General features: G+C 42.8%; 6 protein-coding genes across 6 annotated transcripts in view; 1 reads left to right on the top strand and 5 right to left on the bottom strand.

Moving 5' to 3' along the window:
- Window positions 1-5,571, top strand: part of LOC139784475 (putative nuclease HARBI1) — an 8,683-nt gene extending 3,112 nt beyond the window's left edge. Inside the window, exons 2-4 of the mRNA XM_071723661.1 lie at window positions 1,366-1,824; window positions 3,695-3,839; window positions 5,492-5,571. Coding sequence (XP_071579762.1) covers window positions 1,366-1,824; window positions 3,695-3,839; window positions 5,492-5,571 — 684 coding nt within the window. The remainder of the gene's footprint in view (window positions 1-1,365; window positions 1,825-3,694; window positions 3,840-5,491) is intronic.
- Window positions 5,572-19,781: 14,210 nt separating this feature from the next.
- Window positions 19,782-23,304, bottom strand: LOC139784474 (uncharacterized). The gene is made up of 5 exons (XM_071723660.1): window positions 23,229-23,304; window positions 21,961-22,275; window positions 21,323-21,882; window positions 19,848-20,031; window positions 19,782-19,798 (listed from the first exon to the last, which is right to left on the bottom strand). The coding sequence occupies exons 1-5, from the start codon at window positions 23,302-23,304 to the stop codon at window positions 19,782-19,784; spliced, it is 1,152 nt and encodes a 383-aa protein (XP_071579761.1).
- A 337-nt stretch (window positions 23,305-23,641) lies between these two features.
- Window positions 23,642-25,344, bottom strand: LOC139784473 (uncharacterized). The gene is made up of 3 exons (XM_071723659.1): window positions 25,028-25,344; window positions 24,381-24,566; window positions 23,642-24,278 (listed from the first exon to the last, which is right to left on the bottom strand). Exons 1-3 carry the CDS (start codon window positions 25,342-25,344, stop codon window positions 23,720-23,722), a joined length of 1,062 nt encoding a protein of 353 aa, XP_071579760.1. The 3' UTR covers window positions 23,642-23,719.
- A 226-nt stretch (window positions 25,345-25,570) lies between these two features.
- LOC139784472 (uncharacterized) lies at window positions 25,571-26,773 on the bottom strand. Its single transcript, XM_071723658.1, has 2 exons — window positions 26,694-26,773; window positions 25,571-26,609 (listed from the first exon to the last, which is right to left on the bottom strand). The coding sequence occupies exons 1-2, from the start codon at window positions 26,771-26,773 to the stop codon at window positions 25,571-25,573; spliced, it is 1,119 nt and encodes a 372-aa protein (XP_071579759.1).
- Window positions 26,774-50,844: 24,071 nt separating this feature from the next.
- LOC139784471 (uncharacterized) lies at window positions 50,845-54,278 on the bottom strand. The gene is made up of 3 exons (XM_071723656.1): window positions 54,028-54,278; window positions 51,519-51,701; window positions 50,845-51,409 (listed from the first exon to the last, which is right to left on the bottom strand). The coding sequence occupies exons 1-3, from the start codon at window positions 54,276-54,278 to the stop codon at window positions 50,845-50,847; spliced, it is 999 nt and encodes a 332-aa protein (XP_071579757.1).
- Window positions 54,279-54,467: 189 nt separating this feature from the next.
- On the bottom strand, window positions 54,468-55,681 carry LOC139784470 (uncharacterized). The gene is made up of 4 exons (XM_071723655.1): window positions 55,587-55,681; window positions 55,081-55,375; window positions 54,826-54,966; window positions 54,468-54,713 (listed from the first exon to the last, which is right to left on the bottom strand). Exons 1-4 carry the CDS (start codon window positions 55,679-55,681, stop codon window positions 54,468-54,470), a joined length of 777 nt encoding a protein of 258 aa, XP_071579756.1.
- Between the last annotated feature and the right edge of the window lie 16,408 nt (window positions 55,682-72,089).

Raw genomic sequence — 72,089 nt, 5'->3', positions numbered from 1 at the left:
AAATGTAAATGAAACAAACATTTCTATGAATTATATATTAAATGCAGTATTTTAAGCAAGAACTTGCTAGACTCAAAAAAACATACTACTGGAGGGTCGATTTCATCTTGAAACAAGATGAAAATTACAAAAGTGAGCAGATTTACTAAATGACAAATAAAATCGTATGAGATACTCTAGTGAATTTTTTTACTTTTGTAATTTTTATCTTGTTTTAAGATATATAATGGATCCCCTAAATCCTTGATTTCTTCTAGTTGCAATACATGTTTTAAAAAGATATTTTCCTATTTAATTGTTATTTCAATGTGAATAGGTGAGGCAATTAGAGCCAAGCGCGGTAGTCAAAGCGCAAACCAATTTAAAAGTAATAAATAGATGTATTAACGAACGTTTCGACACATTTTTCGTGTCCTCTTCAGCGTTAAAAGTTACATAGTCAAAAACGAAGATTTACAGAAAGTCGAGTATAAGGCGTAGTCATCGACAAATAAAGTATAAAGGACGCAGTCTAAGAATAAAATCAAATCAGGATGTACCATAGTCGAAAGCCCGACATGCCGGTGTGCAATCGCTCCACATCCATCTCATCCTCGAATAATCCAGCCCGGTTGAAAGACCAAGTGGGTGAAAGATTCGAACCATGCGGAGCAACTGCAGACCAGAATATCGCACCGCGAAAGCGACACACGCCTCACATTGTAACGAGCTTAACCGTTCGACGCGTCGCGAGTGAGTCTCGACGCGTCGCGAGTGAGTCGAGACTCACTCGCGACGCGTCGAACGGTTAAGCTCGTTACAATGTGAGGCGTGTGTCGCTTTCGCGGTGCGATATTCTGGTCTGCAGTTGCTCCGCATGGTTCGAATCTTTCACCCACTTGGTCTTTCAACCGGGCTGGATTATTCGAGGATGAGATGGATGTGGAGCGATTGCACACCGGCATGTCGGGCTTTCGACTATGGTACATCCTGATTTGATTTTATTCTTAGACTGCGTCCTTTATACTTTATTTGTCGATGACTACGCCTTATACTCGACTTTCTGTAAATCTTCGTTTTTGACTATGTAACTTTTAACGCTGAAGAGGACACGAAAAATGTGTCGAAACGTTCGTTAATACATCTATTTATTACTTTTAAATTGGTTTGCGCTTTGACTACCGCGCTTGGTTCTAATTGCCTCACCTATTCACATTGTATTAATCTAGAGAGCCTATACTTTTATTGTAATTGTTATTTGTTAAACAGCTAGTAGATAGATGCTCAATGTTTGATTAAAAAATATTTATGTAGAATTAAAAGAAATTAATAATGCTTTCTCAACCACTTTAATATTAAAGGTAATTCGTAGATGTAATTTTACAGATTAATGGTTTTCCTGGAATTCTAGGATGTATCGATGGTACTTACATTACGATACGTACACCTGCTCACAAAATAAAATCCACATACGTAAATCGACATGATATGCCTTCTTTAACGTTGCAAGCAATATGTGATGCGAAGAAGAGATTTCTTGATGTTTTCACAGGGCCACCTAGTAAAATTCATGATGCACGTGTTTTCAAATTATCTTTTATAAATACTATGTTGCCAGGTATATGTGGGAATGAATGGCATATATTAGGCGATGCTGCCTATCCTCTTAAAAAATATCTCATTACTCCTTATAGAGATTATGGGAATTCAACAGAAGAGCAACGAAATTTTAATTACAAATTTTCTGTTTGTCGAGTAAAAATTGAAAATGCCTTTGGCTTATTAAAAGCACGATTCAGACAACTGATTAGATTAGACTTTCATACTGTTCAACGTTGCTGTAAAGGTCCCCGCACTAAACCACGTGATTTTGGGCCCCGGTGAAAATGGCTGAATTTTTAATATGTTGTACTTTTTGAGTCACTGAACAAATATTTCTTCAGGCAAAATGTCAAAAAATGGACTGTTTCAGCGTTTCAACCCTTAGAAGCTTGAGGTCAGACCAGCAAAGATATCACTTTCGGATCAATGCGGTTACTGTTATAAAGGAACAATATAATTTTTGGTGAACAAAATAATTAAAAAGTAATTTGTTTATGATAGTATTGTTTAAACAATATGATAGTATTGTTTAAACAATATGATAGTATTGTTTAAACAATATGATAGTATTGTTTAAACAATATGATAGTATTGTTTGAACAATTTGAAAACGTCATTGTTTACAGGAACGATTCGGGGTGCTTTCTGTACGTGAGTCCCCTTGCCTCTCACGATTCGGGGTGTTTTTTGTACATGAGTCCCCTTGCCCCTCACGATTCGGGGTGCTTTCCGTACGTGAGTCCCCTTGCCTCTCACGATTCGGGGTGTTTTTTGTACATGAGTCCCCTTGCCTCTCACGATTCGGGATGCTTTCTGTACGTTAGTCCCCTTGCCTCTCACGATTCGGGGTGCTTTCTGTACGTGAGTCCCCTTGCCTCTCACGATTCGGGGTGCTTTCTGTACGTGAGTCCCCTTGCCTCTCACGATTCGGGGTGCTTTCTGTACATGAGTCCCCTTGCCTCTCATAATTCGGGGTGCTTTCTGTACGTGAGTCCCCTTGCCTCTCACGATTCGGGGTGCTTTCTGTACGTGAGTCCCCTTGCCTCTCACGATTTGGGGTGCTTTCTGTACATGAGTCCCCTTGCCTCTCATGATTCGGGGTGCTTTCTGTACGTGAGTCCCCTTGCCTCTCACGATTCGGGTGCTTTCTGTACGTGAGTCCCCTTGCCTCTCACGATTTGGGGTGCTTTCTGTACATGAGTCCCCTTGCCTCTCATGATTCGGGGTGCTTTCTGTACGTGAGTCCCCTTGCCCCTCACGATTCGGGGTGCTTTCTGTACGTGAGTCCCCTTGCCTCTCACGACTCATAAATCTCGCTCATCTATTTGTGTGAGGGGCAAGGGGACTCACGTACAGAAAGCACCCCGAATCGTGAGAGGCAAGGGGACTCATGTACAAAAAACACCCCGAATCGTGAGAGGCAAGGGGACTCACGTACAGAAAGCACCCCGAATCGTGAGAGGCAAGGGGACTCACGTACGGAAAGCACCCCGAATCGTGAGGGGCAAGGGGACTCACGTACAGAAAGCACCCCGAATCATGAGAGGCAAGGGGACTCACGTACGGAAAACACCCCGAATCGTGCGGGGCAAAGAGATTCACGTACAGAAAGCACCCCGAATCGTGAGAGGCAAGGGGACTTATGTACAAAAAACACCCCGAATCGTGAGAGGCAAGGGGACTCACGTACGGAAAGCACCCCGAATCGTGAGGGGCAAGGGGACTCACGTACAGAAAGCACCCCGAATCGTGAGAGGCAAGGGGACTCACGTACAGAAAGCACCCCGAATCGTTTCTGTAAACAATGACGTTTGCAAATTGTTCAAACAATACTATCATATTGTTTAAACAATATTATCATAAACAAATTATTTTTTAATTATTTTGTTCACCAAAAATTCATATTGTTCCCTTATAACAGTAACCGCATTGATCCGAAAGTGATATCTTTGCTGGTCTGACCTCAAGCTTCTAAGGGTTGAAACGCTGAAACAGTCCATTTTTTGACATTTTGCCTGAAGAAATATTTGTTCAGTGACTCAAAAAGTACAACATATTAAAAATTCAGCCATTTTCACCGGGGCCCAAAATCACGTGGTTTAGTGCGGGGTCCTTTATTATAGCTTGTTGTGCATTACATAATTTATGTATTCTTCATAACGATGAACTAGATGATTTATTTGAGGAAGTAGATGAACAGTTTCAAAATATTGAGAACAATTTTGAAGAAGGTTGTAGAAATAATGATAGAGCTGAAGGTGAAGAAAAGAGAAATTTTTTGTATCAGATATTACATTAATTTTATATATATATATATCATGTATCTAACATAGTTATTTTCTTGCACAACATATTTTTACAACTAAATTAGTATCTAATGAAAAAAACAAAGTTATGTTATTAATACAGCATTATATTTAATACTATGCAAATATCCAAATATGCTTAATAATAAAATTTGTCGCAAACTTATTAAAATATATAGTAATATTACCACACATATATAAATATTAAGATAATAATAATAATAGAAACTTAGCTGCCATGTTTATAGTTACATACATTTCTATTGCACAGTATGTTCTTTAAAAGTATATAGTAATAAAATAAAATTGCGTTATCAATACAGAAATACAGCGCACGCACGCAACATATACAAAATACATGTATACAATATACTTTAATATTCTTAAAATTGGTTTTTGTATACAATACATAAACAAATCTGACTTTATATTAAGAATAAAGAAAATTACAATATTTGTATTTAATACTAAACTAAAAAAAATGTTTGGTTTTATCACATGTTTTTCTTATTTTAAACATAAATATCTCTCTTTAGATTATATATTACTGTATCTTTATATCTGTTTAGAAATAACATAGAAAACTAATATAGAAAATATCATTTGATGTGTAATATATTACATAACATATCTTAGGAATCCTTATGAATATTTTCTTTTTCAAAGAAGCTTTTTAACAGTCTCATTTTCTCTTCATGTCGTTCTTGCTTTTTAGTTTCTTTTTCCTTATGAATCTCAACTAGAGTTTCAATTAAACTAGATTTTGTTTTTTTATTTTTTATTATTTTGGATACTTCAGCTTCAGACGAACTTTTGACATTATTTTTAACATTAACTACAAACTTATTTGCACTTTGTAATACTTCTGGTTCTATACTGTCATCTTTGGAAGCAATCTGTTTAATTTCATTCTCAAAACTTACTTTAACTCTTTTCGATCCGGAAGTCGAATTATTTTTGTCGCTAACACGTTTTCTTCTAAGGATCGTTTTATAACGATTTTCACATTGGATATACGTCTTTTGTATACCTAAAACTGCTTCTAAGTCTTTTGCAATTTGTATCCACATTATCTTCTTATTTTTGAATTTCTTCATTGGACCAAATAATTCCAAATAATCGGCATACTTATCCAATAACAATCTAGTGCTTTCATCTGACCATTCGTCAACATTGCTTTTAGTACTTGCATCTAACTCGTCGTTTCCACTACAACTTGCAGATTCTTCTATTTGTCTCTCGCACAAATTAAAGTTATTTTCAGGAATTTCATATCCAGCTTGAAGCAATTCTTTCCTATTCACCATAATTATGCTTAATAATTATGGTGAATTAAATCACCTACAATAATAAAATATATAAAATGTATTGTATATATTATATTCTATATACATTTTATTAAGGGTAGAAATGTATTATAGGTTATACACGTAAAAATATTAAATATAAAGAGTATTACCTGCTTCATTTTCCACTTCGCATAAAACGCCAGACTCATCCTCTATTATTTTACCGTTCTCATCTAATATTAATTTCTTTATAGTAACATCCATATTTGCACCAATAATTCAGTTAGCCACTAATGGAATGCTGAACGGTTGCAGTGTTGCATCAAGTGAGTGTTGTACTGAGAAAGTGTCGACCCGGCCTAGTGCTGCACTCGTACAGTTTAGTGCAACATTAGTGTCGACCCGATCTAGTGCTGTACTCGTACAGTTTAGTGCAAAACGGGTTCAGTGCCAGTGCAAATCGACCGAATTCACTATTAGTGTCATGTATGAATGCGCGTGGCGCAGACCGCTTAGCGACACGGAAACAGAGAGAGTTCGAGAACTCGTAACAGCGCGTGCGCGTATTTGTTTGCCGTTGCGTGCTTGCCGCTCTGCGAGCATTCTTTTGTCGTTCGTCCTACGTTTCGGATCGTCCTGCGTGACGAGTCATTTTTCAGCCATTGTGTTTCTTTATACAACTCGAGTTACCGAAAGTATTCGCGGTAATATTTCTGATTCGCATCCATTCTCTACAGTTAAATCGGATAAACAGTCACAGCTACGACTATATTAACGGGTCGTGCTGCATTAATCGAAGAAACACAGCGCTCGTGCTACGACGCTGTTTGCCAAAATGGACGACGCCACTATTGGAAAATTATAGAAAGCCTTGTCAATCTTGGTCGACGCGACCATTACTGCTGCTGACGGAATGTCCTGTTGGACTTGGTCTGCGACCATTATTTATATGATGGAATGCCCCGGCGGGCTTGTGGTTGATTGACCATTATTACGAGAACTTATTTAACTGGAAATAAGGTAAATTTATTCGATCTCTTGCAAACCATGATCACTCTAGCAGGGACGTTAGATATCCTTCTAACGTCCGAGAGAGACCGTTCGGTCTATAAATCGATCATTGGTTTCAGAGATATCGAGTTCACACACAACGAGGATCCTTCCTCGACGATCATGAAGGAGGCACGTGCCGCGTATTAATCGTTTTCTGTGGAGAGACTGAGCTCAGTAAAATTAATTACATATTGCGTTTTTGTTCGAGTGGCTGCAACGTTTTTTAGGCAGAGTCATGTTTATAACGTATTGTTTAATTATCGAATAAAAGTATACGCGATACTTGATTAAAGATGTTACCCGATATCAGTATCATTATTACGTTCCATGGTGTAAATACTGATTACGGTCAAGATTACTTACATCAACAATATGATTATTTCTCAGCGTATAAAAGATTAACCTAAAAACCTGAGTTACAATAATACTCAATTTGTGCGAAGCATTACAGCTCATATTTGCGTGTCACGACTAAAATTTGATGTGTCAGTATTCAAAGTAAAGTGCTATTTTTCCTGATTTGCTTACTGAACAATGAAGATTAATCATTATATGAATTTATGTAACTCGTCTCTCTTTATTATTGGAAATAAGCACTTGAGAACAAAACAAACTATATTCTGCTATAGATCATTTATGATCAAAGGAACACTGACGCATTAATTCAATTACAATTATTTCTTGTACATGTATTTCTTGATATTGATGAATGTTATGCATTATTTTGTGAATTGAATATAATCGATCCTTTCTTTGAGAAACAGATATACGATGGTATTGACTAAGTTAATAAGTCCAACATAAAATAACACAAGATATTTAGTATTCTTAGATGAATATTAAGCGATTAAAGATAAGAGATTTAGTTCTTTCCTCAGAGTATTAAAGAAAAGGACAACTTTATAAGAATCAGAGAAAGGATCACTATATATAACTAATCATTTCTTTTCTCCTTGTATTTTGTACAGCTTTAATTCCTGTATGACATTTCTTTGTATAAATATGCATATCTTTTGATTGATAAACAGCTAAGCGTTGAATTGTAAGTTGGTAACGAATACATAATCTCAGTACAGTCCACATCAATAGTTGTTTGTGTAGCTTCCTCATCTAAATCGCGAGATCAGGCTTATGCGTAAGCTTGTACTTTAAACAGTTGTAACGATGCACCCCCAAATATGCATCGTTCCGGCATAACATCCCGCCGAGACCGCCCGGCCGACCACCCGCAGGGCGAAGACAGGGCACGTGTGCCCACATTTTAAACGCTAGCATATAACGTTAGGAAGCCCGCGAACGGGCTTGCCGCGGCAACCGTCTCGACGCGCCGAGCGATGCCGACCGCGACCGAAGACCGCCGAACGCGATCGCGGCGTCGGGACGCCGTATTTTCCGACCGTTCCGCCGCACCATCCCGGCGCTCGCGATCGCCGTCGCTACCCCCGCCACTGCGTAACACCGCCGCGCCGGGTATAAAAGACGAGCGTTTTTAACGCTAAAGGCGATTTCCTGATCACCGCTCCGACCGACCGCACCGATCCTGAATTCCCGCATCTTTCTAGCAAGTCAGAACGAGGGTAGAGCGCCTCCGGCATTCTCTGTCTTCGCCGAGCGATTCTCGAGAGACGACAAGCTTTTTTCCACACCGCGCCCGCACGTCAGAACGAGGGTAGAGCGCCTCCGGCATTCTCTGTCTTCGCCGAGTGATTCTCGATCGACGGCCGGCTTTCTTCCACCGCGCCCCCGCGAGTCAGAACGAAGGTAGAGCGCCCCCGGCATTCTCTGTCTTCGCCGAGCGATTCTCGTCAGACGACCGGCGCTCCTACACCCCGCGCCCACTAGTCAGGACGAAGGTAGAGAGCCTCTGGCATACTCTACCTTCCCCGAGCGCTTCTCGGTACCCGACCGGCGTCCTTGCGCACGAAGTATCCGAACGGGGGCAGAGCGCTTCTCTGCCTCCACCGAGCGCTTCTCACCGGATACGCCTGCCACCGAACGCACCGAATTGCAGCGATCTCGCCGCCGTATCCGCGCCCGTGCGCCCCGCGCCTTACCTCGCGCCACCCGTCACATGCCGATCGCCCGTCACGATCACCACCCGCGTGCACTCCCGCGCGCACCGCGTGCGCCCCGACTCTGCGTCCTGCGCTCACCGCGCCGTTGTGCATACCGCGACTGTTACACTGTGCGCTCAATCCGCTGTAAATATCGCGACCGTCCATTATACAATAAATTCTGTCACGTTAGTTGTTAACCACGATACACTTCATTTTGCCGAACCTCACCGCGCGTCCGTTCCTCCGCACCTCCTTCGAACCCAGCCCAGCCGCGAGCTAGATCCGCGTTTCGAACGAAGGTTGTCTTATGGCGCCTGAACAGGGACCTGACCGTAAGGAACGGACCCAGGAAACCGGCAAAATGAAGGAGTATTTCTATAGATTAAATAAGGCCGACTTGATAACCGAACTAAACTCACTCGGACTCGACACCGAGGGCAATCTCGACGATCTACGCCGCCGATTAAATCGATTTATCGACGCCCACCCCGAGCAGTTCCAGGCGGACGCGTCCGACACCCCCCCGCTAACTCTGACCGTGCCCACCGGAAGACGGACAAACGCGTCCGACGCGCCCCCAATAACGCTGACCGTACCCACCGGAATACCGGCATCCCCCGTAACGATAATTCCAGCCGACCGCCCGGCGGACCCCGCCCCCCCCCCCCCTACACCCAGATAATGAACCAAATGCGAAAATGGGGCCTCCACTTCGACGGTAAGGACCCATGGGCATTCCTAGAACGGATCGACGAGCTCCGCGCCGCGTACGGATTCTACGATGACCACTGGCTCCGCGGGCTGCCCGAACTCCTAAAAGGGGACGCCCTCCTGTGGTACCGTAACAACCGCGACGGATGGGTGACCTGGGGGGATTTCATCGCCGGTTTTAAAGAGACATTCCTGCCGCGACGATACCGACTGCAACTGGTAAATGAAATCCGCGACCGCGTACAGAAAGACGGGGAACCGTATGTGAAATACGCGACACAGATGCTGACCCTCATGCGTAGGGCAGGGGGCTACTCGACCGAAGAACAGGTCGAGCAGCTCTACGAGAACATGCACCCCGATTATCAAAACCGTATCTGGCGAAGCGACGTCCGCGGCCCCCGGGAACTGCAGCAACGAGCAGGCGAGTTCGAACGATTGCAGCAGAATCGCAAAAAGCGCACCGTCGCGAAGAGCACCGCCACCGACCCCCCGGTCACCGCCGCCGTGTACAGTCGAAGCGAGTACTGCTGGCGTTGCAAGCAACGCGGCCACACGCGCTTCGACTGCCGACGCCCCGCCCGGAAGTTTTGCTCACAATGCGGCAAGGACGGCGTACTGACAAAAGATTGTCACCCGCCGCCGGGAAACGAAACTAGGACCGCGGAAACGCCGGCCGCCCCCCGGTCCTCCCCGTAAGATTCACGCCCCGGCCGCACCTAAAAACGCGCATCCGCGACCGCCCGTTAGAGGCCCTACTAGACACTGGCTCAGACATATCGTTTGTCAACGAGCACACCGCCCGGCTCGCGCAAACCCTCGGTTTCCCCGTAACGCCGGACGAAGGGCAAGTCCAGTTGGCCAACGGGCAACTAATAACGCTGCCCGGCCGCGTCCGATTGCCGATTCAGACCGCCGGCAAGACCGTCTGGCACTCGTTCACGATTATGCCGAACCTGAAAAACGCGATGTTACTCGGGGTAGATTTTTGGGCCAAACTCGGCCACGCCATTCCCGCGCCGGCCACCGCGAGTCACCGCAGCCAGACACCCGCCACCGCGATGACCGAGGGCATCGCCCCGCGAACCCTGACCGAGGAGGAAAGGCTCCGAGCGTTCCTCGCAGAAGAACTCCCCCTCTTCGATCAGATAACCGGGCCAACCGACAAAACCGCCCACCACATCCGCGTCAAAACGAACCGCGAGCCGATTAAGCAGCGGTACCGACCGCGCAACCCGGCCATGCAGGCCATCATTAACGCCGAAGTCGAAAAAATGGAACGGGAGGGGGTGATCGAGCGCTCGAAAAGCGCATGGAATTCCCCGGTCGTCGTGGTACGAAAAAAAGACGGAAGCCACCGATTTTGCATCGATTTTCGCCGGGTTAACGACGCGACCGAGACCGACGCCTACCCCCTCCCCCAAATCACCGCGACGCTCGACAAATTACGAGGAGCGAAATACCTGACTACGCTCGACCTTAAGAGCGGGTACTGGCAGGTCCCCCTCACCCAGGCAAGCCGACCGATCACCGCATTCACCGTACCCGGGAAGGGGCTCTTCCACTTCAAAGTCATGCCCTTCGGTTTACACTCCGCCCCCGCGACGTTCCAACGGCTACTGGATACCGTGCTCGGGCCGGAACTCGAGCCACACGTGTTCGTGTATCTCGATGATATCATTATAATCACGAAGACGTTCGAGGAACACCTCCGCATACTGCGCGAAGTTTTCCGCCGCCTCCGCGCCGCGAACTTACGGCTCAACCCGGCCAAATGCAAATTCTGCGTAGACAGCCTACAATATCTCGGGCACATCGTCGACCGCGAAGGAATCCGTACCGACCCAGAGAAGGTCCGGGCAGTCGCCCAATGGCCTCGGCCGCAGACAGTTAAGCAAGTACGGCAATTCCTGGGCGTAGCGTCGTGGTACAGGCGCTTCATCCAAGATTTCGCGACAGTCGCCGCGCCGCTCACCGCGCTCACGCGAAAACACGCCCGCTGGAACTGGGGGGAAGAGGAAGATACCGCATTTGAGAAGCTAAAAGACACGCTGACATCCGCGCCGGTCCTCGCCTGCCCCGATTTTTCACGGCGATTTGTCCTGCAGACCGACGCCAGCACAACCGGCCTCGGGGCCGTGCTCACGCAGAATTTCCCAGAGGGGGCAAGAGTAATCGCGTACGCGAGTCGCACGTTAAACCAGGCCGAACGAAACTATAGCGCAACCGAGCTCGAATGCCTAGCGGTAATCTGGGGGATTCGCCGGATGCGCGAATACCTCGAGGGCTACCCCTTTACCGTCCTCACCGATCACCAGTCCCTGCGGTGGCTGCAAAAGTTAGACACCCCGACCGGCAGGCTGGGCCGATGGGCATTCGAGCTCCAACAGCACGACCTAGAGATCAAATACCGGAAAGGAGCCCTCAACCGGGTCGCGGACGTCTTGTCTCGGCAACCCACCACCGCCGCCGTCACGATACCGCCCCGCTGTTCGTGGTACCGCCGCATGCTACGGGTCGCGCAAGAAAACCCCCGGGACCACCCTGATTACGACATCCGAGACGGGAAACTATACCGACACGTACTACACGACCTAAACTTTAACGAAAACCCGCCCGAAAATCAATGGAAGGCATGCGTGGCCAAAGAACAGCGCCCCGAAATCCTCCACCAGAACCACGACGCTCCCACCGCCGGACATCTCGGGATCGCAAAGACCATAGCGCGTATCGCCCGACTATACTACTGGCCCGGCATGTTCCGGGAAATCGCGAACTACGTCCGAAATTGCCCCCGGTGCCTAGGACACAAAGTCGCGCAAACCCGACCGGCGGGAACGCTGCACGCCACCGCCGTCACTCGCCCATGGCAGCAAGTCACGCTCGACTTAATCGGACCGCTGCCACGATCGAAACAGGGCCACACGTGGCTCCTGACGATGCAGGACCGCTTCTCTAAATGGCTAGAGATGCGGCCCCTGCGCCGCGCCACCGCTTCCGCCGTAACCACGCACATCGCCGAAGCGATTTTATTCCGCCACGGTTGCCCCGACACGATATTGTCGGACAACGGCACGCAACTCCGGTCCGGAAAACTCGAAAAAATGCTCGCCGCCCATAACGTTCGACATGTATACACGCCGGTCCACGCGCCGCATTGCAATCCGGTCAAGCGAACAAACCGGGTTGTAAAAACGATGATATCGCAGTATGTCGACCGAAATCACCGTAATTGGGATGAGCGCATCCCCGAATTGCAATCCGCTTATAATACGGCCCACCACGAGGCCACGGGTTATACCCCCGCATACCTCGTCTTCGGCCGCGAACCGACCTCCCCACTCAATCGGGAGGCCGCCCCGAATACCGCAGCCGCCCCGCCAGACGAGACGCGACGTCACCTCGAGGAAGCCTACGAGCTTGTACGGATACATTTGGTGCGCGCTTTCCAGCGGCAGGAAAAGTATTACAACCTACGACGCCGTCAATGGGCACCGAAAGTCGGGGAGTGGGTGTGGAAACGCGAATACCCACTCTCCAACAAAGCCGCCGCGTTTAACGCGAAGCTCGCGCCAAAGTTCCGCGGGCCCCTCGAGGTGCGCCGGATAATATCGCCGGTAATCGTCGATCTACGCGACCGAAGCGGCAAATGGACCCGCCACATACACGTGCAGGATTTAAAACCCGCGCCCGCCGCCCCCCCGCCCGCCGACAACGAGGAAAATAGCGACATCGACCACCAGGAGAATAGCGATACCGAGGACGACGATAACAACAATAACGGAGCAAACCCGGAGGACGACGACGACACCGAAACATAAGAGACATTGCCCCACTCCCGAAATAGGCAACAATTAACGGCAATAAATACCGATACCGAAAAAGAGTGCTCACAGACGAGCCATGGAGTCCAACCAGAGCGAGTCGAATACCGAGCGCGATATCCTCGCCGAGATCGAGAAGATCCTGGCAGAGCCGGTGGAATACGACCCGGTCTGCCCAGGATTCGGCACGACCTGGACAAGGCTATTTACCCCAGGCTCTGCCGCCGCCGCCGCCGCCGCCATCGCCGCCGTCGCCAAGCCCGCAACCGCACCGCCGTCACGCAAAAACGTGCTGACGGTCGGCTGCGCGGTACAACGCTCGGACGAGCAGCAACGACGGAAGCTGGAGTGGCTCACCACCCCGCCACCACCACTGACCCGGAAGAAGCCACGGGCCGCGACGCCCACGATTACCAGCGTCGAGAAGACCAACCTCCGGCTTACCATCTTACCGGGGCGGCCAACGATCTCGCCGAGCGTTCCACCGGCACCGCTGCCAGAGTCAGCCACAACGCGACCCGACCAACCGGCGCCTCCGCCGCCACGACCAGCACCGGCCGACATACGACCCCTGCGGGCAGAAGGGTCTCGACCGCCACCTCCGATCCCGGTGGAAGTGGAACCCGGACATATCATCTGGGTACCCCACTTCCACGCCCACGTATCGCGCCAGCACAAGATGCGATCCAGGGGGAAACGCTGGCACATACGTTTTAATGCGACCGGCTCCGTCCGAACCATCCGCGAGATAAAGCCGAAGCCGTAGAGCGCCAAATTCGCGCTTTTTCAAGGAGGGGGGTGATGTAACGATGCACCCCCAAATATGCATCGTTCCGGCATAACATCCCGCCGAGACCGCCCGGCCGACCACCCGCAGGGCAAAGACAGGGCACGTGTGCCCACATTTTAAACGCTAGCATATAACGTTAGGAAGCCCGCGAACGGGCTTGCCGCGGCAACCGTCTCGACGCGCCGAGCAATGCCGACCGCGACCGAAGACCGCCGAACGCGATCGCGGCGTCGGGACGCCGTATTTTCCGACCGTTCCGCCGCACCATCCCGGCGCTCGCGATCGCCGTCGCTACCCCCGCCACTGCGTAACACCGCCGCGCCGGGTATAAAAGACGAGCGTTTTTAACGCTAAAGGCGATTTCCTGATCACCGCTCCGACCGACCGCACCGATCCTGAATTCCCGCATCTTTCTAGCAAGTCAGAACGAGGGTAGAGCGCCTCCGGCATTCTCTGTCTTCGCCGAGCGATTCTCGAGAGACGACAAGCTTTTTTCCACACCGCGCCCGCACGTCAGAACGAGGGTAGAGCGCCTCCGGCATTCTCTGTCTTCGCCGAGTGATTCTCGATCGACGGCCGGCTTTCTTCCACCGCGCCCCCGCGAGTCAGAACGAAGGTAGAGCGCCCCCGGCATTCTCTGTCTTCGCCGAGCGATTCTCGTCAGACGACCGGCGCTCCTACACCCCGCGCCCGCTAGTCAGGACGAAGGTAGAGAGCCTCTGGCATACTCTACCTTCCCCGAGCGCTTCTCGGTACCCGACCGGCGTCCTTGCGCACGAAGTATCCGAACGGGGGCAGAGCGCTTCTCTGCCTCCACCGAGCGCTTCTCACCGGATACGCCTGCCACCGAACGCACCGAATTGCAGCGATCTCGCCGCCGTATCCGCGCCCGTGCGCCCCGCGCCTTACCTCGCGCCACCCGTCACACGCCGATCGCCCGTCACGATCACCACCCGCGTGCACTCCCGCGCGCACCGCGTGCGCCCCGACTCTGCGTCCTGCGCTCACCGCGCCGTTGTGCATACCGCGACTGTTACACTGTGCGCTCAATCCGCTGTAAATATCGCGACCGTCCATTATACAATAAATTCTGTCACGTTAGTTGTTAACCACGATACACTTCATTTTGCCGAACCTCACCGCGCGTCCGTTCCTCCGCACCTCCTTCGAACCCAGCCCAGCCGCGAGCTAGATCCGCGTTTCGAACGAAGGTTGTCTTACAGTGACAGTGCTGTATGCGTAGTTTGTACTTCACATGGTGTGATTTAAGCCTAGTTTACTACTATTACAGCGATAAAATATACTCATTTTAATCAGTTCCTTTATTATTATTATTTGCTATATTATTATTTCTATCACTTTTTGCATTAGTCGAAATGGATGGAAGACACGTTCCGATATCATCTCGAGACGTACAGTCTAGCAAGAACCCAACCGTCACAAATACGTCGGTAGGCAGCCACATCGATGACATTGAGACTTTTTCCGTCGAAAGAATGCAAATGAAGTTTGGTAATCTGAAATTAACAGTCGACGCTCAAACCCTCATATTAGACAGATGCCTGTCATTCCTCCAAAAAATCGATCGTCGATTGACCGCATTGACTATGTTTCAAGGTCTAGATGCCGACGAAGGCGTCAATGAATGGCAAGCAAATCTGCCCCTCACCAGTGTGCAAGAAGTGGATGATGCCGAAACACGTTTACTCGGCGACGAGGCAAAGAAAAAGCAATTGGTAAGATTTTATATTATTATATCATTGTATGTTGGCTCCAGCTTTAGGTTGATTAATGATCGCGCAAGCAAGCCATAACTTATACTGAGTGCACAATTACAAAAAGTTGCAGGTTTTAATTTTATTAAAATGAATCAATTAATAATTTTGTCAATTGTTTTTATAAGTATCCATTTCCATTATTTTTATCACTCGTAATATTTTCTTACTTATAAAATTATCAGTTTTGTTTAAAAAAAGAGCAATAACTTTATTAGAAGTATTGTTTTATTAGACAAAAACTGTCAATAAATAATACAACGCCTAAATTTGGCCTGTGTATCAATATAATTTGAAGCCCTTGAGAAACTAATGAAATTTCTCAATAGAAGCTAATACATTCGTCAAATAGTGACTAGACTAGTGAACCTCTTTATTACTATTAGTTCTTATCTATTCTGACTCCCCCCTTCTTTTCAATAAGTTGATTTAATAACAAAGAATGATTGTGATTTAACATATTATCTTACTATAAACCTGTTTAAGTGCAATTTTTGTACCATTGCTTTAATTTTAACGATTGATAGCGCAATTATTGGTTGAAAATGCTCTATAAAACTACCGCAATAAATATATGATAACAAAGTACTTGCTTGCGCATCAAAGTTGAAATCATTGATGAAATATTTGATACATTAAAACAAACTTAAATTTCTTATAATGAAGGAGCTAAATAAAAAGTATGAGCGGCAGATTAATCGACAGTTGATAAGCAACGTTTGAATTACTATTTAAGGTCTGCTTGCTCAAGAAATGTGGCGGAACCACAGTAGATGATTCCATTCGCCGTGTATTAAAGGAAATTTTTACGAACGCAGTAGCAACAAAGTACTCCTGGAAAGGCAGACGAGGCAAAAAAAATCTATCAAGCATGGCACTCACAAATGCAATGTATAGTAAGTTCAAGAATATTATCGTAATATTGAAAAAAATCAAATTGCTCTTTTTTCCTCAACCCCCTTTTTGTGGCTTACAAAAAGGGGGTTGAGGGAAACACGTTGTGCAACACCTTTCTGCAATGTCTCATTTTATCAGATATAGTTTTGACAAATATTTATATGTTGTATAATTTGCAGCTGCTGTATAACTAGTACCGGAGATGACGAAAGAAAAATTTGAAAGTCGATTGAAAGAGTGGTTCCGCCATGCACCAGCTCGACTCTTAAAAGAAACTCCTCCGCTTCCTCCTCTGGCTCCGCAGGAATCGTAAAAAAGGTTCTAGACATCTCGTGAGGCCTCAACATCACGAAAATGAGCCAAACAAGTCTAAAACGGATTACATTTAAAAAAATGTTTGAATTTAATTTTAATTTTTTTAAATCTTTTGTAGAACAAAGTACCTGAACTATACAATATTCTGCATAAAGAATATATTGTTATTTTTTTAGTCTGGGTTACAAAATCATAAGACTTTTTCAGTTTAATACAAAGAAGTAAGTTACGAACCGTTTCAACATTGCAATCTGTATTGTATCTAAATATAGATATAAAATGAAAGTTACATGTTACGTTAAAAGTTCTTAAAATTACTACCGTTCCTATCCAAATGTACCTTCCAATGGACCTGCGTAGTATTATACGTTGATTGCAAGTTTGATAGACATTCTCCGTTACGTTCAAAAAACGTTCACATCACATAAAAATATTGCCAATTAGGTCACTATATGAATCTCTCTCTCACTACTGGATATCTATTTACGGCTTGTGGATGCCTTACTTACATTCATCGCCAATCCAGTACACGTTTTAAATATTCACATTGTATGGCTAAAGGACATACAATGTACGATAACTGGACGTCCTGCTGACGAACAATGTACAATTGTTCGTCGTCTTTTTGACGATTGTTATCCTATTCAGTACGTATAATGGAAGTTATTATTCACGTCCATACAATATCTGATGTACATCTAATAAAAATCCCTTGGTACGATCGAAGTACATACACATGATGTAAAATACAAGTAAATTAGAACGTTCTGTGGCTGCCTGGCAGATAACCTTGAATATCCTATGGTCATTCGTTCTATCCACGGTGACTGTTCAATGTTCGTACATTGTACGTACAATGTGGATCAAAAACCAAACGTTCAGAGGACATGCATAAGCATCTATCAGCTATCCACAAAACTGGTAATAAGCACCAATTCTATGTAATGTCGTCGTCCTTTGGACATACCGGTAGATGTTTATTAGATGTACGTCTGTTCTACGTCTGTTGAACGTATAATATTAAACATCCATGAGACATTTAATGTACGTCTAATATATACCTCGCGGTACGTTCAAAGGACGACCACATTACATAGAATTGGTGCCGATTACCACTTTCTGTGGATATGTAGTGGATGCCCACGGATGTCCCCGGGACGATTGATTCATCCATCATGGATGTTCAATAGACGTTCCATGGTTGTTATGTTCTGTGTGGGTATTTATATAGTTCCAAATTGAGAATTGCATATATGCTATGAAATTATATAATAATGGCTAAAACAAAATATATTTATTTGTAGGTAATAAATATTTTTCTTGTCATATTTCAAGTACACATTTTTTAATTTTTAATTTTTTTCTGAGCGTTTCATAGTTCACGAATATATAAGGACTAACAATTATGTATGTAAGGAACTGGATAAAAACAAGGATATATAAAAGGATACCTGAGCCACTACTTTCATTGTCGCTACTTTTATTTGAAAGAACTTTGCGAGACTTCTTGAGTACTATTTTTCCTACAAGTTTTGGTGTCGTACTAATAACGTTCTCATCTGCCGTCGACCATTCTACGGAATCCTTCTCTGCTTGTTTCGCAATAGTAGGGGAGACCGGGGCTAAAACGTCTACGGGGTAAATACGTCTAATCAAATATCTCGGAACCTGTATATTGTGCGAACTCGCTATTAACATTGTAAACGCTGCTTATAGTACCCATGTGACCAACGGAGTTTTGGCAGGTTACCTGCCGTGTTATGATTTTTACGAGGGCAAACGTGTTTTCGAAAGGTAAAAGTTACATTTTCTGCGCGTGGAAATTTTGTAATATCTGCAATAATATTTGCTCTCCAAATCTCGAGGTACGTGATTATAAAGAGTAATGCATGCTGAACACGAATCCAGTGTAGTTTTTTCATTATCGTTGATGTCTAATATTTCGTGGGCGATCAAACCTGAAACTTGTGTTTGGGGCTAATCGGTCAGTAAGCAGTCCGGGTGCATTTCCAAGGCATTTTCGGGCTCACTGCATATGGAATATGGATGAGACGGGAATTACAACCGTTCAGACACCGAATAGAGTCATCGGACGTCGAGGAGTGAAACAAGTCGGGCGAGTGACTTCTGCGGAAAGAGGAATCCTTGTAACTATTTTTTAATAATGTTTCGCATAAAAATTTTAAATAAATTTTTATATTTTTCTCTTAAAAAACAATTATTGCATGTATCCTATTATTTTTTAGGATTAGATGTACGTATATGTATTGAAAATGCAGTGCAGACTGTTATACCCCGGCATTTTTGAGGTTTCAATTTTTCCACCGTTGTCGTTTTTGCTCTATACCGGTTAAACAAAGCGACGTAGACAAAAATTTCCTATATAAATTTTGTAGCTAAAGGTTCACTCTTTACAGTGGTATACCACATTTAACTACAATTATTTATTTTGTTGTTAAAAATCGGCACCAAAAAAAACGGACTGTTTAGCCCCGGTCTCCCCTATATGTCTCTATATAATTATATTACAAAGTATATAAAATGTTTACAATATAAATGTACGAGAAGTGTACGTTTATTGCATATGGTTTATCGATTTTTTAATCTCTATATCTTACGAATAATGGTAATCGATTTATGTTATTAATTGTTGCCAATCGACAAATAAATCGATCGATAATACATAATAATGCAAACTTCTTGACCCTCATTAATGAAATGAAACATTGAAGTTAAATTTCTCGGCGGAGACGGTCTATAGTTATTATTATTGCCCATAGATTTCATTTGCAATTAATAATTTATTGAACGTAATACACATAACGTAATATATTTTTTATTTTATTTGTACTCCTAGTAATGCGCAATATGCATTAATTAATGTCAACCCAAACGGTTAATGTCGTAAAAAATCCGATTTTTTTTTCATATTTCTCTATTGCTGTAAAAACCCTAATAAATTATTGAAAAATGATAATTAAACAAATTTATGAAAAAATAATGGCAAACAAGCATGTTCATCTGGATCGGGATTGAAACTAGAATCTTTTCAATATCGCCTCGAATGCTTAACATTTCTCAATGTGTCATTTTTCAATGATCATATCAGACTTGATTCGATGAAAATCGTTCATCAATGTATCGGGTTGGACCAGATTAGATCTATCGTGATTTTTTCTATTTTTACTCGGGAGTGAATGCTGTTGAAGAAATAGTTTTTTGTAACAATATATATAGAAATTGATTTACCATATGGTCCCCACAATTTGTGAAAGGGATTCATGATCCAGTGGTCTTCGTGCGGCGTACATTTAGCAATCGCTTTCGATAAATTGATGGTTTTTGGTGGCCACCAACACATGCGTTCTTTTTCTCGTACCCATGAAGCCGGCACCGTAGCGCAAGAATTCTCAAAGAAAAGTACTACATACATCTGAAACATTACATTATACGATAATTAGGACATGCAATATGATCATTCAAGTTTTTATGTTTTTAATGTAATATATAACTAAAATAATTTCTTTTACTTTCATAAATGAACTGTTATTTTATTAATGACTTATATTTATTTTATCAAGACTGTATAAACATTACGTTAGCTATATATAAGAACAGTAATTGTAAATCATTTCTCTGAACTGAATTTTAAATTTACATTAAAAAATTAATAAGAAAATAGAGGTAGACCAACAAACGAGCTGAATAAACTTTTTATAAAGTGTTAAGGGGATGCTGGAGCCGCAGACGAACTCGATCAGCGTCGATAAAGAAGTGCTCACCGATTCTTACACATACCTACAGAGCGCCTGCTCTAGAGCTACCCGTTATACTGATCCGTATGTTTTTGGCTGAATTCGGGGAGACGCGTAACATGTGCATATGAAATTTTCAAACACACTTTTCTCTTATACTAAAGCTCGCAGCTCATTTCTGCAAGCGCAGGATTCTTCTTTATTGTATTTCCGAGACCGCTGCCAGGTTTTTGTATACGTACACAGTCTAAAACTTTTATGTGCAGCAAATGTTGTCATGAGTCGACCGCAGAATCGAAAATAAAACTGTAATTTTCTAATTTTTTTTGTTTTTCATACGCAAATGGTGTCTGCGGTATTTGTTATCGTCCATACTTTAATTCTGGACAAAAAATTTTTAATTCGGTGAAATCAATCAAAAGATTAGAGTGTCTGAAAATTTCGCGGTAAAACAGAGCTGTCTCCAGCATCCCCTTAAATAAGTTCTAATTTATAAGTATTTTTAAATTTATATTATTTATATAAATAATATAATTCAATTTACGTATTTAAACATAATTGATTGTGGTTGCAATGGAGTAGAGGCATCACGACGAATTCGTCGCCAACAGGAATGCGAAATTCCTTGTCTTTGATATATTTAATGGGCCATACGCGCACGTCTGAAAAATCTTTTACAAGATAAATGTTTAAATTTGCAGATTCGCATGGGTAGTGTGTGAGTAAAGCCTTATGATGGAAACATTGACCTATGACAACAGGTTCGTTATTTTTGTATGCAAAATGTTGCATTACGATAATACTTCCGTCTTCTAAGAAACCACAATTATCGCTGTTACGAAGATTGAAAGTGAAGTTCGAAAATAATAGTTTAGAATGTGGTCTCGTACAAGAGAATTGCAATTCTTGTTCAGGAAGTGGATTTGCCATATATGGAAAGTGAACATTATTTTCTCGGGATGGATCTACATTCTCTTTATACTCAGAAATTCTACGATGAATTTGTTGCAATGGAGATTGAGATTTTCTTATCATTTTCTTCAGTTTTTGCATATAATTTTCAAACGAAAATGCACTAAATGTGTCCAGAGAACCATATGTCAGAACATCATTAGAAAGGTGAATTAAATTGTGAACATTGTAGATCAAATTTTCTTCCCCGTACAGCGTTTTGCATTCCCGAACAAAGTATTTTAAGAGATCTTGCGCGTATTGATTGTTGCGAAAACAGTCTACAAGATGGCACAGAATTCTCATAGCGCAATTGAATGCATTAAAATGAATATAATGATCCAATGGCAAAATTGTTCTTAATGCTGCTGGTCCTATATACAACAAAAAAAGCCGGAATTCTGTTGCTTTCCAGTGCTCAAACTCTTTCAAACTCCTGCATTTCCTTTGAAATTCTTCTGGTATCCATGTTGACAAAGTCACTAAAAAGTCTGATAATTGTTCGATCTTCATTGCTGTTAATCTGCAATCTCGTCGTCCACGCAACCACAATACGAGCAATTTTTTCATTACCCCTAAACAACATGAATGCATATAGTCTAGAGGAAATTGCGTCACCATTTTCAAATCAATTAATTCAAATGGAGAGTTTCCAACATGATGTTCTTCGTAAGTTCTCCGGCGGAAATTATCATCAGTCCGTTTAAAACTGTCCATATCCGTGAAAAGAACTCGATTGTGTAAATATTCGCCTTCTTGGATGCATAACCCACAACCAAAATGTGCATTATGACTTTTCACGCATTTTACATACGATCGAGCTGGGGTATCGCAGATTACTGCGTTTATTACAACCTTGTAATGTTTTCCTACATATTGAAATCCTTCTTCTATTAGTTTTTTGCTTTCAGTAATGAAATCCTTCAAATATTCGCTAACTGAAGAAGGTTTCGCATTCCCGTGATAAACACCTATAACAATAATTATGCATGCATATCGCATTCATTTCAATAGCTATAGTACATTAGGGTAAAGCAGAAAAACGCGAAAATATCTCCGATTGATTAACAAAAATGCAAAAAAGCTGCCTATCGCAAACTTTATGTTTATGTATTTTACATATACTGTCACGTCTTTTTGCGCCCGAGGCGCGAGACGGATCAAAAGGGGAGGTGAGGAGAGAAGGATGACGGGCCTCTCCGACGGGTCTCTCGCGCCGTCCGACACTTAAACTCAGAACTAATGTTGGGCGCCAGACGCGTAAGCTCGCGTCCATTAAGTCACACTAAGATCGCGAAAACTCGAAAATGAACACTAAACGTAATTAGTCGGACGTGCGAAAGATCGGCTAGCTCGACCTAACGGCGGTAGTAGTTAGTATAGGCCGATTCTAACTAGGGAGCTCCGAGGGGGGGTGGGGGAGGGGGGTATCGGGTTTCGCGGGGGGGTAAGGGGAAGAGGGAGGGGGCAGGGTATCGGGTTACACAAGGGTATCGGATTTCGCGGGGGTGAGGGGGAGGGGGGTATCGGGTTACACAAGGGTATCGGATTACGAGGGGGGGCGAGGGGGAGGGGGGTATCGGGTTACAAAAGGGTATCGGATTACGAGGGGGTGAGGGGGAGAGGGGTGACCTTGGCATACCACCGGGATGACTCACCTGGATGACTCACCGGGATGACTCACCCGCGTTCGAGTTCGCGTTCGCGTTCGCGTTCGCGGTCGCGCCGCGGGTCCGCGCGGGGGGGGGGTCCGCGCCGCGCCGCGGGTCCGCGCGGGGGGGGGGTCCGCGCCGCGCCGCGGGTCCGCGCGGGGGGTCGGCGTCGCGCCGCGGGTCCGCGTGGGGTCCGCGTGGGGGTGCGCGGTCGCGCCGCGGGGATACGTTCGCAGGGGGTACGTTTGCAACGACGCCGTTAGGCGGCGCACAATGGGTAAGACTAACTCGATAGCGCACTGCGTAGGAGCGTGTCTCGTCGATGACGCGTCGAACCTGTCGAAACATGTTCGTCGTAAACAAAATTTTTCTGGGAAAAGGGGGTGTTATCGCGTAGACTAAACAATCTATCTACGCCGTACGTAAAACAATCTACGCAGTACGTAAAAGACAAAGGAAGAAATGACGTCATTGGGACGATGATCGACCCGATAACGCGTCGAACCTGTCGGAACATGTTCGTCGTAAACAAAATTTTTATGGGAAAAGGGGGTGTTATCGCGTAGACTAAACAATCTATCTACGCAGTACGTAAAAGACAAATCTACGCAGTACGTAAAAGACAAAGGAAGAAATGACGTCATCGGGACGATGATAAAATTTAGGTAGGGATGGACATGCATGCAAAGAAATTACATCGTTCATTTAGGTGTAAAAAAAGCCTGTTTATTTAACTCTTCTTTTACATGATATATCTTAAGTACTAAAAAACTAAAGCTGCGAGCTCACAATCGATGAGCTGATTCGTATTGAACGCATCGCTAGCGTATATTACATTCGACGCTTCCTTGGGATCCGTCACGGTGGACGCGATATCGGAGAACTGCGCAAACTTTGCATCGACCGTCGCAAATATTCTGACCAAACGATCGAATCTCGCATCGATGCACCGATCGAGATCGAACATACGATGCAACGTCGATTCGGTCATCATCAAGCGTACGTTTACAGATTCTAGACGTATGAGTTTGACGTTATTAACCGATGTACAAACTCTCACCGTTAGCGGTCCAACATTTATAAAACTATGGACATCTTTGTAGTCGTTGCGAAAGAAATTCTGAATGTTTCGCCGTTGCTCGTAGAGTGCCTTCCATGTTTCGAGAGATAACAGCAGTTCCTTTCCTCGATGATCTCCCACGGCGATCTCCACGTAACTCGGTGGACCAACGTTGATGCCAATTTCGAGGAATTTGTATCCCGTAGCTGTCAGCGCGTATCGTCTGCCGAGTATACGTACCGCGCGACGGTCCCCCGAAATGCTGTATAAAAGAAATGAAATTAGTTTTTTTTTCGCAAGTATTACAATTTGCAAAAATATAAAAACTGGGGGAGGCTCTATTTTTTTCTTAAAAGAAACTTACCTATTACATTTCTTCTCATACGTTTGAGTTTCAACGTCGTGAATCGGCACGTAATAATTCACGGCATTCACGCGTTTTGTACCGTTGTTGCTGATGCTGCTGCTGCTGTTACATTCTTCAAAGGAGAACATTTTTCCTCTCGGCTCTCTGAGAAGTTGACCGTCAGTACAAGCGATCGCGACAAGACTGATCATGTAAAATTAATCGAGTATACGCGGCAACACCGACATTACAAAAGTAATGGTGTGGTGGGGGAAAGGGAGAGGGGGAATTAATGTTTATAGAACTGTGCAGTGGACTTTTTTTATTAGGAGAGGGGGAAGTAAAGCCTACTCTAACGGTGATGATAGGGGAGGGGGAGTAAGAAATAAAAACATTATAAAAAGTTATATATAATTTATTTTTAAAAAAATATTGCAAGTTTTTATGGCGTCGCGCGCGACCACCAGTTAAATAGTTTTATTACATTTTGTAACGCGCAATTCTTGACATGTTTTCCGCATCGCATAGTATTGGTGTCATCTAGTTTATTCAAAGATTCGATATCTTCGTAATGCGCATCCAGAGTCTCGACGATTAGGTTTTTTCTCGCATAATTCTCCAGCAGATCCACCAGCCATTCTCGTTTCTGACATCCCTTGACGTACACGAGAGTCGGCATCTCATCGTCATCGTCTTCTTTCTCATCATCGTCTTCTTCTTCTACACCAAGCACGGCCGATGTAATCAGGCGTTTCACTATGCTGTACGGCACGTTTCCGTCTTCCCATCGTAATCCATGGTGATTGCGAATCAACCAGGTAGCACACGATTTATCGGATTTTGTGAGGAGATTCCACGGCATGGGGTAATTAAAGATGTGATGCGACAGAACGCAGCCTTTTCTCAGCACCGCAACCTCCTTCACGACAAATTTCATCCCGACGAGGAATCCTTGCAGGTCCACGAACGTTGGTACGGACATGACGAGATTTCTTTATATATATATATATATATATATATATATATATATATATATCTCGTCGATGCGTCAATCGAGAGGAATGACGCGCAACTCTGCAAACCATCTCGCGACACTCTGATTTATACTTCCCCCTCCTTTATTCCTCTCAATAATTGTATCGGAGACTGATGGAAAGAGAGAGAGAGAGAGAGAGAGAAAATATTCACGTCGACGTTGCCGCAAACGCTCAGACTATTCTGTGCACCACGTTCGTCAACGGGTTGTACTCAATCACGCGGTCGTGTATGATGAGACAGTAAGCGGAGGTATTCGGCGGTACGTTCTCCATGCAATCGAATTCTATTCTGACATCCACGGTGGCGTTTTTGACGGATTTGTTTTGGCGAGAGCAATCGATGATCACAAACGGGCCGTTACGTAGAAAAGTCGAAACGGTGAGACTCGGCTCGAGATATTCGTATCCGTAGTAGCCCTTGCAGAAACGCGCGTACATATCGTACAGAATCGCCCATCTGTGTTTACCAAAATTCAAATTCAAGTCGTCGTACGGATAAACTTCAGAGTTTAGATAGAGTTTTCTGTTGGTCAAGTTGCAATCGTCGAATCGACTTGTGTCGGCGGACATGACGTTCTTCCGACCCGTCTGCAGAGCGAAGACGACGTATCGCGGTTTCTCGAGCTGAGTCGCGGTCTTAATGGCCCACGAGTGCTTGGTCGTGTTCTGCAACAGGGGATACTCGTACAGATCCCACGAACGAAAACCCATACTTAGATATCGTCCGTTTTCCAAGGCGCGCAACATCGACAGCTTGTTGATCTCGTTCAATACCACGTGAGGCATTCGCCATTGTATCTTGAGTATTTTGATGGTGGGCTCCAACGCGAGACTTCCCACCAGGGAATTGTTGTCGTTGCGCGATCGTATCAAGATCAATTCGTGACAAGCATTGATCACCACACGTTTGTATTCCTCGCAAAATCCCAGTAACGTGTTGAGCGGTACGCAGAAATTGAAATATCCATTCGGGTTATTCAGTGGCTCCCAGCCAGCGTTTCTCAGGATCACGCTTCTGTCGGACGATACCGTAACGTAGGTCTTGAGCGTGCTGGTTATTCCTACGTTTCTGCAGCGATCAATCTCCATACCGTCGAGCTTGTATCGAATCTCGTCGAACATGAACGCAACGCAATTAGTCCCCAGTACCACGTTATCGACTTGGCCGGCTGCTCTGGTAACCGTCAATGTTCCTTCGACGTAGAGAAAACTTTCGCACGGCAACGTATACAGATCCTGCTGTTGTATGGGTATTCGTATCTCGTCGCTATAGTCGAACGTTGTGTTGGCGTACGGGTTGTACGTGTGAGTCTCGATCTTGACGATGCGATCGTCGAAGACCGGCTCGCCTCCGATGTTGAAAATTTTAGTCATCGTTCAGATGTTTCGTACCGCGAATCCCAGAGATTGTAAAAATTTAACGTTCAACGCGTTGAGCTTCTTTCTCGTCGCTTGTTTAACACCGCCGAATGTCGACTTGACGATATCGTCGATCGGCGCAGCCGTAAAGATATTATTGTTGTTATCTGTCGCGTGCTCCGAGTCGTTCAACACTAGCATCTCATATGTCGCGCGCACACTCACGCTCACGCACACGGCTGCCGCGTTATCGCTCTCGCCATCGTACGTGCAATCTGACGGTGATCTCTTCTCCGCGAAAATCGAGCAGTCGTCCGTCTTGATCAGCGACGCGTATCGTTAGATCAGTAACGCTCCGCGCGATGATCGGCAGGTAAATGATCTGCGCCGGCGTTTCCGATATCTTATATCCCGGTGGTACGCTCGGTGAAAACTCGTGTATTGTATGAACGCGTTTACCGTTGCTGTACGCACCCGCGGTCACGTTACACTCCACGCGGATAATGTTTACGTTGATAATATTAATCGGTGCGTCCGATTCATGCCACTGTCCCGGCTGCAATACACGCGTCGACGAGAATCCCAGCAGCGATCCGACATTGTTCGGTTTGTTAAAGTTCACTTTGAAAGCGCACTTGATCTCGCTTTTCATCGTATTGTAATTTGCGCGGAGCACTATCGGGTACTCCGCGACCTTGTCTTCGTAGCCGTTCGCGCGAACGGTCTCCTCTCGCGCGATATTCGCGACCGACATACGATCGTCGTCGTCGTTGGAACAAACCACGAGTCGCGGACGTTTCCGTGAAATTTCACGTTTCAAAAACTCGTGTATGGCCCGTATCTCGTACGATCCCTCGGGAATCGTAATTTCCGTGTCATCCTCGTCGAAATAAAATTTATTATTCAAAGAATTCACGTTCGGAATCGTATGATAAGTCTCAAAACACATTAGACCGAGCTCGTAGTCACCGTCGCTCAGATCCACGGCGGGAAAATAGTGCTCCGCGAGGATGCTGCTCTTCCCGGTCAGCGTGAACGTTATAGACATGTCGACGGGAGTTGTTCGACGAACACTGAGTCTCCGCAAGGCGCGTCGTCAGATTTTAAATTAGCGTCGATCGTCGTCGATCTTCCGGAGAAATTGCAAGCACAATTGTCCACAGATGCTCTGATCGTATCGCTGATAAGACGTGTGATTGTACTCGATCTTCGTCACGCTCGGTCCGAAATATCGCACCAGTTCTTTCGGTGGCCGAAGATTGCCGAAACTGTCGAAATATACGACTCGATCTTCCCTCTTGGCGTACGCTACCCAATGGGTGCCGGGGTTCGCTGCATCGTCCAAATTCACGATACCGCTCTCGTTTCGACGTACGCCATCGACGATCGGTAACGAATCACGCATGAAAACACCTCTGAAGAACGGTACGCGCATTCGCCTTGCCAGTCGATTCAATTGTACGTTAGTCGTAATACCCGTGGGCATATTTAACGTCTTTTTGACGTTTTTTTTCTTTCTAATCTTCAACGCTACTCCTCGCCCGCGTTTGTGCGGGCCGAGTTACAGTCCTTGTCCATATTTGTATGGAGCGAGATAAAGTCCGCGACCTTCCATGGCGCGATTGTGACGTTGCGTCTTTTCCAGCTGACGCCGCGCGGCTTTGCTAACGTTCATCGCCGTTGTAATTCCAGCCGCTCCGCCGGCCAGATAACCGAGAACTCCCAACAACGGTAGAATCGGCAATACGCCACCTCGTTTCGCTGTCGGAAGTATCCGTTTTTTCGTTGACCTTTTCCTCGTTCGTGTTTTTCGTGTTTTCAAACCCATTCCGAGCTTCGTCTTAGCCTTCATGGCCGCCCAGACGGCTGTAGCGGCAGCCCTCTCTCGAATCTCTCGCGATGACGCGTCCCAGCGCTCTCTCGGCGAGTATCTTGTCAGCCGCGTGTCTCTCGGTGAGCTCTTTGCTACGCGAATAGTCTATGTCGTGCTCGCGACACGCCGCGTCCAATGGATTTACACCCGGATCACCTCTAGCTAATCGTTCTTGCAAATGAGTACCCGGACCGCAAAACTGGTAGCCGGAAATGTGCAATTCGATCGGAAGTGCACCAATCGCGCGATTAAACAGGCCTCTACCTGTTTTTATTTTCGTTGACATTCGCCGCAATCCTTAATTATCGGAGCGGGACCGTCGATGTGCGTTCGCTGCCACGGTTGATTGTAATGTGCGTCACAGCGACGATAGGTCTGAACCTCCAAATCCGTCTTTATATGCTCCGGAAGCTTGTCCCACACGTAGTGGACGTGATCGCCGCACATTTGCAACAGAACGGTTTTCGGCACAAATTGCAGCTGTTCAACGCTAAAATCGCGAATGTCCGAAGGTCTCGACAGCAGGACGAACATCTTTGCGACTGAGCGATTCGCGGTGCCGCGCACCTATAAATTGACGTTCGAACGAAAGTTCGATTCAGTCGGCAATGCTAAGAGAAAAAAGAAATGAGATTCGTGCGACAACCGTTGGCGATTCGCGTGACGAATTGCGACGACAGATCACGGCCGATGGAGGGCAACGCGGAGAGGCGCAGACACGGTACGATGCTGCCGACTACTATACGCGCGATCATTTGCGGTCCCTCGAATTGCGGTAAAACCAACGTTCTGATAAGTTTACTGGAAAGTCCGCACGGTGTACGTTTCGAGAATGTGTACGTGTACTCGAAATTGCTGAGACAACCGAAATACCGATATCTGGAGAATTTATTGACATCGATCGACGAAATCGGATACTACACCTTCTCCAATAACAGTGACGTCATTCCACCGAGCGACGCGTGCCCAAACTCGATCTTCGTCTTCGACGACGTGGCATGCGATAAGCAAGACACTGTGAGAGAGTATTTCTCAATGGGCAGGCACTCGAGCGTCGACTGCTTTTATCTCTGTCAGACGTACGCGAGAATACCTAAACATCTGATACGCGACAACGCGAATCTGCTGATCCTATTCAAACAGGATGGTACTAATTTGAAACACGTGTACAACGATCACGTAAATACCGACATGTCGTACGATGAATTTTGCTCGTTGTGCCACGATTGCACTATGGGACGTTTCGCCTATTTTCTGGCCAAAAATGGCAAAAATCAAAGTCAAAGTTCGTAATGTTTAACGATTGGAAAAGTTTCTATAAACATTAGTGAGACACGGGGAAAAATTTAAGATCATTTGTTCCACGCAAAGTATTTCTTCTGTCGCATTTTGTGTTCGAAAGTGTGTAAAAATGTACCTTGAAATCACGAAAGATTATTGTTACTTTGATCTTTTTTTTCTTCTCCAATGTTGAAGACGTACAAATCACTGCTTGAAATACTTTTTTAGCATAAGTTAATGCTTAATAATAATAAGAATAAATTAAGCTTTGGCCATTCTGGAGGAGAGAACTTTAAACTTGAATTAGAAAAAAGTAATGATTTTATCAGTTTCTGATGTTTAAAAGACTAGAACTTCCGAATAACAAACAATAACAAGGCGATCTTTGGCTTGAATATTAGGTGGGACTCTACTCTTCCTAAAACCGTTTCGTAAATCACCGCCTAGAACCGCCTCCGGGAGATATAATTTTTTAAAGTAAAGACAATTGACTATTTTTTTCTAAACAAGTTCATGATTATGCTAAGCGATATCACAGTGGGACGTTATATAAGGGTTTTTGAGGTTGCTGATTTTGAATATGACATTAAAAATTAGAAATACAAAATGGCGGATTTAATATGGCACCCAAAAATATGAAAAACTGCTTCTTTGCATAAAAATGAAACCTAGGGGGTTTCTAAGGGGTTTTCAAGGTCGCTGATTTTGAATATGACTTTAAAAATTATAAATACAAAATGGCGGATCCAATATGGCGCCCGACAAAATTATAAAATTGTCGATCAAAACTTGAAATTGAAAATGACTGTTAAAACTTATTAATTAATAACGACTTATTCAATATTTTTGTCTTCCATTTCTATATCAAGATCGTCTAAATGAAATACTATATTTTCAAGCTCGAAGTTGCACTTGTCTTCGTCTTCAGTTTCGTTAGTAACATCTAAAATATCATTATCTTTTAAATTAATGTCAAAGTCTGTATCATTAATAACTAATAAATCTATAACCTCTGGTGGAAAATGTTTACGCTTTCTTGTGTTAATTCTTTTTTGTAAGCTAATACTTGAAATTATAATATCGGAACTTGCTAAGGCACGTTTAAACATATCTGTCAAATTATCAACTCTACTTGTTTTTCATCTATCTATCTATCTATGAAACGTAAGCGGTGTCCGAGGGGTTTTTGAGTTCGCTAAATTCTAATTTGAAATCAAAATAAATGTATATAGAAAGTATATAGAAGAAATGCAAAGTATATAAAAGAAATGCAATCGTTATGATGTAAATATGTGTATTTCGTGCCATGTGGGTATGTCATCCATTCCTAATCTTTAAGATCTCCGGTAAAGGGCTACAGCCTACTCGTGATGATTCCTAAATGGAGGGTAAGGAAGAGCCCCGGTGCTGTAAATAAACTCTTACCCGATGAAATTTAGGATGAACGAGCAGCACTGAGGAGAATGGATGAATATACACACAAAAAACAAGTAGAGTTGATAATTTGACAGATATGTTTAAACGTGCCTTAGCAAGTTCCGATATTGTAATTTCAAGTATTAGCTTACAAAAAAGAATTAATACAAGAAAGCGTAAACATTTTCCACCAGAGGTTATAGATTTATTAGTTATTAATGATACAGACATTGACATTAATTTAAAAGATGATGATATTTTAGATGTTACTAGCGAAACTAAAGACGAAGACAAGTGCAACTTCGAGCTTGAAAATATAGTATTTCATTTAGACGATCTTGATATAGAAATGGAAGACAAAAATATTGAATAAGTCGTTATTAATAAATAAGTTTAACAGTCATTTTCAATTTCAAGTTTTGATCGACAATTATATAATTTTGTCGGGCGCCATATTGGATCCGCCATTTTGTATTTATAATTTTTACAGTCATATTTAAAATCAGCGACCTCGAAAACCCCTTAGAAACCCCCTAGGTTTTATTCTTATGCAAAACAAGCAATTTTTTATATTTTCCGGCGCCATATTGGATCCGCCATTTTATATTTATAATTTTTTAAGTTATATTCAAAATCAGCGACCTCGAAAACCCCTTAGAAACCCCCCAGGTTTCATTTTTATGCAAAACAAGCAATTTTTAATATTTTTGGGCGCCATATTGGATCCGCCATTTTGTATTTCTAATTTTTAATGTCATATTTGAAATCAGCGACCCCAAAAACCCCAATATACAGACGTTCATCTCATAAAAACGAATCTTTGATATTTTGGCCAAAAAATAGGCGAAACGTTTCATAGTGGATTGTTGGCAATGCAAGTACGGATTCGTAGTGATAGATAAGGACAGCGCGCTTTCGAACGGCCGATACAGAAAAGGGTTTAACGTGTTCGCGATACCGCAAAAGCGGTCAGTCGTCGCCGATACGTCGTCGAAGGTGAAACGTTAGCGTTACAGAGAGAGATCGACGCTCTGCTTTGTTTTTTCCCCGCGATGGCTGCGATCAACGGGAGCGAGACGATTCGCGAACGCGAGAAGATCGTGAAAGATATTGCGAAAACGAGTAATTCAATTCGTAAGAAACTTCGCGCTTTGAAGACCGGTAAGATCGAGAAGGACATTGAGTTGGACACGCACTTTAAACCTCTCATCGGGCCGCTGAAAAAGATCGTCGACAACTCGAGCTTGACCGCGGTGAAGAAGGAGAAGTCGGAAAGCGTCGCGGAGGAGGAGGATGCTACACCGAAGATAAAGAGGGAACGATTAGACTCCTGGTCGGATCTCTCATCGTCGACACCGCGTAAATCTAATCAATCGAAACGCTCGATAGTACTACCGATAACCTCTACACGGATAACCTCTACACCGATAACCTCTACACCGACGCGAACCGTGCAACGTACAAGTCCCGAATTTCTCGAAAACGAGAATGTTTTCGAAACCACGGATGACTCGATCGGGACGACCGTTCAAAAGCAGTTGCAAACGTCGGAGGGGCGAGAATTGTTTATAGAAACGTTGGAAGATCGCTTCGGTCCACTGAGCCAAGTGTATATCTCGTCTGTTTTGGGCGCCGATCCAACGACAGACGACGTGTACGGCGTTTATCTCGACAAGAATGAATTGATGCTTGGTAATAAACGTTTTTACGTGGACAAAGCGGATAACATTCATATCGGCGACGTACGATACGCCGGTACACCCGGTATTTACGAGTTAATCTTCAAAAAAATACCCGATGATAAACTCTACACGGAGGCCGATAGGCAAAAGTACAGGAGCATACTGTTGGCGACGAGTGCTCATAAATACAAGCACGATCCTCGCGAGCGAGTAATGGGCAACAAGGGATACAAGTATCAATGTGTAATCTCACCGTTGAGATACCGAATCCAAGAAGAAAAAATCCGGAAAGGGATTATTCGCGCCTCGCGCGATGACGCTAACCGACAATAAGATCGACTACGTGCACTGGGACGACCCCAACGAGCTGGTGGATCGTCTGCGATTGCTCGACGCATCGCGTCAAGCTGGCAACAATGCCCACGACAACGAGATCACGTCGATCATCGAGGAACTTCGCGAGGCTGGGCTTATTATAAATTAAACGGCGCGACAGCGATCCGTTCAATCGGTGTTGAAATGCCGATCAATAAATTTGGATTGTTCGAGCAGAGCGAAGACGCGACGAATGCCATTTCGTACCATCGGTGGAGCGGATTAGTGAGAAATTTCGTGCGCGACAACGTTCTGTGTCGCATCGCCACGGACTTTGACGCAAGGTCGCGCAAGATTCGTCGCGTAGCGCAACCTGAGACTGACGATGACGCTGTTAACAAACTATACGTGGATCAGTGCGTTAAAAGTTTGCGAGATTAACGTAAAGAGTCAGACGAGAAGCTTACCGCGTTCGAGAAGGACGTGCGAGCGTTACAGACTGCGGTAAACGCGCTTCGGCGTGCGAATATCATTAGATTGGAAACGACTCGCGAACGACGATGAGTCACAAGAAACGGTTCAGCAGAAACGACTATCAAACGGCGACGAGTGAAGTGAGGCAACGGTTAATTAACGACGGCGACAAACAGCAACGAACGACTCGAGAACGGTTGTTGGACGGCTGTCTTACGGTTCAAGAACGGTTGTCGGACGGTTCAAGAACGGTTCAAAAACAGCTCAGAAACGATTACGAGCGGTTCAGAAACAGGTGTGAACTACGCGGTGACAGGAAAGGCTACAAACGGCTAAAGAACGTCGACGACGACGACGACGACGATGAATGATAAACAACGGTTAACTGACGACGACGAACGACAACGAACGATTCATGAACGGTTGTCGGACGGTTGTCGAACGGTTCAGGAACGGCTCGAAATCGTATCTGAGCGGTTCAGAAACATCGACGAACGACGCAGAAACATAAACAGAAACGGCTACGTACAGTTAAAGAACGACGACGAACAGCCAACGAAACGTTAACCGAACATGAGACCGTTAAAATCGACCGATGTGGATAAAAATATCGAAAAGCGACGGCTGGTGGACGAATTGCACGCACCGGCGAGAAGAAATTTTCCCCGCAGACATGTCATAGTGCGAAGATACGACGATCTGTGGCAGGCTGATATCGTCGAGATGCGTCCGTACTCGCGTTTCAACGGAGGCCACCACTACATACTCACCGTCATCGATGTGTTGAGCAAGTACGCGTGGGCCGTGCCGCTCAAGGGTAAAGGCGGCAGCGAGACAGCTGACGCTATCGCTGAGATAATTCGAGATAGCGGGAGGTGCCCTAGTAATCTACAAACCGACATGGGGAAGGAATTTTACAACACCGACGTGCAACGTCTCGTAAGAAAACACGACATCAATCATTATTCCACGTATTCGGTGATGAAGGCATCGGTCGTCGAGCGATTCAATCGCACGTTAAAAAACAATATGTGGAAGATGTTTACGCTCAATGGAAATTACAAGTGGGTCGACGCCTTGCCGCGACTCGTGTCGGATTACAACGCGCGCAAGCATCGAACGATCGACATGCGACCCGTCGACGTTACCCCCGCGATCGCCGAAAGACTCTTGGCTACGGTGTACAGCGCGATAAAGATCTCGGGCCCGGCAAAGTTCAAAACGGGCGACTCGGTACGCGTCAGCAAATACAAGACAATTTTCGAGAAGGGTTACACGCCGAATTGGACCACCCAGGTGTTTAAGATCCGTAGAGTGCAGCATACCAATCCCGTAACCTATCTACTCGAGGACTATCGTGGAAAATCCGTCTCTGGAGCGTTCTACGAGTATGAGTTGCATCGCGCGACGTATGCTGACGTGTATCTCGTGGAGAAAGTACTGCGCAGAAAGGGTGACGAGGTTTACGTGAAATGGCTGGGATTCGATGGATCGCATAACTCGTGGATACGCAAGGACAATGTCATTTGATTCGTGCAAACTGTATTTTATTCTTAATATAAAAAATGATACATGTAAAGTGTTTGAAATATGTAATACATATAAAGTATATAATAAAAAATATTAAATGCTAAATACATGTACGATATCTTTATTAATATCCTTCCATTAATATAATGCATACGTTACATTACATACATACATACATACATACATACATACATACATACATACATACATACATACATACATACATACATACATACATACATACATACATACATACATACATACATACATACATACATACATACATACATACATACATACATACATACATACATACATACATACATACATACATACATACATACATACATACATACATACATACATACATACATACATACATACATACATACATACATACATACATACATACATACATACATACATACATACATACATACATACATACATACATACATACATACTACATACATACATACATACATACATACATACATACATACATACATACATACATACATACATACATACATACATACATACATACATACATACATACATACATACATACATACATACATACATACATACATACATACATACATACATACATACATACATACATACATACATACATACATACATACATACATACATACATACATACATACATACATACATACATACATACATACATACATACATACATACATACATACATACATACATACATACATACATACATACATACATACATACATACATACATACATACATACATACATACATACATACATACATACATACATACATACATACATACATACATACATACATACATACATACATACATACATACATACATACATACATACATACATACATACATACATACATACATACATACATACATACATACATACATACATACATACATACATACATACATACATACATACATACATACATACATACATACATACATACATACATACATACATACATACATACATACATACATACATACATACATACATACATACATACATACATACATACATACATACATACATACATACATACATACATACATACATACATACATACATACATACATACATACATACATACATACATACATACATACATACATACATACATACATACATACATACATACATACATACATACATACATACATACATACATACATACATACATACATACATACATACATACATACATACATACATACATACATACATACATACATACATACATACATACATACATACATACATACATACATACATACATACATACATACATACATACATACATACATACATACATACATACATACATACATACATACATACATACATACATACATACATACATACATACATACATACATACATACATACATACATACATACATACATACATACATACATACATACATACATACATACATACATACATACATACATACATACATACATACATACATACATACATACATACATACATACATACATACATACATACATACATACATACATACATACATACATACATACATACATACATACATACATACATACATACATACATACATACATACTACATACATACATACATACATACATACATACATACATACATACATACATACATACATACATACATACATACATACATACATACATACATACATACATACATACATACATACATACATACATACATACATACATACATACATACATACATACATACATACATACATACATACATACATACATACATACATACATACATACATACATACATACATACATACATACATACATACATACATACATACATACATACATACATACATACATACATACATACATACATACATACATACATACATACATACATACATACATACATACATACATACATACATACATACATACATACATACATACATACATACATACATACATACATACATACATACATACATACATACATACATACATACATACATACATACATACATACATACATACATACATACATACATACATACATACATACATACATACATACATACATACATACATACATACATACATACATACATACATACATACATACATACATACATACATACATACATACATACATACATACATACATACATACATACATACATACATACATACATACATACATACATACATACATACATACATACATACATACATACATACATACATACATACATACATACATACATACATACATACATACATACATACATACATACATACATACATACATACATACATACATACATACATACATACATACATACATACATACATACATACATACATACATACATACATACATACATACATACATACATACATACATACATACATACATACATACATACATACATACATACATACATACATACATACATACATACATACATACATACATACATACATACATACATACATACATACATACATACATACATACATACATACATACATACATACATACATACATACATACATACATACATACATACATACATACATACATACATACATACATACATACATACATACATACATACATACATACATACATACATACATACATACATACATACATACATACATACATACATACATACATACATACATACATACATACATACATACATACATACATACATACATACATACATACATACATACATACATACATACATACATACATACATACATACATACATACATACATACATACATACATACATACATACATACATACATACATACATACATACATACATACATACATACATACATACATACATACATACATACATACATACATACATACATACATACATACATACATACATACATACATACATACATACATACATACATACATACATACATACATACATACATACATACATACATACATACATACATACATACATACATACATACATACATACATACATACATACATACATACATACATACATACATACATACATACATACATACATACATACATACATACATACATACATACATACATACATACATACATACATACATACATACATACATACATACATACATACATACATACATACATACATACATACATACATACATACATACATACATACATACATACATACATACATACATACATACATACATACATACATACATACATACATACATACATACATACATACATTTATATGTTATACTACTACATTATATTACGTTACATACATACATATGTCGTGTTATACTACTACATACATATATATACATACATACATACATACATACATAGTATACATTATATTACGTACATTACATACGTATATACATTACATACGTATATACATTACATACGTATACACATTACGTTATATTCGGTAATGTCCCCACGGCAACGTATCGGTCGAATCCGGCACGATATATCGCTTATCGTCGTACGGACTCAGAGCGATTTTCGTCTCGCAAATAGTGTACACTTCGTGCATTTTCGATCGTATGCACGACTGCGGTTGAGTCATTTCGATCTTATCGTTCAGACACCGCGTGTAGTCGTCGAACGTAATGGTGCGCGCGATAACGTTGTTTTTGACACCTTTCGCTTTTTTACAATCTTTTTTGCCATCGACTCGCAAGGCGTACATTTTCGCCCTTAGTCCAACGAATTCGGTCATGATCACGCCGTTGTTTTCGTCCTTCATCAGGCCCGGCACTTTTTTATTCACGAGAGGCATACCATAAGCGTTATCTACCGCGTAATCACTTGTGTCGAACCTGACTATATCATGTTTCATGTTCTCATACGCGTCGTCGCACTTGATATGATAAATCAAACTGTCCGTGTCGGTATACATGATTCTACACGAGTCGCGGTACAGGGGAGACATGTACTCGTGGTGAAATTCGTATAGGCACACCTTCGACAGGTCGAGGATGCACATGCCGACGTAGATCGGTTTGTCGAATTTCACCTCAAGTTTGCGCAGTCCGACGGCTACCAGATTTTCCGAAAACACGCTCCTGCTATGGAAATTCGGTCGCGCGATTATTGCCTCCGCGCCGTATCGTCCGTCCCACTTCGTCAGTAATTTTACATCGACGTGATTGCGTACATTCTCCATCGTTTTCCCGAAAACTGCGTTATTCATTAATTTATATAAATTTTTTTCGAACTCATTTTTGGCATGTGTTCTAAATTTTGTATTGAGTTCTATGTAAGCGCGGAGCCACGCAGATTGAGCGAATTGTAATACGCGATGTATTTTTTTGACGCGAAGGCCGTGGCGCGTGCACTGCTGTAGATTGCGATAATGAATAACATAACGCTCCTTATCGTTCACCGTGGCGAGAAGTTTGTCTTGTCGTTTACCGGGCGGTTTATCGCGCATCGGACAGAACGGTAGGTCAGTGTGCGCGTCGTGTTTATCCTGCGGATACTCTAGGTCGACCTCGAGAATATAGCCCGTAGGCGAATCCAAAGCGATCGCGTTATAGTCGAAATTCGAAACGTCTTCGACCCATCGAAACTCCGCGTAGGGCAATGGCCGACACATCGCCCAGCCGTACAAATTGTTTACATCGAAGTACATTAGGAACGACGACGGTTTCGATGAATCGTACGACTGCATATATTTGTTGTTGGCCTGTGCGTATCTGCCGGAACATTGACTCAGACCGCCGCGATACCACGTTCGATAAACATAACCATGTCAATGTCGGTCAGCAGTTCGAAATTGATACACGTATGTTTCAACATGGCGTCCCACGTAAAGCCTGGTAAAGTGTAGTAGTACGCGGGATCGAGTCCGTAACTCGCGATACAGCTGTCGCGGAAATTTTCAAACACGTCGGCCAACAACAAGACATCGGTTTTCAGGTATAGATCGCTGTATTCGCCCAGGGTTCGAACGGAGAATCGCTGCCATACGTTCGCGGCGTGCGCGTAATCGCTCTCGGATACGGTTTCACCGGTCAAGGAACTGTAAAATAAATCGCGCAGCGGTAAACACGTATCCTCCAGCTTTTCGACGCTGTCCACGTATTCGTATGGAAAGACACCTTTTCGCCTCAATAATTTAAAATCGTCGTCGGATAACGCGGAAAATTTGGAACGTATAATTTTTAATTTATCCTTATCCAGGAAGGATGCCAATTTTGCGAGACTCGCGCTCAGAAATTTATACGAGTCGATGAATCTTAATTTTATGTCGCTGCGCGAATCTGATCTTTCCGCTGCGTCTTTCACATGCTTCGTGAATGAGATGTACTTTTCCTTTGTTATAGGCAGTACATCGATCGAGCCCTCGAACGCGGCAGCTATCTCCTTGATAATAAAGTGCGCGTCATAGCCCGATAGATTGTGGAATATTACTGGGATGAAGTGAGAATCCTTATAATTCAGATTGCACGTCGAATGTGCCGGACCTCTATAACGCCCGGTCCGGTGGCAATGATCGCGTACACGATTATCATCCGGCGCGAACGGTTTTTCACATATGTGACATTGCGCCGCACTGCGAAATGTCTCCCGCTCGTCTCGCGTTAGCTCTACCATGCACACAATGTCGGATAAGATGTTCTTTACGCGATGCGCCAATCCTTTGAGTTCCTCGACGAACCACGCAACGCAGTCATTATCGCGACGAAATCGATACGCTGATAACGTTTCGACGTACGAACACTGTACGTAGTATGCTATACTACATACCCGATGATGTTGATAGGCGTATGACGCGTGTTCCGTCTCCGGTTGTGTCTTCTGCAGCACGCACTCCAGATCGGCGTACACCACGAAGGGAAGTCGCTCTTTCCTGCTGTGGTTCTTGAAGCTCAGCCACTTGTTGTCCTCGCTCGGTAGTCTGATGGCGCATTTGTTTACCTCTCGACATTCCACAGTGTGAGACTGCAACTTGTCGCTCGAACTGAAGTAGTGAAGACATCTGCAAACAAGAAAAACACAAATATTATAAATTTTTTTATACACAAAATATAAAATATTCTATATATTATTTTTAAAAAAGTATAGACACTTACCGATCACAAATGTACTTTGTGTGTCCATGTTTATTAATTTGTGAGCTCACGAGGCGGGATAGATTCTTGATCCACGCAAAATGTCCAACATTGTTGTCTCGTGGATCCTGCACGTACAGCAGATTCACGTGTTTGTTACTCGTGCGGTCGGTAAGCCGTATTGGAAGAACGTTTGACGTCTTCTGTCCCTCGATGGTATAGACGTTGACGGATATATTGTTGAGTCGTTCGAAATGTTTAATCTGACTCAACGTCATTGGGAACTCAATGTCTCGTACGTTCAATACCGTTGAATAATGCGGGTATGATGATTCCAGATCTGAATTTCTTTTGGCTGGATGCAGAGCAGCCGTCACTGCCCACGCAAAACACGCATTATCCATTGATCTCACATTGATTACCGCTCTCTTCGATTTAATGTCTTAAGGCAATTTCAAGTGACACCCCGCGCGCAAAGGATTGTATCTGTTGACGTTCACCGTCAAATTGAGGATTCGCGTCAATGCCCACCCACTGTCGCGTTCCTGGAACTCCTCGAGTTTCGCTAATGTGGGCTCGATAACGTGCCGCTCGTACCACTCGCGCAAGTGCGATGTACGACAGAGTTCTTTGTTATTTGTAGTTATACTCTTATTGGCACGTTTATCACCCGCCACAAACTCCCCGTTGAACGCGGTGTTCACTTTGACACAATTATGTGTTTTTATAATGTCTCGCACTCGCTTGCACACTACGCTGCAGGCGTCTTTCAAAAACTGTCGCGGATCTATATGGTCTGTATTAATTACCGCACCGGTCATTATCCGCGATTCGAACGCTACATCGATTTCTCGCCATATGAGTTCTGTCGCGCGCGTGTCGCCACTGTTACCGGCGTTCGCATAATCACCGCCACCGCTACGGATAAATTGTCTTTCCGATCGCGTCTTCGCACCCTCGAGTCGCGCGATTCTGGCAACCAACATTTGCCTCCGCCCGATCGAGAGCCGCGGACGTTTGGCACGACAGCCTTCTTCGAGCTGCTCGATGAATTCCGCGCATTGCAGCGCCCATGTAAAAAATTCACCCAAGGTAGCTACTTGGTCGGACAGCTCCAATAGATCGCGTTCGGTTTGCTCGAATTGATCCATGTTTGATCACTTTCGCACCAGTTCTTTTATTATATCGCTTCACAGAGTCTCTTTTACAGAGCAACGTGCAATGTTCTATCATATATTAACAAAAAAACCTCGATACTTTTCGGCCGATGTATCGCTCTCAAATCTTACTACTGCGGCTCGACGCGCTTTATTCCTCGTTATATACCCTTTGCCCTCTCTCTCGCTCCAACTGATTTTTAAAAGATCTTTGCCTTTGTCTCGTGTACTGCGTCGTAAAAAATAGCGCGAAATTGTTTAGTCTACGCGATAACACCCCCTTTTCCCATAAAAATTTTGTTTACGACGAACATGTTTCGACAGGTTCGACGCGTTATCGGGTTGATCATCGTCCCGATGACGTCATTTCTTCTTTTGTTTTTTACGTACTGCGTAGATTGTTTTACGTACTGCGTAGATAGATTGTTTAGTCTACGCGATAACACCCCCCTTTTCCCAGAAAAATGTTGTTTACGACGATCATGTTCCGACAGGTTCGACGCGTCATCGACAAGACACGCTCCTACGCAGTGCGCTATCGAGTTAGTTTTACCCATTGTGCGCCGCCTAACGGCGTTGTTGCGAACGTACCCCCTGCGAACGTATCCCCGCGGCGCAACCGCGCACCCCCACGCGGACCCCACGCGGACCCGCGGCGCAACGCCGACCCCCCGCGCGGACCCGCGGCGCGGCGCGGACCCCCCCCCGCGGACCCGCGGCGCGACGCGGCACGGCGCGGACCCCCCCCCCCGCGCGGACCCGCGGCGCGACCGCGAACGCGAACTCGAACGCGGGTGAGTCATCCCGGTGAGTCATCCAGGTGAGTCATCCCGGTGAGTCATCCCGGTGAGTCATCCCGGTGGTATGCCAAGGTCACCCCCCTTCCCCTCATCCCCTCGTAACCCGATACCCCCTCCCCCTTGCCCCCCCCTCGTAATCCGATACCCTTGTGTAACCCGATACCCCCCTTTCCCCTCACCCCCGCGAAATCCGATACCCTTGTGTAACCCGATACCCCCCCTCCCCCTCCCTCTCACCCCCCCCCCGCGTAACCCGATACCCCCCCTCCCCCACCCCCCCTCGGAGCTCCCTAGTTAGAATCGGCCTATACTAACTACTGGCGGTGGACGGGGTTAATATAGGGCAGCGCAAAGATTCGGCGGGGTGACGAGTAAATCACACGAGAAACGGAAAATATGGTCGAATGCGACGATACTGACTCGAATTACCTTACGGAGAATGAAGTAAACACGAATTACACGAGAGAACTTAAAACTAAACATGAGAGTAAATAATATGGAAGGCATAACGTAGTGTGAAACATAAGAAATGCTGCGCCACGCTCGGCGCGCAAGGACGCAATATCCGAATTCGCGAAAGAATTCTGTCGTCACGACATAATGTACTCGCGAAAGGCGCGAGACCCTAAACCTAACGCGAACTATAAGACGATTATTACCGCGAAGATGTAACACACGCGAGAACACTTAGAACGACGCCAGATATAATATGCCAGAACGTTCGACATAACGCGAAGTATCACACGCGATTACAAGGAATAAACGAAGACGCTGAATACGAAATCTAACACAAGAAGACAATGAGTCTAATACTCTCATTACGACGTAACGTGGAACAGTGAATAACGCGCGAGAAGAAGCCGGAATCAACACGCACGAAATCCATCACGCGACAACATAATGTATGACGTATAAGAATGCGCGCAATGGCACACGCGGTCGCGAGAACGAAGGACGCGAGAAACGACGGATTCGCGATCTCGACATTAGTTACCGGCGTTCCTCCCGCGATCTCCAGGAGCCTACGACTTTAATCCGCGATCCCCGTAGCCAACGAGACTATCCTGGGGCCCCTCGCTCTCAATGCCGATCACTAACGCGAAATATACGCCTTGTCGGCGAGTAACACTACGGTTTCGGCAGTCGAGCGAGGACGCGACCCGGAGGGCGGTCGTGGCTTTACACACGCGAAGAGTGTACGGCAACCTCACCGAAAAGTCAGCTCCCTCGAGCGCTGCGGAATGCCGTCGTCACAGGCCTCGACTTCGTCACCACGATGCGGCTCGATAGCCGGGCGCGATCGAAAGCGTGTAATCAAACGTTGACGTGTCACGCCGGACGACCAGGAAGTGCTCGCGAAAACTCGCTCGATAGCGGAATCGATGGCGCGCCCCACTTAGGGGGTGCGCGGCCTCTCGGCGCGGTAACGCGGGCCAATCAGGGGCGGGCTCGCGAGTTCGCGACAGATCCTCGCGCAGGGCGGTCGATCGCAGATCCTGCGGGGGCGTTCTCTGGCCCCTCGCTTTTGCGGCGGTCCCTCGGCACCCTTAAACGGCGGTCCGGATACGCCAATCCCTCCGCAACGCTTCAATGTGACTCAGGGGTGCTGGCCAGCCACCCCCGGAGTCTGATTGCTGCCGTGAAAGTTAGCCGGGGAAACTTGTTCTCTCCCGGCGCCGGGGCCTTGCTGCGCCAAGCTCCGTCCGCTGTCGTATCACGCTCCGCGTGTGTGCTTTCCTGGGCCCCTTCGCGTCTGGTGGCCCGCGAGCTCCGCTGATACAGGCTTCCGTCGGTCGATTCCTCATTTCCGTCCCTCCGGTTGACCCCAACGCTCCGAATCCTCCGCATTCCGACGGGAACGTCCTTCTTCAGTCTCGGCGAGGTGCCGATTACAATACAAAAAGAAAATACAACGGGATCAGAAAATAATACGCAATCTAACTATGCCCCTGGAGATCTCGCTATCGCCTCCCTGGACCGTCCCCGGCCGTGAAACCCGCGCCTTGTGACGGCCGCGGCGGCGGGGACGCTGCCACGATGCACAGTGGCCCAATTCCAGAAAAAAGCGGACATAAATCCAAAATTAGTTTGATTAAAACAAAAAATGGTATATAAGGGTTTTCAAGGTCGCTAATTATGAATTTGATATTATTTTTTTCAAAATTCAAAATGGCGGATCCAAAATGACTTACTTTTAAATAAAAAATATAATGTATATTTGTTATTTTTTCAATTTATTTACAAACATTACAATACATACGAATTTAATCGCTACAGTCGACCGTCGTATTTGAACTGACATCCGAGGTGGAAGACTCCTCGGTTCCGTGCACGTAAGGACTTAATAACTCTATGGCCTCGAATGACAGTGCTTCGCTTCTTTTCGGAGGTGTTATGCGCAACCTCGAGATTACCGGATCGGAAGACACAAGCAACCACTGAAACACGTTTCTCATGGTACTTTCCCTAGAATGCTTTCGCGAATAATTTTCTCTGTATTTCTTGATATCTTTGTTTCGCGATTCTTGGGCTTCCTCGGATAGTTGCCCGATCGGCAATGGTGCCCATTCAATAATAAGGGGACCATGAATCAACATTTCATGAATGGACGTTGGCATGCAATACCACGGAAAACTTGGCACTAACATATTCGCAGTTTCTATGCAATAACTTTTGAAAAGATCTACATTCACAGCGTATCCGCATGACAGAACTTGCATTATAATGTGAGCACGATTTAGCAATTTAGCGTCCAAACCCAAAATTTCGGCCGACTCAGACGAATAAGCAAAAAATCGCCTAGCAGTATTGCCATCATTACTGGTACCGAATCCTCCCACTTTTGGAGCATCAACAATGAGTCCAAATCGCAATTTGAAACCCTTTTGTATAGCCTCTTTTCGCATTTTTACATTTTCTTTGTCTTCTTTCGATCGTGCTTGCCATTTCTTCGTACCCAGTTTATAACCTAAATGTAAGAGATACTCCATATAGTGGATCCAAGCATGTAACGTAGCTAAACCGTACCGCAAATTTTGAAATTGGTGTAAAAAACGAAGGGGTATTTCGGGGTAAGTAAATCTTTTCAACAATTAATCTTCATACCCTAAATTTTGTTAAAAAATAAGGCGGACCATCCAACTCGATCAAACTCTCAACTATTTTTTATAAACAAAAAAATAAACAACGCAATATTTCTCTTCAATATTTACACCCCTTAAAAATTTAAATAACGATTAACCACGTATGGATGATGATTACTTACCTTCAATTTCACCTTCCATCACACTAGATTGCAAAAAAACACGTTTGAACAAAAGTTACAAACAAACCGCGAGAACATGCGGGCGAGACCAGTGCCCAGCTGACTCAGTTTGACCTGCTCTCATACGTTATGCAGACGGCATAACTGACTGTCGGTCTGCACCGAGGTGCAGTGGTGCCCCCTATACGGGATTACGGGGTACTAAAGTCAAAATTCCGAACTTCACTTTTTTCATTTTTGTCCGCGTTTTTCTGGAATTGGGCCACTGTGCGATCCAGCGAAACTGCAACGTCACAACATATATAAAAAATTATTATGAAATATGTTATGCATTCTTTTTGTTAGAAGATCTACATATGCTTTCAAACAGTTTTTCAGAATATCGTAACATAAAAATAAAGTTAATTGTTAATAAAAATTGATATTAACGAATGAAATATTAACAAACCTTCTAGAATAAATAATTCTTATAATTCTCAGAATAAATAAAAAAATAATTAATTCTGAATTCTTAGAATTAATAAAAAAATCAAGTAAAATTTTTCAAATGTGTTTTTTTATCAAAAGTATAAGTTAATGAAAGTGCGAAAGTCTAAAGAATACGAATACTTTTGAGGCAATATCGTAAAAATTTTCTCTCCTATTGATCATGAAAAATTGAAAAATATTTTTTACTGTAATTTTAATTTTAATTTTTAATTTTTTTCGTGTTTTTCGCTCCATCCTCCAATGCATTAAAAAATAAATAAAAAAAGAAAAGAAAAAACCTATGACAAATGGATTCCATTTAATAACTGTATTGCTGATTTTTCCAAGAATAGGCCATAACTGACTTCTTGAACTTTTTGCTATAGGTAATCCATCAATTCCAATGTCGATACAAATTTTATCGAAAATTCCCGAATTATCCGAATGGCTTCTCAATTCATCCGTAATGCCTTTTAATAAACCGTAATGAAAATAATTTCCCGGTGTAACCTTCCGTATTACAGTTTTTCGAGGAGTACACAATAAAGTGCGTGCATCCTTCGGTAATTGTTCCACGGGTAAATAAATTCTTAATATTATCAGCAAAGCCGATAAAGCCACATGGCTTATTTCAAATAAAAGTGCCCAATCGTACAGTTTTGCGGCCAAATTTTCTTTGTTAACCAATATCAATAACATTTTCCTCATCCATATCCATATTGATATCGTTATCTTCTATCTCATTCGTTTCTTCTTGTGAAGAACTTGCAGATGTTTCTCCAATACTCTCATTCTCAGATTCTTCCGCGACTAATTCGACACTACTTTCAACATTAACGTCATGATTTGTTACGTCGACCTCAGATAAAGAAGCAGCATTGTCAACATGTGCTACGGCAGCGAGTCGTCTACGTTGCTGTCTCTTAGACAATTGCAAAAAAGGTTTACGCTCGTTCATTTCTTCTACAAAATGTTGCAATAAAACAAAATATATTCCAGTACATCAATTACAAATACGAATAATGAGAAACAATAATTTTGTATACTATTTTTATCGACTTATATTGTAAAGAGCAACTCTCGTATGTGAAAATGCTGAATTGAATGACGACAAGAATGAAAATTGTTACAAAAGTACGTTCTCAATAAGTACGCTCTCTAACCTTATTAAAAAACTAACAAATGATAAAAATATTATGTATAGTTATAGTACTTACTTTCTGAAAACACCTGCCTACTAAATTCTTGATGCACCGTCTTGTGGTCTCACACAGGTCAAATATAATATTTTATTAAACTAAATTAAGTAATTGACCGAATATCCATGCACCGTGATGTAAACACAATCTCGCGGTTCGCGGAATTGCGAAATGACGGCGGTGATCGTGCGCGGTGCGCGGTTGCCACACATATTCAGTGGCGCCGACTTTGGGGAAGCAGAGCACTTTTTGCCCCCCCCCCCTCAATAAAATTGTTGGGAGGGCGGTGCCCTTTCACTTTCGAACAAGGGCAAACGAAAATAATGTTCGCCGGCGAAAAAGCTCATTATGCTTGTAAGCATCATATTGCGATTTGCGAAAGGTCATTTGAAATGCTTGTTTCTTGCCCCCCCACCCCCAATATTTTTCCCAAGTCGGCGCCACTGCACACATTATAAATATGCGTGTATCGGGTTACACAAGGGTATCGGATTTCGCGGGGGGTGAGGGGGAGGGGGGTATCGGGTTACACAAGGGTATCGGGTTACACAAGGGTATCGGGTTACACAAGGGTATTGGATTACGAGGGGGAAGGGGGAGGGGGGGGGGTGACCTTGGCATACCACGTGTATGACTCATGTCCGGTATGACTCACCGGTATGACTCACCGGTATGATTCACCGGTATGACTCATGTCCGGTATGACTCACCGGGATGACTCACCTGCGCAAGTAGGGCGCGGGGGGTCCGCGTTCGCGTTCGCGGTCGCGCCGCGGGGTCCGCGTGGGGGTGCGCGTCGCGCCGCGGGGTCCGCGTGGAGGTCCGTGGGGTCCGCGGGGTCCGCGTGGAGGTCCGCGTGGCGGTCGCGTGGGAAATCCTACCTTAGCAGGGCGGCGAACAGGAGCCCTCGCTACGTGTTGCGCGTGGGCAACTAGCGGCCAAACAGTAATTGGTAATGATTGAATCCACTTTGTCCCCTTTCTTTTTGCCCGATGTAGTAAGCAGCGGAATTCTCCAAGGTTTTGCGACATTCTTCGAAATAACCTTCGGGAATCACGGCCATGAAATAACGCCCACGTTTTCCTCACTGTCCACTCCCCGAAGGAATCGATCGCAACGGGTCAGGTTCATCCGCCCCTCCGCGTTCTCTACTATTTTCAGTTAGAAAAAGATTCCTGACATGATTCGGTTTCCTCTTCTGTTTAACATTCCTGTCTCCCTGATATTGAGAAACGTTACGACGTTTATACTTATTCGTTTTTGACGTAGCGGTATCCTCTGTTGCTTGTGACAGGGGTACGGGTATTCCGCCATCTACATTATCGAATATCTCCTCATCGATGCACAATAGTCTTGTTCCATTGCTACTCCACGTGCGTGGAGTACTACGTTTAGTAAGCGTCTCACTAGAAACTTATACCCCTTAGTAGTAGACGTTTTTATCTCTACAAACTCGCTACGCGGTTCGCGTAGGCAATCAGCGCCTCGTCCACGAGGAGAAATCGGCCCTCCGTCAGGCGGAACAGGTCTTCCCGCGCGCGGCCGGGCGCGGATAGCGTGCCACCAAACGGAAGCCGAGGCGCGGGAGCCTTCAAACGCCTCTATAGCGTCTTCAAACTGGGGAGCATCGGGCCCCTCCCACTGTCTTTTATGTCTTTAGGTACAAAAGGTTCGCGCGGAGGCATCACAAAATCACAGAACACGCCCGAACACGCATTCGTACACAAAAAACTCGTAAAAAAAAACAAGTCTACCACTTTGCGCGGACTCGACGAGACTGAATTCAATGACGGTTGCAGAACGGAGAAGTCACCAGAGAAAAATATAATGACGGTGTATAAAACTGATAGTCGCAATACGTCTCGCATTACAAAGACGAGCGTCGACGTCCGCCCGAACATCGGCGCCTCGCTTCTATGTTACGGTATGCGATATTTGATTGTAAATTCAAGCAGCCGGAGTTTTGGCGGACGTCGCATATACGGCTCGAATGGAAATGCGCTCGAAGAAATTGTAGCTGCTTTCTTTATGTTATTAAAGTATTCAGCGAAGGTCAGTCGATGACGCATTGAACCCGTTGGGACATGTTTCGCGGGCGCCGTAAACAAATTTTTTCTAGGAAAAGGGGGGTGGTTATCGCGTAGACTAAACAATCTATCTACGCAGTACGCGAGACAAAGGAAGAAATGACGTCATCGGGACGATGATCGACCCGATGACGCATCGAACCTGTCGGAACATGTTCATCGTAAACAACATTTTTCTAGGAAAAAGGGGATGTTATCGCGTAGACTAAACAATTTCGCACTATTTTTTTACGACGCAGTACGCTAAACAATCTACGCAGTACGCGAGACAAAGGAAGAAATAACGTCATCGGGACGATGATCGACCCTGTAATAAAATTTAGGTAGGGATGGACATGCACGCAAAGAAATTACACCGTTCATTCAGTCGTAAGAAAATTCGTTTATTCAACTCTTCTTATACACAATATTTCTTACGTACTAAAAACTAAAAACTAAAGCTGCGAGCTCACAATCGATGAGCTGATTTGTATTGAATGCATCGCTAGCGTGTATTACATTAGACACTTCCTTGGGATCCGTCACAGTGAACGCGATATCGGAGAACTGTGTAAACTTTGCATCGACTGCCGCAAGTATTCTGATCAATCGATCGAATCTTGCATCGATGCACCGATCGAGACCGAACATACGGTGTAACGTCGATTCGGTCATCATCAAGTGTACGTTTACAGATTCGAGACGTATGAGTTTGACGTTATTGACTGACGTACAAACTCTCACCGTTAGCGGTCCAACGTTTATAAAACTGTGGATATCTTTGTAGTCATTGCGAAGGAAATTCTGAATGTTCTGTCGTTGCTCGTAGAGTCCCTTCCACGTTTCGAGAGATAACAGCAGTTCCTTTCCTCGATGATCTCCCACGGCGATCTCCACGTAACTCGGTGGGCCCACGTTGATACCAATTTCGAGGAATTTGTATCCCGTAGCTGTCAACGCGTATCGTCTGCCTAGTATACGAACCGCGCGACGCTCCAACGAAATGCTGTATAAAAGAAATGAAATTAGTTTTTTTTCGTAAGTATTACAATTTGCAAAGATATAAAAACTGGGGGAGGCTCTATATGTTTTTTTTTTTCTTAAACAAAACTTACCTATTACATCTGTTCTCACACGACTGAGTTTCAACGTCGTGAATCGGCACGTAATAATTCACGGCATTCACGCGTTTTCCACCATTGTTGCTGTTGCTGCTGCTTGCGCTTCCTTCAAAGGAGAACATTTTTTTCTTCTCGGCTCTGAGAAGTAGACTGTCAGTACAAGCGATCGCGACAAGACTGATCATATAAAATTAATCGAGTATACGCGACAATTCCAAAAGTAATGATGTGGTGGGGGAAAGGGGGAGGGGGAATTAGTGTTTCTAGAACTGCGTAGTGGATTTTTTTTAGGAGAGAAGGAAGTAAAGCCTAGTCTAACGGTGATAATGGGGGAGGGGAGGGGGAGTAAGAAATAAAAGATTATAAAAAGTTATATATATCTACTATCTAGCGAAACCACTGCCAAGGGAACGGGCTTGGAAAAATTAGCGGGGAAAGAAGACCCTGTTGAGCTTGACTCTAGTCTGGCACTGTAAGGAGACATGAGAGGTGTAGCATAAGTGGGAGATGGCAACATCGCCGGTGAAATACCACTACTTTCATCGTTTCCTTACTTACTCGGTTAGGCGGAGCGGTTGGCATTCCATGCCAACTCAACCCATGATTGTCCTCGACCATTTTTGATTTGGCCGAAAATTTTTTGTGTTTTCATACTAAATGAAAAGCTTCTATGATTTTTTTTAGATTTTTATCTCTACTCATACTTAAGTTATGGATTTAAAGAAAAATGTAATTTAAAATTTGGAAAATTTAAAATGCTTGTAACTTTAAGAAAAAAAAAGATATTGTAAAAAATAAGGTAGTCTTTCTTTTCGTTTTTCACTGTACTTTTCGAAAAAAATATCGAAAAAATGTTTAATGGGCAATATGACTGTTTTTTTAGGATTTAAGTAAAAAATGTTTGTTTTTCTCAGTGCGACCGTTTTGATTTTTTTCAAAAAAATCTCACAAATTCTAGACTTAATTTTGAATTTTTTAAGACGTATAAGAAAATGGGATTCCAATAACTTCAATTTTTTAAGGGACTTTTTTTTCATTTTTTTTCAAAAATAATTTTTTTTAAATAAGATAGATTCTACCGATGGCTATCAAAAAATTTGATAAATTTATAGACAGCAATCCTGAAATTTCGATCTATAGGTAAAGAGGAAATTCGAATATTTTCTATTTTTTAATTGCATTTTTACTTATTTTTATTATTGAATTACTTTTTTTTAATGGAATATTATAAATTGGGGAACTTTGACGGATAGCATGTAACAATTAAATAATATAGTTAATGAAAAAAACAGGTATATTATATCCACAGCTTTTTTACCATATATAATACCTGCGCAAAGATACCGAAACTGTCGTTAAGGAGTTAGAGAATCCTCGTGTTGGTATTAAAGTAATACATTCTACTCATAAAACATTTTTCAAAATTCAAATAGAGGTCCCCGGGCTAAAAATTTGAAAAATAAAGTTCCCAGTGCTTCAGTAATTCTTCATTTTTCAAGTCAAGTGCTAAATACCTATACCGGACACACAAAAAATTCATCGCGCTATACTTGATATCAATAGAAATATGAATGTAAAAATATTCTCTCAATGATGTCAAATCACATAAAATAATTTAAAAAAATACAAGACAGAAAAATAATAAAAATAAATAAATAGTATAAACGTTGTTATATAATATGGCATAATTTTTTGATATATTTATCGTTTATTTTATGTTTATTTTTCATTTTAATTTTTATTTATTTATTTTATTTTCAAATAAATCTGATTGCTATTTTCACAGATAATATACGTGTTTTTTTCATTAACTATATGATTTAATTGTGGCAACACCTCTCATGTCTCCTTACAGTGCCAGACTAGAGTCAAGCTCAACAGGGTCTTCTTTCCCCGCTAATTTTTCCAAGCCCGTTCCCTTGGCAGTGGTTTCGCTAGATAGTAGATAGGGACAGTGGGAATCTCGTTAATCCATTCATGCGCGTCACTAATTAGATGACGAGGCATTTGGCTACCTTAAGAGAGTCATCACGCGCCCGGTCCGCGGCGGGCCGGGCCCCGCCTTTCATTTAGTATGAAAACACAAAAAATTTTCGGCTAAATAAAAAATGGTCGAGGACAATCATGGGTTGAGTTGGCATGGAATGCCCCATATATAATTTATTTTTTATTTCTGGCGATCATCGTTATACGTTAACAATGTATTTCATTGGAAATGGACGTTGGTGTCGCGCGCGACCACCAGTTAAATAGTTTTATTACATTTTGTAATGCGCAATTATTGACATGTTTTCCGCATAGCATAGTATTGGTGTCATCTAGTTTATTCAAAGATTCGATATCTTCGTAATGCGCATCCAGAGTCTCGACGATTAGGTTTTTTCTCGCATAAATCTCCAGCAGATCCACCAGCCATTCTCGTTTCTGACATCCCTTGACGTACACGAGAGTCGGCATCTCGTCGTCATCATCTTCTTCTTCGTCTTCTTCTTCTACACCAAACACGGCCGATGTAATCAGGCGTTTCACCATGCTGTACGGCACGTTTCCGTCTTTCCATCGTAATCCATGGTGATTCGCAATCAACCAGGTAGCGCACGATTTGTCGGATTTTGTGAGGAGATTCCACGGCATGGGGTACGTAAAGATGTGATGCGACAGAACGCAGCCTTTTCTCAGCACCGCCACCTCCTTCACGACAAATTTCATCCCGACGAGGAATTCTTGCAGGTCCACGAACGTTGGTACGGACATGACGAGATTTCTTTATCTCTCTCTCTCGTCGATGCGTCAATCGAGAGGAATGACGCGCAACTCTGCAAACCGTCTCGCGACACTCTGATTTATACTTCCCCCTCCCTCCCTTGCCCCTCTAAATAATTGTATCGGAGAGTGATGGAAAGAGAGAGAAAAAAATATTCACGTCGACGTTGCCGCGAACACTCAGACTATTCTGCGCACCACGTTCGTCAACGGGTTGTACTCAATCACGCGGTCGTGTATGATGAGACAGTACGCGGAGGTATTCGGCGGTACGTTCTCCATGCAATCGAATTCTATTCTGACATCCACAGTGGCGTTTTTGACGGATTCGTTTTGGCGAGAGCAATCGATGATCACAAACGGGCCGTTACGTAGAAAAGTCGAAACGGTGAGACTCGGCTCGAGATATTCGTATCCGTAGTAGCCCTTGCAGAAACGCGCGTACATATCGTAAAGAATCGCCCATCTGTGTTTATCAAAGTCCAAATTCAAGTCGTCGGTCGTACGGATAAACTTCCGAGTTTAGATAGAGTTTTACGTTGGTCAAGTTGCAGTCGTCGAATCGGCTTGTGTCGGCGGACATGACGTTCTTCCGACCCGTCTGCAGAGCGAAGACGACGTATCGCGGTTTTTCAAGCTGAGTCGCGGTCTTAATGGCCCACGAGTGCTTGGTCGTGTTCTGCAACAGGGGATACTCGTACAGATCCCACGAACGGAAACCCATACTTATTGTTAGATATCGTCCGTTTTCCAAGGCGCGCAGCATCGACAGCTTGTTGATATCGTTCAATACCACGTGAGGCATTCGCCATTGTATCTTGAGTATTTTGATAGTAGGCTCCAACGCGAGACTTCCCACCAGGGATTTGTTGTCGTTGCGCGATCGTATCAAGATCAATTCGTGACGAGCGTTGATCACCACGAGTTTGTAATCCTCGCAAAATCCCAGTAACAAGTTGAGCGGTACGCAGAAATTGAAATATCCGTTCGCGTTATTCAGTGGCTCCCAGCCAGCGTTTCTCAGGATCACGCTTCTGTTGGACGATACCGTAAAGTAGTTCTTGAGCGTGCTGGTTATTCCTACGTTTCTGCAGCGATCAATCTCTATATCGTCGAGCTCGTATCGAATCTCGTCGAACATGAACGCGACGCAATTAGTCCCCAGTATTACGTTACCGACTTTAGCCGGTTGCTCTGGTCACCGTCAATGTTCCTTCGACGTAGAGAAAACTTTTGCACGGCAACGTATAAAGATCCTGCTGTTGTATGGATATTCGTATCTCGTCGCTATAGTCAAACGTTGTGTTGGCGTACGGGTTGAACGTGTGAGTCTCGATCTTGACGATGCGATCGTCAAAGACCGGCTCGCCTCCGATGTTGAGAATTTCAGTCATCGTTTAGATGTTTCGCACCGCAAATCCCAGAGATTGTAAAAACTTAACGTTCGACGCGTTGAGCTTCTTTCTCGTCTCTTGTTTAACGCCGCCGAATGTCGACTTGATGATATCATCGATCGGCGCAGCCGTAAAGATATTACTGTTGTTATCTGTCGCGTGCTCCGAGTCGTTCAACACTAGCATCTCATATGTCGCGCATACACTCACGCACACGGCTGCCACGTTATCGCTCTCGCCGTCGTACGTGCAATCTGACGGTGATCTCTTCTCCGCGAAAATCGAGCAATCGTCCGTCTTGATCAGCGACGCGTATCGTTAGATTCGTAACACTCCGCGCGATGATCGGCAGGTAAATGATCTGCGCCAGCGTTTCCGATATCTTATATCCCAGTGGTACGCTCGGTAAAACTCGGTGTATGAACGCGTTTGCCGTTGCTGTACGCACCCGCGGTCACGTTACACTCCACGCGGATAATGTTTACGTTGATAATATTAATCGGTGCGTCCGATTCGTGCCACTGTCCCGGCTGCAATATACGCGTCGACGAGAATCCCAGCAGCGATCCGACGTTGTTCGGTTTGTTAAAGTTCACTCTGAAAGCGCACTTGTTCTCGCTCTTCATCGTATTGTAATTTGCGCGGAGTACTATCGGGTATTCCGTGGCCTCGTCTTCGTAGCCGTTCGCGCGAATGGTCTCCTCTCGCGCGATATTCGCGACCGACGGACGATCGTCGTTGGAACGAACTACGCGTCGCGGACGTTTCCGTGAAATTTCACGTTTCAAAAACTCGTGTATGGCCCGTATCTCGTACGATCCCTCGGGAATCGTAATTTCCGTGTCATCCTCGTCGAAATAAAATTCATTATTCGAAGAATTCACGTTCGGAATCGTGTGATAAGTCTCAAAACACGTTAGAGGATGCTGCTCTTCCCGGTCAGCGTGAACGTTATAGACATGTCGACGGAAGCTGTTCGACGAACACTGAGTCTCCACACGGCGCGTCGTCAGGTTTTAAGTTAGCGCCGATCGTCGTCAATCGTCCGGAGAAATTGCAAGCACAATTGTCCACAGATGCTCTGATCGTATCGCTGATAAGACGTGCGATTGTACTCAATCTTCGTCATGCTCGGTCCGAAATATCGCACCAGTTCTTTCGGTGGTCGAAGATTACCGAAACTGTCGAAATATACGACTCGATCTCCCCTCTTGGCGTAAGCTACCCAATGAGTACCGGGGCCCGCTGCATCGTCCAAATTCACGATATCGCTCTCGTTTCGACGTACGCCATCGACGATCGGTAACGAATCACGCATGAAAACACCTCTGATGAACGGTACGCGCATTCGCCTTGCCAGTCGACTCAATTGTACGTTAGTCGTAATACCCGTGGGCATATTTAACGACTTCTTTGATGTTTTTTTTTTAATCTTTAACGCTACTCCTCGTCCGCGTTTGTGCGGGCCGAGATACAATCCTTGTCCATATTTGTACGGAGCGAGATAAAGTCCGCGACCTTCCATGGCGCGATTGTGACGTTTCGTCTCTTCCAGCTGACGCCGCGCGGCTTTGCTAGCGTTCACCGCCGTTGTAATTCCGGCCGCTCCGCCAGCCAGAAAACCGAGAACTTCCAACAACGGTAGAATCGGCAATACGCCACCTTGTTTCGCTGTCGGAAGTATCCGTTTCTTCGTCGACCTTTTCCTCGTTCGTGTTTTCCGTGTTTTCAAACCCATTCCGAGCTTCGTCTTAGCTTTCATGGCCGCCCAGACGGCTGTAGCGGCAGCCCTCTCTCCGAGAGCCGAATCTCTCGCGATGACGCGTCCTAGCGCTCTCTCGGCGAGTATCTTGTCCGCCGCGTGTCTCTCGGTGAGGCCTTTGCTACGCGAATGGGCTATGTCGTGCTCGCGATACGCCGCGTCCAATGGATTTACACTCGGATCACCTCTAGCCAATCGTTCTCGCAAACGAGTACCCGGACCGCAAAACTGATAGCCGGGAATGTGCAATTCGATCGGAAGTGCACCTATCGCGCGATTAAACAGGCCTCTACCTGTTTTTATTTTCGTTGACATTTGCTGCAATTCTTAATCAACGGGGCGGGACCGTCGATGTGCGTTCGCTGCCACGGTTGATTGTAATGTTCGTCACAGCGACGATAGGTCTGAACCTCCAAATCCGTCTTTATATGCTCCGGAAGCTTGTCCCACACGTAGTGGACATGATCGCCGCACATTTGCAACAGAACGGTTTTCGGCACAAATTGCAGCTGTTCAGCGCTAAAATTGCGAATGTCCGAAGGTCTCGACAGCAGGACGAACATCTTTGCGACTGAGCGATTCGCGGTGCCGCGCACCTATAAATAGCCGTTCGAACGAAAGTTCGATTCAGTCGTACAAAGTGCAAGAAAAAAATGAGATTCGTGCGACAACCGTTGGCGATTCGCGTGACAAATCGCGACGACAGATCACGGTCGATGGAGGGCAACACGGAGAAGCGCAGACACGGTACGATGCTGCCGACTACTATACGCGCGATCATTTGCGGTCCCTCGAATTGCGGTAAAATCAACGTTCTGATAAGTTTGCTGGAAAGTCCGCACGTTTCGAGAACGTGTACGTGTACTCGAAATCGCTGCAACAACCGAAATACCGATATCTGGAGAATTTATTGACATCGATCGACGAAATTGGCTACTACACCTTCTCCAATAACAGTGACGTCATTCCACCGAGCGACGCGCGATCAAACTCGATCTTCGTCTTCGATGACGTGGCGAGCGATAAGCGGGACGCTGTGAGAGAGTATTTCTCAATGGGCAGGCACTCGAACGTCGACTGCTTTTATCTCTGTCAGACGTACGCGAGAATACCTAAACATCTGATACGTGACAACGCGCATCTGCTGATCCTATTCAAACAGGATGGCACTAATTTAAAACACGTGTACAACGATTACGTAAATACCGACATGTCGTACGATGAATTTTTCTCGTTGTGCCACTATTGTTGGCAATGCAAGTACGGATTCGTAGTGACAGACAAGGACAGCGCGCTTTCGAACGGCCGATACAGAAAAGGATTTAACGTGTTCGCGATACCGCAAAAGTGGTCAGTCGTCGCCGATACGTCGTCGAAGGTGAAACGTTAGCGTTACAGAGAGATCGACACTCTGCTTTGTTTTTCCCCCGCGATGGTTGCGATCGACGGGAGCGAGAATATTCGCGAACGCGAGAAGATCGTGAAAGATATTGCGAAAACGAGTGATTCGATTCGCAAGAAACTTCGCGCTTTGAAGACCGGTAAGATCGAGAAGGACATTGAGTTGGACACGCACTTTAGACCTCTCATCGGGCCGTTGAAAAAGATCGTCGACAACTCGAGCTTGATCGCGGTGAAGAAAGAGGAGCCGACGGAGAGCGACGCTGACGCGAAAATCGAAACGCTATCCGTTCAACAGCGCGGGGAGGAGGAGGAGGAGGAGGAGGATGCTACAGCGAAGAGAAAGAGGAAACGATTAGACTCCTGGTTGGATCTGTCATTAACACCGCGTAAATCTAATCAATCGAAACGATCGATAGTACTACCGATAACCTCTACACCGTACGCGGCGACGCAAACTGTGCAACGTACAAGTCCCGAATTACTCGAAAACGTGGATGTTTTCGAAACCACGGACGACTCGATCGGGACGACCGTTCAAAAGCAGTTGCAAACGTCGGAGGGTCGAGAATTGTTTATAGAAACGGTGCAAAGTCACTTGGGTCCACTGAGCCGAGTGTACATCGCGTCTGTTTTGGGCGCCGATGCACTGATAGACACCGTGTACGGCGTTTATCTCGGCAAGAATGAAATGATACTCGGTAATAAACGTTTTGACGTGGACACCGCGGATAACATTTATATCGGCGGCGTACGATACGCCGGCACACCCGGTATTTACGAGTTGATCTTCAAGAGAGTACCCGATGACAAGATCTACACGGAGAACGATAAGCAAAAGTACAGGAGCATTCTGTTGGCAACGAGTGCTCATAAATTCAAGCACGATCCTCGCGAGCGAGTAATGGGCAACAAGGGATACAAGTATCAATGTGTAATCTCACCGTTGAGATACCGAATCCAAGAAGAAAAAATCCGGAAAGGGATTATTCGCGTTTCGCGCGATGACGCTAACCGACAATAAGATCGACTACGTGCACTGGGACGACCCCAACGAGCTGGTGGATCGTCTGCGATTGCTCGACGCTTCGCGTCAAGCTGGCAACAATGCCCACGACAATGAGATCATGTCGATCATCGAGGAACTTCGCGAGGCTGGGCTTATTATAAATTAAACGGCGCGACAGCGATCCGTTCAATCAGCGTCGAAATGCCGATCAATAAATTTGAATTGTTCGAGCAGAGCGAAGACGCGACGAATGCCATTTCGTACCATCGGTGGAGCGGATTAGTAGCCCAGTCAAATGGGTATTTTTCAAGGAAATAATACTATATGCGCTGTAACTAGCGTGGAAGTGTGTCTTTTGGGGTTGTAATGAAGATACTAAAAGCCCACCCCCGTACCATTGTCGTAGCAAAAATGGGGGTGCAAAAAAGGTCCCAAAAATTGGTTTTTTGCCAATAACTCAAAAAGTATCGCAATTAGGGGAAAAAGTGAAGACGTGAAAGTTGTAGAGAATTAAATTTCACACAAAAAAGGTCCAGAGAAAAATTTTGTACGACCAATTGCAGTCGATCTAGATTTTTTTGAAGTAATAGGTATTTCATGACACATGGAAAACACATGAGCGCGTCGCACATTTTTTATCGATAGTTAGAAAATGGCGACTCGAATAAAAAAATAGTTCAAATAGAAGTTGTAGACAATTTAATTGCGAACAATTTCCATTTTTTTTTTCGATACGATCAATATTGACAGAGATATGAATTTTTGAAAACATTTATTATCGATCCTCGAGTATGATTTTTAGTGGTAAAATCGCTTGTAACTCAACATCTGTAAGTTTAACGCAAATATTACATCCGATGAAAGTGAAAGATAATTAAATTTCGAAAATTTTGATGTATATGCAAACTCATTTTGGATATATGCGTAGGTGCTAATGCTAATAAACATGAAAAATTGTCATTTTTTGTGGATTTTGTCAAAAAAAAGTCACTTTCGGTTAGCTGTAGGTCAAAATGTCTGTCTACATTTTTTGAAGAGAATAAAATTATCTTTAAAACGGCGTTTGGTTCATCTTCGTACGATCATTTGTTAACAAGTTACAGCTGTTTAAAAATTTCATGAAAAATACAATTTCATACGAAATTAATAATATATTTAAAAAATATATACGTAATAATTTTTTAAAGCAATAGTGTATTGAAATCGACAACAATTGGCAAAAATATATACATAAACTTCACAACGTTTCCACCCAAGCTTCGGGTCCTTATCAAGTGATCTAGCAAAACGAAATAACGCACGGGGTCAAATAACAACGTCAATAATCAAATGTATAAAATTCTTTGTAGTCGGCGCAAACATATTCAATCTAGATTAATTACCTGATGAGAATAAAAGTCCCACCGCCAACACATTCTCAATCTAATATTTAAGAGGTTTTGGCAGAAACATCACGCATAGAAAGCTGAATTAAATTAAATAAAATAAATAAGTATTAACTAATATGCTAAATTAAATAAATGAAATAGTGTCAAAAAGTAACAAAGGAGGGTAATTACAAAGAGAATGTCCCACGGTAGCACCAATTTCCAAAACGTGTCATCTTAATAGATAATGTCTCGGAGTTAAGACAAAAAAGATTTCCGAGTCACGCAACGACTCATGTTCACACAATAAGAGTCGGGAACAAACTGACGATATCGCATGTGTTTTTAAAAACAGACAAATTGTCAGAGTATCCAACATCCGAAAATAAAACAATTAAACGCATGAGATGACCTTATCGTATATAGGATTTAAATTATCCGTGTCCTTTTTCAGATTAATAGTATCCGGATACTTTTTTATGAGGAACATTTCAGCGATTTCTCTCTTTTTTTTATTCTTTTCTCTGTGCAGTACTTCCACATCGGACCATTTGAAATCATGCCCAAGAGAAACACGATGTTTACTGACGACGGAATGGTTACTGTCGTCTTTCCTTATATCCCTGAAGTGTTCCGTTATCCGAGTCTTTAAATGTCGTTTAGTTTGTCCGATATACGATGCGCAACAATTATCGCAGTTAATTCTGTAAACCAATTCAGTCGAGCTATTCCTGTCAAGACGGTCCTTTCCTCTCCTTATAACAACGTCTAATTTTTTCGGGACAGTGTGAACAGCGACAAGACCAATCTTATTCAGCATGAGACGTATATCATCACCGAGGCCTTTAACATACGGTAGCACAAAACTTCTCCGTGGGTCGAATAAATTTTTCGGAGCGTTTTCGGTGTCACGTCTATGCTGAAGTTCTTTTATTCTGATATTAATGTGTTTGTTAATAAGATCCATCGGAAAGGAATTATTCAAAAGTATTTTTTTAACCGTATTGATATTGGATGTATGGAAGCTTTCATCTGACAATAAAATAGCTCGATCAAGTAGGCTCGTGATAGTGTTTACTTTATACTTAAATGGATGGCTAGAAAAGAAGTTAGTATATCGGCCGGAAAACGTGGGTTTTCGATACCAATTAGTGATCAACTGATTTCCCACTCTAATGACTGTGGTGTCAAGAAACGGGGAGAATTATTGTTTTCTAACTCGAAAGTGAACTTTAGTCGTGGGTGGTAACTGTTGAATACGTCAAGTATGTCGTTTAATTTGTGCCTAGGTATTATGGCAAATATATCATCTACATACCGACGGAAAAGCAGAATTTCGAAATCGAGCGCACCCAAGCATTCACTCTCCAAGTCCTCCATAACTATATCGGAAGCTTTAGGAGAAAATGGGGAGCCCATCGGACTGCCAAAAATCTGTTCGTAAAACTGCCCGTTAAAGCAAAAGCTTGTGGAGCTTAATATTAAGTCAACAGCGTGTAGAAACTGAGGTAACGAAAAATTCGTATGTGGCGATATAAAGTGCCATCGCTTTTCAATGCCTTTTAAGACCAAATCCTTAGGGATATTCGTGAAAAGCGACGTGACGTCGAAGGAAACGAGGATGTGATCAGGACTTATAGTCACATCCTTAATAATCTTCACGAAGGACCAACTGTCCTTTACGTACGATTTAGGTTTCGGTAAAGTGTCCTCCAAAATCGTGTGCAAGTAACTGGCTAGGTTATATAGCGGACTCCCAATAGACGAAACGATTAAACGCAAAGGAGAGCCCGCCTTATGCACTTTTGGCAGTCCGTAACAACGGGGAAGATTACCGTTGGTGCAATTTAACCGATAATAGTCGCAGTTATCTATAATGTCGTTATCGAGCCATGATCTAACTAGTTTATTGAGTTTGGTAGTCAATTGTTTACTGGGATCGTTATTTAATTTTTTATATGTTGAATTATCATTAAGAAGATCCTTCATTCGATCGTTATAGTCTGTTTTATCCATAATGACAGTGATTTGACCTTTGTCGGCCTTGGTAACGAAAATATCTTGGTTATTCTTTAAAAACTTTTTGCAATTCTTAAACTCATTTAAAATGTACCGATCTATATATTTCATATGTAAATCTTTATTAAGAAAACGATGCAAGGAATCCGCAACCGAGCTGCGTGCTACGTTATATCCATACATCCAATATCAATACGGTTAAAAAAATACTTTTGAATAATTCCTTTCCGATGGATCTTATTAACAAACACATTAATATCAGAATAAAAGAACTTCAGCATAGACGTGACACCGAAAACGCTCCGAAAAATTTATTCGACCCACGGAGAAGTTTTGTGCTACCGTATGTTAAAGGCCTCGGTGATGATATACGTCTCATGCTGAATAAGATTGGTCTTGTCGCTGTTCACACTGTCCCGAAAAAATTAGACGTTGTTATAAGGAGAGGAAAGGACCGTCTTGACAGGAATAGCTCGACTGAATTGGTTTACAGAATTAACTGCGATAATTGTTGCGCATCGTATATCGGACAAACTAAACGACATTTAAAGACTCGGATAACGGAACACTTCAGGGATATAAGGAAAGACGACAGTAACCATTCCGTCGTCAGTAAACATCGTGTTTCTCTTGGGCATGATTTCAAATGGTCCGATGTGGAAGTACTGCACAGAGAAAAGAATAAAAAAAAGAGAGAAATCGCTGAAATGTTCCTCATAAAAAAGTATCCGGATACTATTAATCTGAAAAAGGACACGGATAATTTAAATCCTATATACGATAAGGTCATCTCATGCGTTTAATTGTTTTATTTTCGGATGTTGGATACTCTGACAATTTGTCTGTTTTTAAAAACACATGCGATATCGTCAGTTTGTTCCCGACTCTTATTGTGTGAACATGAGTCGTTGCGTGACTCGGAAATCTTTTTTGTCTTAACTCCGAGACATTATCTATTAAGATGACACGTTTTGGAAATTGGTGCTACCGTGGGACATTCTCTTTGTAATTACCCTCCTTTGTTACTTTTTGACACTATTTCATTTATTTAATTTAGCATATTAGTTAATACTTATTTATTTTATTTAATTTAATTCAGCTTTCTATGCGTGATGTTTCTGCCAAAACCTCTTAAATATTAGATTGAGAATGTGTTGGCGGTGGGACTTTTATTCTCATCAGGTAATTAATCTAGATTGAATATGTTTGCGCCGACTACAAAGAATTTTATACATTTGATTATTGACGTTGTTATTTGACCCCGTGCGTTATTTCGTTTTGCTAGATCACTTGATAAGGACCCGAAGCTTGGGTGGAAACGTTGTGAAGTTTATGTATATATTTTTGCCAATTGTTGTCGATTTCAATACACTATTGCTGTTATACATTATTGGCGAAACAATTTCCTACTTCTTAATTTTTTAAAAGTTGGATTTCACCTATTTTTAGTAGTTTATATGTGTGTGAAAGTAATGCAGCACTGTAAGTTCATCGAAAGGTATGATTTCTTTAAAAAAAGAACCCTCGAAAAGTGGTGTTTTTTAAAGAAATTATGCAAAAGTGGCATTTGTATTTAGTTTTTTGCATGTTTCTTCTTTTCTATTGATTTTACGAAGAAATTTCATCCGATCAAAATTAAAGCTGATAAAATTTCCTACAAAACTGATACTTTGATATTCGATTTGTAATAAGTAGTATTATGAAACGGACAATTAAAAATGCTTGTAATTTTGAATTTACAGAAAAGTGAAATTTTGGAGCATTTGCAAAGTTAAAAATAATGTACTTAACAAATTTTTAAATTTTTTTCAAGTATTGGAAGTCATTCTGCATACATTTAGGTGTCATTCAGTACCGGTGCGATATTTTTAGGACGAATAGTACACAAGAATGCCCCATGCTGTCGGATAGCATGGGGCGAGCAGGTAGTCGGGCTTCAGTGTAACTTGTTAACAAATGATCGTACGAAGATGAACCGAACGTCGTTTTAAAGATAATTTAATTCTCTTCAAAAAATGTAGACAGACATTTTGACCTACAGCTAACCGAAAGTGACTTTTTTTGACAAAATCCACAAAAAATGACAAATTTTCATGTTTATTAGCATTATCACCTACGCATATATCCAAAATGAGTTTGCATATACATCAAAATTTTCGAAATTTAATTATCTTTTACTTTCATCGGATGTAATATTTGCGTTAAACTTACAGATGTTGAGTTACAAGCGATTTTACCACTAAAAATCATACTCGAGGATCGATAATAAATGTTTTAAAAAATTCATATCTCTGTCAATATTGATCGTATCGAAAAAAAAAAAATGGAAATTGTTCGCAATTAAATTGTCTACAACTTCTATTTGAACTATTTTTTTATTCGAGTCGCCATTTTCTAACTATCGATAAAAAATGTGCGACGCGCTCATGTGTTTTCCATGTGTCATGAAATACCTATTATTTCAAAAAAATCTAGATCGACTGCAATTGGTCGTACAAAATTTTTCTCTGGACCTTTTTTGTGTGAAATTTAATTCTCTACAACTTTTACGTCTTCACTTTTTCCCCTAATTGCGATACTTTTTGAGTTATTGGCAAAAAACCAATTTTTGGGACCTTTTTTGCACCCCCATTTTTGCTACGACAATGGTACGGGGGTGGGCTTTTAGTATCTTCATTACAACCCCAAAAGACACACTTCCACGCTAGTTACAGCGCACATAGTATTATTTCCTTGAAAAGTCAAAATTTCAGCCCATTTGACTGGGCTATAGTGAGAAATTTCGTGCGCGACAACGCTCTGTGTCGCACCGCCACGGACTTTGATGCAAGGTCGCGAAAGATTCGTCGCGTAGCGCAACCTGAGACTGACGGTGACGCGGTTAACAAACTATACGTGGATCAGTGCGTTAAAAATTTAAGAGATCAACGGAAAGAGTCAGACGAGAAGCTTACCGCGTTCGAGAAGGACGTGCGAACGTTACAGAGTGCGATAAACAAGCTTCAACGTGCGAATATCGTTAGATTAGAAACGGCTAACGAACGGTTACGAAACGGCTCAGAAACGACTACCGAACGACGATGAGTGACAAGAAACGGCAAGATTCCGATAACTCTGGCGCCTTAATTTGACGATGGTGTCTGGTAGTAATGTAGACCGGGGACACAAAAGTAACATTTTGAGTTTAAGATTTTATAACAGTTAAAATATAATATCTACGTAAAAAAGACCTTTACCTTTAGATGTAGAATTTATTTTACTACAAAATTTTCTTGTGCTGAATTTAGTAATGTAACTAGGAAAAAATTTATTATTGTTTAAAGAATATGAGGAATACTGTTACAACCGTCCCAACCCCCAACAATTGTAACAGCAGAGGGGAACGATTGTACCACATCATCTATAAACAAAATAATGGTTATTTAGTAAGTTTAATTAATCAATCTTACGAATTTTCTATAAGAAATGCAACTTTAATGATAAAATAATTTGTTACATGACAATATCAGTATTAAACGCCTGTTCGTATAAATCTACAGCCCCTCCCTCGCTTACGTATGTACTGTTTATACACACACAATTGAAGTATTATTTAAAAATTCATATTATTTATTTTTAACTTTAACACTGTATATCTCGAAAACCAGAGCAGTTAGCCCTATAAGACCTATATAATTTTTTGTTTAGCATTAAAAGTACTACCAGAAATCATCGTCTAATTAAGGCTCCAGAGTTATCGGAATCTAACCTATACCTCTCATTGATAGACATATAATTGAACAGCAAATTGTTTTCTAATACCACTAAACTATTCATGACTTCTATCGAATGTTGCATTACGGGAAGGAATTTTATTAGAATTTGTTTGTCTAATGTCTAAGTTTCTTAATTGTATGCTATAAAAAGATGTATATTTACTGTTAGAAAAAACATTTTTTAAAGTGTTAATAAATTATATACTTAATATTAATAAATTATTTATTTAATTTATAAAAAAACGCATATTTAATTTTAATAAAACATTTATTTAATGTTAATAAAACATTTTTAAATATTAAAAACACATTTTTACAATTGTTGTGAAACGGAAGTGAACGTTTCCTAGTTGCAACATCGAGCTGTCAGCGCAAGCACCGATAATTGCCACATACACCTGAGAGGGCATTCCAGACAATTGCCAAATATACCCGAGCTGGATTCCAGACACCACCGGCTCACTACTGACCCAATCGCGGAAGCAAAAGCGCTGACAGCTGAGTCGGCAACGCGGAAACGAGCCCAGGCATGATAAAAGCCCGCCCTTCCGAGAAGCGGCGGGCAGTCTACGACCAACGCGCGGGTTACGTGTCGACCGCGTATTTTTATCAGTGTAACTAAGTAAAAGTAAAACAAAGGTGTACTGAAATATCTTTATTAAACACCGCCACGGGCATAATCTATAAAGTGTAAGTGTCATTTCCCCGTCCCGGAGAATCCTCGATACCCTGTGCCGGCCCCCGAACCTCTATTCGCGGCGCGGCACGACAAAACTGGTGGCAGCGGTGGGATCTCCGACAACCGGGCGAAAGGACAGCCAACTCCAGAGGTTCACGCCTGCAAAAGAAGCGAACCATCAAAAGGCGGTAAAAGCATCCCCGAGAGGAACAGCCAGCCAGATCCAGAGCGAGAGAAGCCACGGTAGCAGCCGCCGAGTGTTATCAGCGACACCGGAGAAGGCCCCGACCTACCGCACGGACTCGCCAGCCCGAGCAGCGAAGAAGCGTGGCAACGAAGCAGCGAGGCAGCGAAGCAGCCCAGCGGGTCAGCGCAGCAGCGGACGACAACTCAGCGGAAAGCGGACACCATGCGCAGCGCGGCGATACTGTAAGTCCGTTTCAATTATACTCGCGAGCGCCGAAAATCCGCGAGTGCCGAACTTACAAGCGCAAGCGCCGATAGATGTCGGACGAATTACCCCGACATCCCCCCGTCAGCAACGCGTCTTTCGTACTTAGCGAGCAAGCGCGACATGCGATTGAACATAGCCGCCAAACCCCGTTCGCGCCGCGAGACACCCGGAAGGCGACTCATTAGACCTCGTGCGACGAAATTTAGACTCGCGATTCTCAGACGACGACACGCCGGTGCTAGAACTGCACCCTAACGTCGTGATAGAACGCGAATTTTCGTTCGAAGAAATTGACACAAGTTTAACGGGCGAGAATAACAATCGCGATAACGACATAGATAGACTGACCCCGACACAAACAGACGCAAACTCAGACGTCTCAGACAGTACGCCAAGCAGACTCTCTCATCGAAGAGAATATTCCCTCGCGTCATAGCAGCGTATTCGATCCCGAAGAAGACTCCGAAAATATGAGCCAGCAAGGAAGAGCGGCTTAGGCAAATATGCCCCGCGACGAAACTCAGGAACAGCCGGTGACCCCAGAGCAGGTCGACGCCGAGATAACGCGACTCAGGTCCTCTATAAACAGACGACCGCCCGCGACTAACCGAGGCCGAGCCCCCAGAGCCGCCTAGAGCATGTCCAGGAGCACGAGACAATATTAAAAACACATTTTTACAATATTAAATTAAATATTTTTTTAATAAGAAAAAAAGGATCTATCCCATTAATTTAAACGTTTTTTAAACATTTTTTTTTCATTACTAAAAACGTTTTTAAAAACGTTTAAAAAATATTTATTTGCTACTTGGGATGCTACATCAGGAAAGAATTTAAACGATTAATTATAGAACATATACAAAAAGATGAAATTATAAATGGACAACAACGTCATATTGACTTGATTCTCATAAAAATAAATGAAGTAGAGATCATTACCGGTTATATAAGTCATCCGGAGTTAATAAAAGTATGTTTAAGTAAGAACTAAATAATATTTTAAGCAAGGCAAAAAGTAAGGAAAGGATAATATTAGGTGACTTTAATTATGACACATATATTGAAGGTGGATTTTTGGAAAAACATTTACAAGAAAAAAACTTTAAACGAGCACTACGCAAAGAAGAATCAACTACAATGTTCAATACCCAAACAAATGTAATCTAGTATTCATATCTGAGGGAATAATTAATTATTCAGCAGGAGTATACGAAACATATTTTTCAGATCATAAACCAATTTTTATTGATTTAAACGAGGAAGGGAGGAATTCAATATCATCATTAAAATGTTCTAAAAAAAAATAGAAAATTATCCTCCCTCTCAATCAATAGATGATAACGTATTAGAAAAAAATTCATGGCTAGATGATAGACCATTAAATGAAATAATGAAAATAATAGAAAATAACACTCTATTTAAACGTGTAGACGTACTATTTATTACAGGATTACATTGGGTTGAACCGATTTTTAGACCTGATGTCCAGATTGTATGTGAAAATCAAGCAAGAAATCACTGGCATTGAATATATTATGACGGAGAAAAGCTACATATTTTTGATAGTTTGTACTATGAAAAACAATCTTATCAAAATCTAACATTGATTGAAAGAAAATACATTAAAAAGCGATATCCTAATCTGTTAGAGAAAAATGTAATATTTGAAAAAGTTACAAAGCAGCCAGACCATGCATCATGTGATATTTATGCTGCAGCATTTGCTGTATCAATAGCATTGGGCGAAAATCCCTCTTGTAAAAATTATTCAAAAGATATTGAGAAAATGCGTAGGCATTGTCTGATGGTAATTAAAAAGAAAAAATTAATACCCTTTCCAGAGGAATAATTATTTAAAATAAGCAAGACAAAATTTTTCATTGTCTATGAAAAAAAGAAAAGATAGGGAAAAGATATAAGTGGAATAGGCCTATAGGGGAAACCACTTTAAAAAAAACGCATCAACAATAGTACCCCAAGGGTGATGAGGAAAACTATTGACATAGAGTGAGAAAGATGAGCAATCTAATTGAATTTAGAAAAAGTATAGTAAAAAATAATAATATATGCATTTATATATATGTATTTTTAGAGAAATAAACTTGATTGCAAAAAATTCGTCAAATTTGGTTTATTCCGGAACAAAATTAATATAAACAAAAGGAGTATAATTTAAAAAAGTTAAGGAAGAACAGGTGCAGATAGACTTACAGGAAGGGAGCAAGAAGAAGATGCAGCCTGTAAACTTTCTGAAAAAGTTAAAAAAAAAATTGTGCAAATTAAAAATTTGCACTTTGCTTTCTCAACAAATTGAGGTGTGCGATTTGGAAATTTGCACATAGCAAAGTCACAATTTTGAAGTGAGAGAGTAGGAAGTTAGCAAATTGAATCCACAACGTATTGTTACGCGCAAAAAGCTTCCTCTATGAAGAAGCCAAACTAAAAATTATGCATCTAATAAAATACAAGGTTCCTCAGAGAGGAGCTTTGAGCGCGTAACAATACGTTGTGGATTCAATTTGCTAATTTCCTACTCTCTCACTTCAAAATTGTGACTTTGCTATGTGCAAATTTCAAATCGCACACCTCAATTTGTTGAGGAAGCAAAGTGCAAATTTCTAATTTGCACAATTTTTTACCTGTTTTTAAAAAAGTATTTTTATGGAATCAGTTTTATATTACATGTCATTTCATATAAATTTTTATCATGTCTATTATTTTTATATTTTTATATCACAGATATTTGTTACATATACCTTTGGATATATATTTGTTTTATGTATTTGGCATATCTTTTTCACTTTTGTAAGATGTTTTTTTTACGAGATATGATTAAATGGTTTAGTCACTAATATAGAAATATGTATATACAATTTTTTTATCTTTATAAAGTTCTGTTCTTGTAGGACCATAAAATAGACTTTTTGCGCAGAAAATAGTTAAGTACAAGGTGCGCGTGTACGTCATTTTTTAAACTTTTTTTTAATTAATCGACAAATAAATGAAATGAATTTTTAGAAATATTTACCACTGTATCGTACTGTTAATAAGTTTGGAAAAATTAACGGGCGACTACGGGACCCAATGTATCATACGCTCTTGTCAAGTGTAGTTTCAGGTAGCACCGCTAGATGGTATCGTTACTCGTAAGTAAGATTCAACATTGAAGCAATATATACCGATCGATTGCGACGAAAAATATTCCGCGGGATCGCGGAATTACTGTTCTTTTATTATGGTGGTTTATTGGTTATCTATGAGATTGAGTATGTATTTTGAATTTTTATATTTGATTGTTGTTTTTGGTCCTTGGTATCTCCGAGTTTTGAGTAAGTTCTTGATAATGAGCGTCAATTATTCGTATCATATTCTACGTTTTTTTTTTTGTAGTCATTTAATATCTTTGATTCTCTTTTATACACCTTGCATGTTTATTGGTATAATGAGCAGATCAAATTTTATCGAAATTATCGTCGTTGTGTAAACTGATAGTAGTCCGGGAGTCAGGGGATTAGATATTGAAGTTCACGGCGCAAAGCTGGAACTTTTTTAAATCGATTCTTATGATATCCCGTAACAAGTGTGTAAAGTCTCTAGAATCAACTCGGCCCGCTTCGCCTTTTTTTATTGCAAAATCCTTTCTAAAAAAGGCATGTTAAATCGATACTCGCATCTCTCGAAGTCTTCTCGAAAGTCTCGAATTGCTTTGTTGGCTCTTTTCCGCGATGTTGATTGGTTTTCTCGCGGCGATTACAGCTAACATCGCGGAGAACAAGTATCCTATATTAAAAAATCCATGTTTCCTATATAAAAAAATCCATTTGGACCGAGAAGTTTGCGTTTCGAGTCGAATGTGTATCGCTTGTAGTGTTGCCGCTTTTCCGCGTGCGTGATTGGCCGGTCGAAGCCGGGCGATCGTGAGATCGAGGCGAGTTTCGTGCGAGCTTCGTGCGTGTGATCGT

This window comes from Temnothorax nylanderi, unplaced genomic scaffold, assembly GCF_030848795.1.
Source record: "Temnothorax nylanderi isolate EJ_2023f unplaced genomic scaffold, tnyl_v1.0 TNYL_tig0633_pilon, whole genome shotgun sequence".
Classification (NCBI taxonomy): domain Eukaryota; kingdom Metazoa; phylum Arthropoda; class Insecta; order Hymenoptera; family Formicidae; genus Temnothorax; species Temnothorax nylanderi.
The sequence above is the reverse complement of the archived record's forward strand: the minus strand, read 5'-3'. Positions and strand labels throughout refer to the sequence as shown.

Bases quoted from the DNA above. Each gene is read 5' to 3' on its own strand.
- LOC139784474 (XM_071723660.1), bottom strand. From the start codon at position 23,304: ATGTTTCGACAGGTTCGACGCGTCATCGACGAGACACGCTCCTACGCA. The intron at 22,276-23,228 runs GTGCGCCGCCTA...TTATTGTTATAG, and splicing joins TCGAGTTAGTCTTACCCATT to GTGTTTATCACGGGAATGCG. The intron at 20,032-21,322 runs GTAGATCCATCC...GTAATGTTTCAG, and splicing joins TTTCTGAGTATAAAGAGAAT to ATGTATGTAGTACTTTTCTT.
- LOC139784473 (XM_071723659.1), bottom strand. From the start codon at position 25,344: ATGTCCGTACCAACGTTCGTGGACCTGCAAGGATTCCTCGTCGGGATG. The intron at 24,567-25,027 runs GTACGTCAAGGG...TTACATGATCAG, and splicing joins GATGAGATGCCGACTCTCGT to TCTTGTCGCGATCGCTTGTA. The intron at 24,279-24,380 runs GTAAGTTTCTTT...TCTTTTATACAG, and splicing joins TATGAGAAGAAATGTAATAG to CATTTCGGGGGACCGTCGCG.
- LOC139784472 (XM_071723658.1), bottom strand. From the start codon at position 26,773: ATGACTAAAATTTTCAACATCGGAGGCGAGCCGGTCTTCGACGATCGC. The intron at 26,610-26,693 runs GTACGCCAACAC...GCCGTGCGAAAG, and splicing joins GAGACTCACACGTACAACCC to TTTTCTCTACGTCGAAGGAA.
- LOC139784471 (XM_071723656.1), bottom strand. From the start codon at position 54,278: ATGTCCGTACCAACGTTCGTGGACCTGCAAGAATTCCTCGTCGGGATG. The intron at 51,702-54,027 runs GTTTGGTGTAGA...TTATATGATCAG, and splicing joins CGCCTGATTACATCGGCCGT to TCTTGTCGCGATCGCTTGTA. The intron at 51,410-51,518 runs GTAAGTTTTGTT...TCTTTTATACAG, and splicing joins TGTGAGAACAGATGTAATAG to CATTTCGTTGGAGCGTCGCG.
- LOC139784470 (XM_071723655.1), bottom strand. From the start codon at position 55,681: ATGACTGAAATTCTCAACATCGGAGGCGAGCCGGTCTTTGACGATCGC. The intron at 55,376-55,586 runs GTTTGACTATAG...TGATCGCTGCAG, and splicing joins AACCCGTACGCCAACACAAC to AAACGTAGGAATAACCAGCA. The intron at 54,714-54,825 runs GTAAAACTCTAT...CGTTTCTGCAAG, and splicing joins ACGACTGCAACTTGACCAAC to GGCTACTACGGATACGAATA.